The 70,769-nt window shown below is 36.5% G+C and overlaps 6 protein-coding genes across 8 annotated transcripts; 5 read left to right on the top strand and 1 right to left on the bottom strand.

Annotated features, from left to right (window-relative positions):
* Nucleotides 1-5,484: 5,484 nt before the first annotated feature.
* Nucleotides 5,485-7,527, top strand: LOC113310766. The gene is made up of 9 exons (XM_026559539.1): nucleotides 5,485-5,599; nucleotides 5,680-5,751; nucleotides 5,840-5,905; nucleotides 6,005-6,102; nucleotides 6,210-6,247; nucleotides 6,343-6,433; nucleotides 6,556-6,855; nucleotides 6,961-7,026; nucleotides 7,130-7,527. Exons 2-9 carry the CDS (start codon nucleotides 5,688-5,690, stop codon nucleotides 7,283-7,285), a joined length of 879 nt encoding a protein of 292 aa, XP_026415324.1. The 5' UTR covers nucleotides 5,485-5,599; nucleotides 5,680-5,687; the 3' UTR covers nucleotides 7,286-7,527.
* Nucleotides 7,528-38,647: 31,120 nt separating this feature from the next.
* Nucleotides 38,648-40,343, top strand: LOC113310551 (sanguinarine reductase-like). Its single transcript, XM_026559258.1, has 4 exons — nucleotides 38,648-38,857; nucleotides 38,946-39,400; nucleotides 39,558-39,619; nucleotides 39,782-40,343. The coding sequence occupies exons 1-4, from the start codon at nucleotides 38,800-38,802 to the stop codon at nucleotides 40,020-40,022; spliced, it is 816 nt and encodes a 271-aa protein (XP_026415043.1). The 5' UTR covers nucleotides 38,648-38,799; the 3' UTR covers nucleotides 40,023-40,343.
* An 865-nt stretch (nucleotides 40,344-41,208) lies between these two features.
* On the top strand, nucleotides 41,209-42,912 carry LOC113310550 (sanguinarine reductase-like). Its single transcript, XM_026559257.1, has 6 exons — nucleotides 41,209-41,445; nucleotides 41,522-41,875; nucleotides 41,970-42,067; nucleotides 42,159-42,220; nucleotides 42,310-42,433; nucleotides 42,525-42,912. Exons 1-6 carry the CDS (start codon nucleotides 41,307-41,309, stop codon nucleotides 42,642-42,644), a joined length of 897 nt encoding a protein of 298 aa, XP_026415042.1. The 5' UTR covers nucleotides 41,209-41,306; the 3' UTR covers nucleotides 42,645-42,912.
* Nucleotides 42,913-52,476: 9,564 nt separating this feature from the next.
* On the top strand, nucleotides 52,477-55,187 carry LOC113309026. 2 transcript variants are annotated; one of them, XM_026557457.1, is made up of 6 exons: nucleotides 52,477-52,610; nucleotides 52,694-52,809; nucleotides 53,601-53,682; nucleotides 53,795-53,871; nucleotides 54,049-54,303; nucleotides 54,789-55,187. In XM_026557457.1, exons 1-5 carry the CDS (start codon nucleotides 52,569-52,571, stop codon nucleotides 54,290-54,292), a joined length of 561 nt encoding a protein of 186 aa, XP_026413242.1. In that variant the 5' UTR covers nucleotides 52,477-52,568; the 3' UTR covers nucleotides 54,293-54,303; nucleotides 54,789-55,187. The 2 variants fall into 2 exon arrangements, with proteins under 2 accessions (XP_026413242.1, XP_026413241.1); XM_026557456.1 differs by having other exon boundaries at nucleotides 54,668-55,187.
* A 699-nt stretch (nucleotides 55,188-55,886) lies between these two features.
* LOC113313452 (UPF0161 protein At3g09310-like) lies at nucleotides 55,887-57,658 on the top strand. 2 transcript variants are annotated; one of them, XM_026562220.1, is made up of 6 exons: nucleotides 55,887-56,093; nucleotides 56,180-56,252; nucleotides 56,337-56,405; nucleotides 56,494-56,628; nucleotides 56,791-56,898; nucleotides 57,412-57,658. In XM_026562220.1, the coding sequence occupies exons 1-5, from the start codon at nucleotides 55,974-55,976 to the stop codon at nucleotides 56,847-56,849; spliced, it is 456 nt and encodes a 151-aa protein (XP_026418005.1). In that variant the 5' UTR covers nucleotides 55,887-55,973; the 3' UTR covers nucleotides 56,850-56,898; nucleotides 57,412-57,658. The 2 variants fall into 2 exon arrangements, with proteins under 2 accessions (XP_026418005.1, XP_026418004.1); XM_026562219.1 differs by having other exon boundaries at nucleotides 55,890-56,093; nucleotides 57,327-57,658.
* A 2,581-nt stretch (nucleotides 57,659-60,239) lies between these two features.
* LOC113308398 (scarecrow-like protein 14) lies at nucleotides 60,240-63,665 on the bottom strand. The gene is made up of 2 exons (XM_026556864.1): nucleotides 60,845-63,665; nucleotides 60,240-60,731 (listed from the first exon to the last, which is right to left on the bottom strand). Exon 1 carries the CDS (start codon nucleotides 63,222-63,224, stop codon nucleotides 60,960-60,962), a length of 2,265 nt encoding a protein of 754 aa, XP_026412649.1. The 5' UTR covers nucleotides 63,225-63,665; the 3' UTR covers nucleotides 60,240-60,731; nucleotides 60,845-60,959.
* Nucleotides 63,666-70,769: the final 7,104 nt, after the last annotated feature.

Genomic DNA, 70,769 nt, shown 5'->3' with positions numbered 1-70,769 from the left:
TCTCAGATGGAATGGTAGCCGTTGATCGTTGCAACCCTTCGTTTGGCATCCAGCAACATAGTTTAAAGCCGGCATGGCTTTGGCATAGAGTAGGCGCGGCCAAAATGAGGGTTTTGGGAAAACTTGTGGTGTTTGGCCTCGGTCCGCAAGTTGCCATGCGTTTGGTGGCGAACTTGGAGGGCCGAGATCTTCATCTCAGATGGAAGGGTGGTCGTTGATCGTTGCAACCCTTCGTTTGGTAGCCAGCGACATAGTTTAAAGCCGGCATGGCTTTAACATAGAGCAGGCGCGGTCAAAATTAGGGTTTTGGGCAAACCGTGGTGTTTGGCCTCGGGATGCAAGTTTCCATGCGTTTGGTGGCGAAATTGGAGGGCCGATATCTGCATCTCAGATGAAAGGGTGGTCGTTGATCGTTGCAACCCTTCGTTTGGTAGCCAGCGGTATAGTTTAAGGCCGACATGGCTTTGGCATAGAGGAGGCGCGGCCAAAATTAGGGTTTTGGGAAAACCGTGGTGTTTGGCCTCGGGCCGCAAGTTGCCATGCGTTTGATGGAAAATTTGGAGGGACGAGATCTGCATCTCAGATGGAAGGGTGGTCGTTGATCGTTGCAACCCTCCGTTTGGTAGCCAACGACATAGTTTAAGGCCGTCATGGCTTTGGCATAGAGTAGGCACGACCAAAATTAGGGTTTGGTGCAAACCGTGATGTTTGGCTTTGGGCCGCAAGTTGCCATGCGTTAGGTGGCGAACTTGTGTGGCTGGGATTTGCATCCCAGAAGGAAGGGAGTCATTGATTATTGCAACCCTTCGTTTTAGCGTGGAGATGTAGCTGGCACGGCATGGCATTGGCACATGTGGTGCGGCAGGCATGGTTGGCATGCCTTGGCGCGGAGATGTGGCTGGCAAGGTTGTGCGGCTGGCACGGTTGGCATGCCTTGGCTCGGAGACGTGGCTGGCATGGTTCGCCATTGGCACGGTGGTGCGGCTGGCATGGTTGGCATGCCTTGGCGCGGAGACGTGGCTGGCATGGTTTGCCATTGGCACGGTGGTGCGGATGGCATGGTTGGCATGCCTTGGCGCAGAGACGTGGCTGGCATGGTTTTCCATTGGCACGGTGGTTTGGCAGGCATGGTTGGCATGCCTTGGCGCAGAGACGTGGCTGGCATGGTTTGCCATTGGCACGCTGGTGCGACAGGCATGGTTGGCATGCCTTGGCGCGGAGACGTGGCTGGCATGGTTTTCCATTGGCACGGTGGTGCGGCTGGCATGGTTGGCATGCCTTGGCGCGGAGACGTGGCTGGCATGGTTTGCCATTGGCACGGTGGTGCGGCTGGCATGGTTGGCATGCCTTGGCGCAGAGACGTGTCTGGCATGGTTTTCCATTGGCACGATGGTGCGGTTGGCATGGTTGGCATGCCTTGGAGCAGAGACGTGGTTGGAATGGTTTGCCATTGGCACGATGGTGCGGCTGGCATGGTTGGCATGCCTTGGCGCAGAGACGTGGCTGGCACGGTGGGAGAATTAGGGTTAGGCATATACAGAGGTGATGTCAGTTAATACTGAAGGGTTCTGCCGTGGAACATGACACATGTATAAAAAAAAGTTACCCTGGTAATTCTTACGCAAGCACGCTGATTGATTCAATAAATGCGTTATTGGTCATAGTGATGTCATGTCAGATATACGGTTTTACAATTTTAACCCTAAGCTAAAAACCACCATCAACACCAGCAAATCAACAGAATTCATTCGCAGAAGAGTTAATGTGGTTGATTCTATGTAATATTCCAAAAGAGTGCACTGAATTTGAAGATCTATAAAAACATACTTTCAAACTGAGTGAGTTAATTGATGTTTCATAACCTTTTGGAAACCATCCTCTAAAGAAGAACGTAAAAGTTTATGTAAAGATCCCAGTTCAAAGGGCTTTACCAATTGGTATTCTACTCTTCACTAGTGGAAGAGATCAACCTTTCCTCATTGAATGCATATATAACAAAGTTCCTAGAAATTTTTGTACTTCCTATCGCATTATTGATCATAACGATGTTAATTTTCCAGCTTGGAAAGCAAAACAGAAAGCCATTAAAGAAATTATTTCTTCTAGTACCAGATATACTCTACCTGAAGTCTCAAAGCTGATGATGCCTCCCAAACCGGTGATCCTAGATACTCCTTCTAGATCTGGTGTTATTGTTAATGATACTATCATGACTCCAAGTTATATTTTTCTAGACTCACAAGCCGAGTCTCCTAATGTCCTAGGAATTCCAGGATGAATTCGTTTTAGAACTCCCTATGAAGTTCAATGAGGAGGATAATATCCACCTAAACTCTCCCATGTCTGCTGAAGAGATAAAAAATCTTGTTTTTCAAAATGGAGGAAAAAAATCCCCTAGCACTGATGGTTTTACTGGTATTTTTTTTACCAAAAACACTGGGATATTGTAGGAGAGGCTGTTGTTGATATAAATTAAACCTTCTTTTGTACTAGTCACATTTCTAAGGTGTTTTACCACACCAACATGGCTCTCATTCCTAAGGTTCCTTTAGCTGAGTTAGTCTCTCAATATAGACCAATTGGCCTATGTAACTTTATTTATAAAATTTTATCTAAGACCTTGGCTAATAGACTCAAACCTTTTATGAATAATCTAATTTTCTAAAATCAGAGTGTTTTTGCCCCCAAAAGGAGTATTTTTGATAACATTTTGCTTGCTAATGAGGCCATTTATGTTGTTAATCACCATAAAAAGATAGAAGGTATTGTTGTTATAAAAATTGATATGTCTAAGACTTCTGATAAACTTGAGTGGTCTTTTGTTGAAAAGGTTTTACAAAAAATGGGTATGCCCAATCATTGGGTCAATCTTGTAGGTCAGTGTCTGTCTACTGTTTCCTATTTTGTTCTCCTGAATGGTAGTCCTACTGGCCTTATAAAACCTGAGAGAGGTTTGAGACAAGGAGACCCCTTATCTCCCTACCTATACATTTTATATTCAGAATCCATGTATTCTTACATTAATTCCCTCTCCAGTAAAGGCTTAGTTAAGGGTATTAAAATCTGTAAGGATGTCATTCCTATGACACATCTTCTCTTTGCTGATGACTCTTTTCTCTTTTCTAAAACCAATGTTAAGGATTTTCAAACCATTAAGGATTATCTGCAAAAGTATTGTTTAAGCCTCTGGTCAGGAGATTAATTTTGATAAATCTGGTATTTTGTTCAGTAAAAAAATTACTGAATCTTTGAAATGTAACTTGGCTAATATCTTTGATATTCATAGTAGAGACCTAGGTGAGAAGTACCTAGGAACTCCTGCTGTTTTTTAAGCTTCTAAAATCCAGACTCACATGAGTATTTTGCAAGTTGTTGATGCTAGAATTTCTATTTGGTTTCATAAACTGCTATCTCATTCTGCTAGATCTACTTTAATCAAGCATGTTGTCCAGGCTATTCCCCTCTATCAGATGGGAGCTTTTTTAATTCCTAAATAATTTTGTAGGAAAATTGACTCTCACCTTTGCAAGTTCTGGCGGGGGAAACTTTAGAAGCTAAGGAAAGAAAGTTGCACCTTCTAAGGTGGGATATTCTTTGTTTCCCCAAGTCTGAAGGGGGTTTCGGGTTCAGGAAAGCAGAGGTGAATAACTTGGCTATGCTTGCCAGAAATGCTTGGAAAATTGTAGAAAATCCTGACTGCCTTTTAGCTCAGATTCTTAAAGCTAGGTATTTCCCTAATACAAATTATTTAAATGCCAAGTGTCCAAGTACCAGTTCTTGGACTTGGAAATGTTTACATGCTATCAAGGAGATTATCAATCATTTTATCTCCTGGATTGTGGGGAGATGGTCAATTTATTGATCCTTAATGTGATAAATGGATCCCCAATATGGTTCTGCTTCTCCAAATCCTTTTGTTCCTCCTGACCCTAGTATTAAACTCTCTTACTTTATTAATCCCAATGATAGAACTTGGGATATTAGTAGACTGAATACCCACTTTGATGATGCTTCTGTTGAGAAGATCATCATCATTCCCTTGAGCCAGTTATGCACTCCTGATAGGAGGAGGGCTTGGGAACTTTCAAAGGATGACAGATTTACCTCTAAATCGGCGTACTTGGGAATAAGAGGATTTAGATCCTCCCCTTGTAGTAAACTTTGGAAGTGCATTTGGAAAATTAGAGTACCTCATTGAATTCAAACTTTCACTTGAAAAGCTGCTAGAAATGCTATACATGCTAGAGCTGTTTTTCATTCTAGAATGCCTATGAATGGGGTTGATTGCCTAAATATTTATATCCTAATGAGTCTGGCATGCATGCTTTGGTCTTATGCCCTTTTATTGGCCGTGTTTGGTTTTTATCTTCCATGTGTGCTGATACCGAGGCCTTTAGTAACAATACCTTTATTGAGTGGTTGATGTTATGGCTGAATGCCAGTGTTTGTTTGTTACTATTTTATGGTCCTTGTGGAGTGGTAGAAATTTGTTAGTCTTCCAGAATACTACTGAATCATATTTAGCTGTCCTAAATCGTGTTAGAGCTATGTTTTTGACCAGAAAACCCAGAATACCTATTAGCCCTTCCATACCTACTGGTTTACTAGACAAATGGATGCCCCCGTCATCTGGGTGGATAAAATGCAATATTGATCCTGTCTTTGATGATTCTTCTTTGAACAATGGAGCAGACTATGTGATGAGAGACTTTACAAGTAAAGCTTCCTTTTGTGTTGCTATGTTTTTTGAAGCGGAATCTGGTGAAGAGGCTGAAGCTAGAGCTATCTGGGCGGTGTTAAAGAAAGCATGGGAGCAAAAATTTGAAAGTGATGCTCAAGATCTCATCAATTGTTTTTCTTCTGGGCATTTTGATGGTGATTCTGGGACAGATATTATTTTCAAAGATATTGAGTTATTTACTTCTAGTTTAAAGGTTTGTATTTTCTCTTTTCAACCTGGACTTTGCATACTTGTAAATTTAAGTGGACTTTGCATACTTGTACTTTCGGTGGTTTTCCATTTCCTCTTCAATTGAGAAATTTTTTCATTTTTTTCATTAGCATGGGAATGGAACATCTAGCCTTCTTTTGATCCTTTTCTCTCCTTTCATTGTTTTTCCATTTTCTCTTTCGTTTTTTTTTTTTCCTCATTTTCTCATTTGATTTTTTTTTCTTCTGATTGTTTTTCCTTCTTTTCATTTTTTCCAATAAAAAAGAAAAGGAAAAGAAAAATGAAGAAAAGGAAGTTTCGTTTCCAGCTCAAAAAGAGGGTGCATTGCGGAATTTAATGACCGACCCAACGTGCTCACCAGTCACCACTACTGGATCAACGCGTGTAAAGCACTTTCACTTCATAAATACACAAGAAAATTAGTAAACGAAAAACAGTTGACCGACATAGTATTTTCAATCCGACGACTGTGATGCAACGAGATATTTTAGGATCAAAATGTGAAAGTGTGAGCGTGAGTAACGAGTAACGGTTTTAATTTTGCTGTATCTTTATTTAAACCCATTTCAATTTCTCCGTTTAACCCCTTCTTCCTTTTCTTCTCTTTCGAAACTTCAACAACTACTCTTTCCATAATCCTCATTTCTGGTAAGTATACTTCTTCCACTCTATGCACCTATTTTTGCATCACATTGTATTATTAATTACTGATTAAGTATTGTGATTAGATCGAAAGATGGATCAAAAGGACTCTTTTCATTCTGCCGAAACAGATTCTAAATATGACTGCGTTCTTTTTGGTAATCGTAATCTTCTCTGTTTAAGTTTAATTACTTGGAAAAAGAAGAAGTAGAAGATTAATTTCTAACATTTTTTGTTTTTATGTAGATGTGGATGATACCCTTTATCCTTTCAGTTCTGGTTTGGCCGTGGAGTGTAGAAAGAACATTGAAGGTATGTTCACGACTCAATTGCCCTTTCAATTTGTAATTTATTTTATTCTTTTGTCAAGAAATAAATAACAAAAGATGGTTTTCATGGTGATTTTATTAGAATATATGCATCAAAAACTTGGTATAGAGGAAACCAAAATTGAAGAATTATGTACTCAACTTTACAAGATCTATGGGACAACAATGGCTGGACTCAGAGTATGTCTTTTGACACCCATTTTTTGCCAAATTATGGCTGTTTATTATCGTATATATAGAAGTATGTTTTTATTCATTCATTGCTTTGTGGGTGTTTTGTGTTATAGGCAATTGGTTATGATTTTGACTACGACGATTTCCACAGGTATGGGAATTTTATAAATCCTTGATATATTCTTTAGATCATGACATTTCTATGTGTACCATGAAAGTAAGCTTGTTTGTTTATTTGCTCTATAGTTTTGTCCATGGAAGATTACCGTATAATCAAAGGCTTAAACCAGATCCGGTTCTTAGGAGTATATTGTTAAGCTTGCCTCTTCGAAAAGTTGTAAGTTGGTCTTTGTTGCTAAATTAGTTTAATTAGTGAGATTTTAGTATTATTGACCAAATGTTATTAATCTGTATGGGTTTGTCTGTTTACAGTCGCTTCTGTCTTTGTTTTAAAAACAGATATTTACAAACTCGAATGAGGCCCATGCTGCAGAAGTTCTTAAGGTGATGGGTTTGGAAGGTTGTTTCGAAAGCATTATCTGTTTTGAGACCCTTAATCCAACCAACAGTTCTGATAAAGGTGACTGTAAGGCTGGGGATTTGGAAACGACACCCATTACTACACCTTTTGACATTATGGGATATGGTTCCCAACCTAATGCTGAGACAGTACTTCCTAAGACACCAATACTTTGCAAACCATCTGAAGCTGCCTTCGAACGGGCTCTTGAGATAGCCAACATCAATCCTAAGAGAACAGTAAGTTTAGGGGTTTTACAAAAGATTTGGTTTACTAAATGGAGTTACAAATTGTTAAAAGTTATCTGGTTACGTACTAATGTTGTTGTCTACTTTTCTTTGCAGGTATTCTTTGATGATAGTGTTCGCAACATTCAGTCAGGAAAACTTGTCGGTCTCCACACTGTACTTGTAAGTAATCTATAAAGACTATGCTTGAGTATTTGTGTTGTGTCATTATGGGGAAAGTCTCTCAAAGATGCTAAAAGTAAACCAACTCCACAAATTTTTGTAGGTCGGCACTTCTCAACGAATCAAAGGTGCAGATTATGCTCTGGAAAGCATTCATAACATCACAGAGGCTTTGCCAGAATTATGGGGAGTTGACGAAAATTCAGGGAAGGTTTTGTACTCTGGCAAGGTTGCAATAGAGGCAACAGTGACAGCTTAGTATAGCGAAGTGTGGATATGCGTTGTGTCTGAACCAAATTCAGGTTCTGTATATCTTATCTCTGACGAAGGGGTTAGATACATTATATCACATAAATTAACCCTACATTATACCTTTCAATGAATAAGTTTCTACTTTTTTTGGTTTAATCTAAAGATGTAATCTTTCTTTTTTGAAATGAAAATGAAGAACACTTTAAGACAGTATTATAGCTGATTATATTATTTTAGACATTGCAGGTTTATTTAGAAAAACAGTTCTAGTTACTGAAACTGCAGCTTTAAGTAACATGTAATCCTTATGCTTTTCATCTTTTTGCTAGTCTTCGTTACCTGCTTTTCATCCTTATACATAGAATTCACAAAGGGATTCTATGTATCTCTGCAAGTCAAAACTGTTTAAGAAATTAAGAGAAAGAGTAATGCAGTGTATTCTTATAGGATTAGTAAGGTCAGAAGTAAGAGAATGATTGGAGGATTTGATGATGTTTGCATTGGAGATATAACAAATTCGAAGAGTATACCACTTGCTACTTCAAACAAGTAACAAGTGCTTTACCGAAGGCCAAACCTGCACCTGGATTCATACTCGTGACAAAAGCTGAAAGAGCTGAGAGATGGTTCATTCAATGAAATGCCCGAGTTAGACTTGATTTTCCTAGTATTGTTATCCCGATTTCTCCATCAAAGTGAAAGCAAAATATAGGTAATTGCTGTTCTCCCTCTTTGCTCATCGGGTCGAGATCGTCTGTGCCACTGCTTGTGTGTGCCCTATGTGCCATACCAATAGAAACACGCCACATCATTCCTCTCATTAACCATGACTAACTAAATAGATTTTCTATTTATACAACACTAATCGATTAGGAAAGATAATTAATTAGTTAAAGAAGATATTACAAATCCAAGAGAAAATACCGTGTTTCTATTGGTGTGGCACATAGGGCACACCCAAGCAGTGGCACAGACGATCTGGACCCTTGCTCGTCTGTGGATTGCGCTAAGTCCGCAAAGTGATAAACTGGATATTGGTGGCAGACTAAAATCAGGAGACAAAGTTAAATGCAAGTCAAATTCAGGTTTATGTACCGCGTGTTATTTAGAAAGCAGTACTGGACTACTGGAGTGGGGAGCGGCAATGAGTGGAGTGGCTCCACACCCCACGTGTAGGGCTCTGTGAGTCCTCTACATCGTGGACCGTTGTATGGTTTCCCTGTCTTCTTGGGTCTTATTAGGTCTTACGTCTCATATAAGGCCTAGCTCTGATACCATGATAGAAGTGTGTGGACTTCCAACTCAAAACCAACCGGCAATGAGTGGAGTGGCTCCACACCTTATATATTAGGATCTAGACTAAGGAGTTAGCTATGTGGGACTATATTTAATTCTCCAACACATTATAATTCATTGTTACAATTCCTTTCCACGCAATTGGAGCCGTTTCAATTAAAAATTAGTTGCTTTTGCTGAGATAATTGAAGTCAGTATGCTCATGCAGAATTTAGTGAACTAGCAGCGGAAGAGCCACATCTCCGGGCGGACTCTATCCCCGAAAGAAAGGCATCTAGAAACCTCACGGTCTCTAAAATTCGTACCTCAAGTCATCAAATTTTTTGTTTGATTTAAAGGTTGATTAATTCTTTTCATATGCTCCCTTGGTTCCTTTTTAATAGGCTGGTTTTGTTTTTAAAGAAAATTTAAGGAAATCAAGAGAACTAATCATTGAAAGTGATCCCCATGACACTTGTCAATAAAAGAAGTGAAGTGAAATGGTCCCATGACACTTGTCAACAAAAGAAGTAAAGTGAAATGATCCACATGACACTTGTCATCAAAAGAAGTTAAGAGAAAAGTGGTCCCAGAAAAAATCAAAATAACATTTGACTTTCCCAATTAGGAAACTAGCCTTTTTTTTTGAAATATTTATTTATAGAAACCAGCCTATTAAAAAGGAACGGAAGGAGTATTATTTATGAGTTTTGAACAGGTCAGTTGTAACATCACCCGTATTAGTTAGATCAAATTTTCCTTTCTAGAATCAGTATACTCCTAGTATTTCAAACGGGAAGAAGAAAAAATAAAGAAAAGAATTTCAAATCGAATCATTCTGGTCCTGATTGAATTCAAAAGTTTGACAAAAAGATGGTAAAAAACAGGAAAGAGAAGAAAAGAAATCGGGTTTGACAAAAAGATGGTAAAAAAAAGGAAAAAAAAAAAAGCAGAAGGGAACATAAGAAATTGGATAAACGAATGAGACGTTTTTGTGGGAAAGTCCAAGGTTGTATCAAAAGAAGAAGTCTATATAAGGGGACAGTGGTGCTACCGGCACCGTGATTTTTCACCGAAAAATCTCCCATAGCATAATCTGACGGCCCCCATCAACATTCTTACTATTGGGATGATAGTGTGGGAAAGTGGGGTCCGTATTTTACTCTCGTTCGGTGATTACTTCGTGAGAAATCCGAAATGAGTCTAGAGTTATTGTCCAAAGATTTGATCTTGAAGGCTCCTCCTATAAATTCAAACATCCTAAATATGGATGAAGGGGACCTAATATCTATAATAAAAATATATAAACACCCTTTGATAACTAATCTAATTACCTAACCTAAACCTAATCAAAATCAAAGACTATACCTAAAGGAAAAAAAATCACGACACTAAACCGAAAAAAAAAACAAGGCACTTCTTCTTCGGTAAGAATTGAAAAACCCATGCATTTTTTTTACATTTTGATTGCATGAATGTGTTAGATTTGATTAATTTAGAGATCTGAAAATTCGTTTCAGAAACAAATACGGTTGGGAAACCAATATTTCTCAACCGTAGAAATTTTTTATGGTCGGAAAAATATGAACGCCCAACCGTATATAGTTTTTACGGTTATAAAACCTAACCGTATCTTGTTTTTTTAAAGAAATCCAACCATAAATTACCCTGACTTTATCTACGGTTGGAAAGATATGAACCTTCCAACCGTATGTTATGTTTACGGCTATGTTTTTTAATCTTAAGCTCCATTTTCAAAAAAATAAAAAATAAAACAAAATAAAAAATAAAAAAAAATGATTTTTTGTTTTTGATTTTCAAACCCTAATTATAAATCAAATAATTCGTTTTATCTAATTATTAATATTATTTAGTGTAGTTAATCTAATCATTGGTAATAATTAATTGAAGACATTCTAGTCATTAACATAAATAGTAGAATAAGGGGTTTTGTTGATTACTATTTCATGACTCGATTTTGTCCTTTTGTGAGCCCTAAAAACCAAAAACTTGGAGCCTCTATAATAGGCTTCTAAAAGAAAATGATGATTATAATTTTTCTTTTTAAATAGGAAAGGAGATTTTATTGTGATAAATTTAAAGGATTACTTCTAGTTCCTTTCTATTGAGAGTTTTTAGCCATATGGGGAATTTTGAAACCCGCAACACCGATATTCTACTTGTTCTAGCAGTTTTTGCTAGATTATTTGCAACTTCATTTGACTCACATGTTGCCCAAAATCTTATTTGTGAGGAGGCATAAACTTGGGCAGAATTTGTAAGTATGTTCTTTTAGTAGGTAACAATAATCTCATGATCGATATCTTTCACTGTTTTTCGGATAAATATATTCGGTTTCCATAAACCAAAATATATCGCCCCTCGATTTTCTCCTATCTTATATTATATATTATTCTTGTCCGAAAGAAGACTATCTTGACAACAATGGAGAAATCGGTGAAATAAGTTTCATATCTTGATGATTTGGCACTATGTGCATCGGTCATGATTGAAACTCAATATGTGCTATAACCTGGTAATCTTCAAGATTCTCTGAGAAAACAGATTCTTACTGTTAGAAGTTGTATTAGGCATCATGAACTAATGATAAAGGATTCAAAAGAAGTACTTGTTGATCTTCAATCACAACTGTTCGAGATGAACAAACTTTCTACTGGAAAGGAAAGTGCTCAGAAGAATTTGAATCCAGACGAAAGTGGCGTCCACATGACACACGATTAAAGAAAAATAGACATCAATGTATTGATTTATTTCGATATTTTTGTATAAGGTCTATTTTTAATAAAACTATCATTATTATTTATGAATAAAATTGTTATTTTATAATTTTTGTTTCATGTGATAGTTGCCGATTACATAGCCTGTGAATGAATGTTTATTTTATTTTTTGCTATGTATTTTCGGTTTATGAGATGTCTGATTTTGATTTTTATTAACCTTAATATTCAATCTTGTATGGTGAAACCCTTATGATTTGTGTGGCTTTTTGATTTAGCGGGATTAAATTCTAGCCCATGTTGGTAGGCTTTATCAAAGGATCATAGGTTTTCCCGATTGAATGTGAAAAGTCACAATATGTTGAATCAATTTGTGTTTACATGAGTTATGTTTAGCATAACATATGTGTTTCGGGTTTTCAACTTTTGCTATTGGCGCGTGTTAGAGCATAGCTCGGTTGAACTCACCAAGTGTTGGTATGTCAAGTTTGGTTGTCGTATTTTAGTGTATCAAAACTCATCTAAAGTCGCTTGATTATATACTAGAGTCAACTTCGTTTAGGTCAGACTAGAAAGTCTAGGAATGTTGAGACATACAATTATTACTCCGAAGACCTGAAGAATGTGAAGAAGTAGTGAACTACTGGTATCTCAAGGAATGAGACCTAAAACTATGGTTATATTTACACCTGCAAGTATACGGGGTCAGATAGTAGATAATGAATAAGTAGGGGAAGTCCACAGGGACAAGGAGGGAGCTGGTGTTGTTTTCTAAATCTTTCTAGTGACAGTGACTAAAAGCACTAGGGCATTTGAATCCACCCAATAATCCTAAGCCAAGGCAATGCCTATTCAAATTATGTTCTTGTTCTTTTCCAGATAAAACTACAATGAATGATCTCTCAGTTAGTCTCCCTAACTCACCCCTAGTATAAGCTGTCTTCTTACAGCACAACCTATCACAGGCTCATTTGGTTCAATTAGCTAACTGTCATTCCTTTATCAATTAAGCACATTTCTTCCTCCAGAGAGGTCTCAAATGGATGACTTATCAACCAACTTCACTAACTCACCCCTAGTATCAACTGTCTTCTTACAGTACAATTGATCACAGGCTAATTTGATCCATTAGCTAACTATCATTCCTAAAGCAATGAAGCACAACAAGAACAACAACATGAACATGAATTATCTTAACATATGATTATAGGTTTCATCAAAACCCTAGTTATTAAATTATAACATGATGAACACAATACTGAAAATAAACTACTACAACTTGGTGCACCGGCTACTCCGGGCATGCCCAAAATCAACACCCATGTCTTCAATTTATACATGCAAGCTTTTTCCCCAAAAAATCCCCAAACAGTAAAATTAGGGTTTACTAAAAAATCTAAAATTGACCTTTACCTGATCTCTGAAATCAATCAATGGTCTCGACCCATTCTTCTATTGCTTCTCCTCTTCCGTAATTGGTGGTTTGATTTCACTAACTCTGTTTCTCTCAAACCTAGTTTCTAGGTTCACTGTTTTTGAAAAGATAAAAGGGTTGAGAGAGAATGAGCTATAGGGTATCATGGTGGTGTCCTTTAGTGATGGCGGGGGTGGCTGATTGATGGGGTACAGTGATGGAGGTGGTTGAGCGGAGTTGGTGGTGGACATGGTGGTGGTGATGGTCGCTATAGAGGAATGGAGAAGATGGAGTCGATGGTTTTGGGAAGAAGGGTGCGTTTGTTTTGCGGGTATAGGTATTTGGTTGTTTGGGTGTTGAGCGGGCTCATCAAATCTTGATGTTTCGCGAAGCTGAGCCGTGTGATGCGGAAATGATAGATCGATCTAACGGCGAGATGGAAGGGAGCGAGGAGCGACCGTTGGATGCTGAAGTACAACGAAGCTGACGGCTCAAGATGGAGTTAGGTGCTGTAGTGTTAGACAGGAGCTTCAGACTTTGATGACTGGCGATGCTGCGACCGTAAGATGCTGAGATGATCCAATTTGACGGCTAGAAAGGGAAACGGGTATGGATATATGAAATGGATTTGGGTGAGGGTTTTGGGCATTGGGTATGCCAAGCCCATATCTTCTTTAAGAACAATTCTTCCTCTTCAAGCCCACTTCTAGCCTTTTGGTCTTGTGCACAACATTCTTCGCGGCTTCCTTGTGTAATTCCTCCCGGCTTTTCACCGCTTTTCTGCTCTTTTCCGCTCCGCTATTCATCCAAACTTTATTTATTACCTAAAAATGCAAAATTAATTAATAAAAATATTTATTCTTGAAAACAAAGAAAATACAGAATATGGGATAAAATGTAGAATTAATGCACAAAAGATGAGTTAAATGCCAAGAAAAATATATAGAAATATGCACTTTTTAGCACTCATCAAATACCCCCAAACCTGAATTTTACTTGTCCTGAAGTAAAACAAAACTAAGGAAATCCTACCTATACCACTGTCGCTGGTCTCTCGAATGCATTTAGCATATGCACTAAGCCTTTTAAACTACTAAGTGTCCCTAGTGGACGAGTGAAGTCTCGTGAAGGTTTGCTTAGAACGTACCTACAAAGTTCTAGGACAAAATATAAGCTCAGCTTCCATCAAATGTGACATGTGCAAGACAGTAGAAGCTCACAGCAAAATGGAGATGTCAATCTAGCTATCAAAGGCACAATCCTAGCACTGATAACAACTAAACACACGTGATAAGAGTGTAAAGTGTATCTACACATGTTTCTAGAATGACCTGAAGTTATGACTACTAATCACCAAGAGATAGTTTTTAGGCTAAGAACCGAATTCTAAGCCAAGCTAGCTGTCCGGCTTTACGAGAATTGTGAATGTTCACCCAATGAGTTGGTGATATTTCAGTTTACCCGCGTTATACATCGATGGCTGCACCCTCCTTGCTTATTACAAGACTATTTACAACAAAAAGATGACTCTTTACATGACTCTTATTTACATTGATTACTCTCTTTTATTTTTGAAACAAGAGAGAACTATTGTCTTTAACATGACAAAACATGGAATAAATTAATACTTGATTTTTTTTTATTTTTTGATATTTTTTTGATTTTACTGAATTTTTCTGATTTTTCTGATTTTTTTTTTTTTTTTGAAGAAATAACTTTGATCTTTACAACATAGTGACACTTTTGATACATGAACAAACAGAAAAACATAATTACATGACTCTTAGCAAGAGGTGGCCCTTATCGAATGCATCCGGTCAAATTCTATGGTTGCTTTTCTTAACGTATCCTCCAACTTCTATCCCAGCCAACCAAAGAACAAGCTAGTCAAGTCTCATTCAGTATTCTAAAGTGATTGGCAATCTAACTTCCTATCAAACACCTTGAAGATCGAGGCTATACATGTATTGGTAGATCGTGCGCGTGCAAGTTTCTTATCACATGTGAATTCTACTAGAATCAGGGTGCCTAAATATCTAGACTAAGACTCCTAAAATTTACATATTTGCACAAGAGTCAACATTTCAAGGTAAATGAGCTCCATTTTTATGATTTTTTATTTTTTATTTTTTTTTTTCAATTTTTTTCAAAAAAGAAGGAGTTCTTGTTTTCAATTATAACATGTGATCGTGGTATCTACTCTATACCCCCAAACCTAAACTAAACATTGTCCTCAATGTTTCAAAATATGAAGAAAATTATAATACAACATGTGAAGAGGATCATGTTGAGTAGAGAAAAAGGAAAGAGAATACCCGATCTCGGCGAAAGCAAGATTAGAACTCCGTTATTCAAGGCAAGAATCCAACATATGTCAGCCGAGATCATATTGGATTAGCAAAATATGTACAAAAGAAACAAAATATTTAACTAAGAAACTATCTACTAGATTCTATACAAGAAAATTTGGTTTTTAATGAGATTGGACTTTTTGTGAAAAATTTGGTTTTGTCGGGAGACAGCCCACATTTTTGGTTTACAAACATTTGGTTTTTTTTTTTGTTTTTTTTTTTGGGATGAGGCCCAGAATTCAGTTAAACTTGGCCCAGAGTTTGATTTCAATAAGCCCAAAGAAAATTTAAACAAGCCCACAAACAGTTCAAATAAGCCCACTACAAAGTTAAACAAGCCCAAAAACAATTGGGATAAGCCCACAGTTTGGGTTCAGGAGCCCAGAAGTTCAGTTTCAATTTGGTGTTGGGCTAACAGAATAGCCAAGAGCTTAGGCCCATCGGGGCTTGAAAATGTTTTTCAATTTTTTGTTTGGGTCAAGCCCAGAGTAGAAACAGGCCCAGAAGTGAGTTTTAAAAATGGGTTATCAAAATTTTCAGAAACAGAATTCGTTACAAGCCCAGAATAATTACACTTTCAGAATTTCTACTTTTAGTTTAGGCTTACACTTTGAAAAGGGGAGCCCAGTTGGGCTCTTAGTTGCACAGCCCAGTTGGGCTTGGTTCTCTCCAGCAGCAGCATAGAAGGAGAAAGTAGCAGCAGCATAAGAAAGTAGCAGCAGATGCTCAACACCAACAACAAGAGCACCAGAGGCTCAGCTTAGCAGGCAGCAGCAGCAGCAAGTAGCCGAAGTTGTCAGCAGCAGTAGCAGGGAGAAGAAGCAGGTAACAGCCAGCTGCCGCAGCAAGAAAACAAACAGCAGCAGCACCAGAGGCTGGCTGTAGCAACACCTGACACTCATTGTGTGTGATCAGTACACAGAGAAGGCAGGAAAAAATGGAAAACTGCATAAAGCAGTGCAGTTTGCAGCTGTAGATGCATTATCATGAGGCTACAGATGCTAGGCTACATGGCATCATGCTTATAGGGCAGGGAAAAGCTACAGGCAATGAACAAAGCCACAGACACTTTGCAAAGTTGCAGGTATGTGTTACAAGGCATGCAAGAATGCAAAGAAGAAAAGCTACAAATGCAAGATGCAGATGCAGTATGGATGCAATGCTTACACTAAGATGCAGATGATTACACTAATATGCAGATGCAGATGCTTACAGTGATAGACTAAGTTACAGCTAAAACAATTACACTAAGCTACAAACAGGTATACTAAACTACACTAAATTACAGCTAAGTTACAGAAGATTATAATAAGTTACACTAATTTATAACAGCCAAAGAACAGCAAAGAACAACTTCAACACAACAGCACCAAGTCCCCGGCAGCGGCGCCAAAAACTTGGTAGCTCAAGGAATGAGACCTAAAACTATAGTTATATTTACACCTGCAAGTATACAGGGTCATATAGTAGATAATGAATAAGCAGGGGAAGTCCACAGGGACAAGGAGGGAGCTGGTGTTGTTTTCTAAATCTTTCTAGTGACAGTGACTAAAAGCGCTAGGGCATTTGAATCCACCCAATAATCCTAAGCTAAGGCAATGCCTATTCAAATTATGTTCTTGTTCTTTTCCAGATAAAACTACAATGAATGATCTCTCAGTTAGTCTCCCTAACTCACCCCTAGTATAAGCTGTCTTCTTACAGCACAACCTATCACAGGCTCATTTGGTTCAATTAGCTAACGGTCATTCCTTTATCAATTAAGCACATTTCTTCCTCCAGAGAGGTCTCAAATGGATGACTTATCAACCAACTTCACTAACTCACCCCTAGTATCAACTGTCTTCTTACAGTACAATTGATCACAGGCTAATTTGATCCACTAGCTAACTATCATTCCTAAAGCAATGAAGCACAACAAGAACAACAACATGAACATGAATTATCTTAACATATGATTATGGGTTTCATCAAAACCCTAGTTATTAAATTATAACATGATGAACACAATACTGAAAATAAACTACTACAACTTGGTGCACCGGCTACTCCGGGCATGCCCAAAATCAACACCCATGTCTTCAATTTATACATGCAAGCTTTTTCCCCAAAAAATCCCCGAACAGTAAAATTAGGGTTTACTAAAAAATCTAAAATTGACCTTTACCTAATCTCTGAAATCAATCAATGGTCTCGACCCATTCTTCTATTGCTTCTCCTCTTCCGTAATTGGTGGTTTGATTTCACTAACTCTGTTTCTCTCAAACCTAGTTTCTAGGTTCACTGTTTTTGAAAAGATAAAAGGGTTGAGAGAGAAGGAGCTAGAGGGTATCATGGTGGTGTCCTTTAGTGATGGCGGGGGTGGATGATTGATGGGGTACAGTGATGGAGGTGGTTGAGCGGAGTTGGTGGCGGACATGGTGGTGGTGATGGTCGCTGTAGAGGAATGGAGAAGATGGAGTCGATGGTTTTGGGAAGAAGGGTGCGTTTTTTTTTGCGGGTATAGGTATTTGGTTGTTTGGGTGTTGAGCGGGCTCATCAAATCTTGATGTTTCGCGAAGCTGAGCCGTGTGATGCGGAAATGATAGATCGATCTAACGGCGAGATGGAAGGGAGCGAGGAGCGACCGTTGGATGCTGAAGTACAACGAAGCTGACGGCTCAAGATGGAGTTAGGTGTTGTAGTGTTAGACAGGAGCTTCATACTTTGATGACTGGCGATGCTGCGACCGTAAGATGCTGAGATGATCCAATCTGACGGCTAGAAAGGGAAACGGGTATGGATATATGAAATGGATTTGGGTGAGGGTTTTGGGCCTTGGGTATGCCAAGCCCATATCTTCTTTAAGAACAATTCTTCCTCTTCAAGCCCACTTCTAGCCTTTTGGTCTTGTGCACAACATTCTTCGCGGCTTCCTTGTGTAATTCCTCCCGGCTTTTCACCGCTTTTCTGCTCTTTTCCGCTCCGCTATTCATCCAAACTTTATTTATTACCTAAAATTGCAAAATTAATTAATAAAAATATTTATTCTTGAAAACAAATAAAATAAAGAATATGGGATAAAATGTAGAATTAATGCACAAAAGATGAGTTAAATGCCAAGAAAAATATATAGAAATATGCACTTTTTAGCACTCATCAACTACAAAGACGACATCATCCTTACACTTGAGGTTAGTAATATTGACTTGAACTTGTTTCATTCCTAATGTATCTTTTAAGTCGTGCTATATTGAAAACACAACTGCGAAGCTGTATATACTGTACATATTGTATAATGCTCTAGTGATGTGACATGGTCATATTTGTATGGTCATAGTATTAGGGAATTACACTATGAAGTATAACGCTATCTTTTGAACTTCATAGATGTGACATCGACATAATCTTGTATATATTGTTATGATTATGTGAATGGGTTATAGTGAAGATTTCATCCTAGGAAACAATTTTTTACATTCGTATAAAGGAAGTACATTCATGAACTTGTTTCGTGAATCGAAAGGGAAATCATTAGGATTATTGGTTCGGTTATTCATTACAAATCTTTGGATGACCAATATGCGTGAGATGGTAGAACCGATCTTAACCTGGGTTATGTATCTTGGTAATTGGTATAACTAATCACAATGCCTGACTTATGATTTGGTACGACTAGTTTTCATTAATTGGTGTAACTGATCCTAAGTAATCACCATGTGATGGTATTGGTGTGACAGATCCTAGTAATTGGTGTAACCGATCCTAGAATGTTGTGTAATCGGTCCTAGTAATTGGTAACTGGTCCTTGTAACTGGTGTAACCGGTCCTGGTAACTGGTGTGACCGATCAATAGCAACGCGATGGTAATATGGAACCGATCCTGGTAATTGATGTAAACTGTCCTGGTAACATGTCTGACCGATCACAAGTATTTCCATATTAAGGTATAACCGATCCTAGTGATTGGTAGAACCGATTGAATCCATGTATGTGATTTGGTATTTGATCAATCACATAGTTATCTTGGAATACATGTCAACCAATTCTAAACTTGTTTGGAAGTGTGGTATAACCAATTCCAAGAATGTAAATCCATGTAAATATGAATAAGGATTTACAGTGGAAAGATATCATCATACTTTGAATTCGTACAGTAACTGTTATCATTTTTTGTTCAAAGATATTCCTTAGTACTCAAGGAGATCCTGTGCCGAAATAAATTAAGAATCTTTTAATTAAGTTTTTGGTTTTATATGCTTTAATTACCAGCAATTAAATGCATATCTCTAGAGAATAAAAATTAGTAATGTGCATTTACTAATTGGAGATTTTCTATTGAGAGATTTCGGAAATTTTGGACAAGCATTTATTGGAATTAGGAAAACCGAATCTTGCTATTCATTGCACATCTTGAGAATATTTTTGTTTTTGGAAATTCCTTGATGTCCAAACATCCTTGGTCAACAAATACCTAAGTTTGCAATTTCTAGCAAACTATCCTAAGAGACAGTCAAACTTCATTTCTTGTTGTTTCTGGTGGATCCGTCTATTCAGAGTGGAAAGTATCCTAATTAGGTGAAATCTCTTACGACCGCTCGTTTAAAGACTTTTGTGGGATCAGGAATATCTACGAGTACCGTTGGTGGGAAACTAGATAGTTGCAGTGTTATTAGTTTTCGATTGATTTGATTGACTAACGGTTGTTAAAACTTTGATTGCACCTGGTTTGTTTATTCTTGAGAATCTTCTCTTCTAATATAAGATTCACTCAAACTAGATCGAAGTATCGACGAGATCTTTAGAACTATGATCTAAAGACATCTTGTGATAATCCATTGTTAACAGACTCTGTTTTGTGTGTGATTGATCATAAGAGATTAAAGTGGTGTTGTGCAGGTTTCTATTGAATATTAAAGAAGATTTGAAGACGAAGAAGATTTCTTATTAGTTCTCATATATTTGTGTGTGCACAAACCTTGATCGGCTGGGATCCAACTAGAATCGGATTTATTCGACTGATTAGTTGCGTGAGATCGGCATCGCTTTATAGTTTCTCGTTGAGATCTATACTGATTGATTGTGAATCTAAACTTAACTGCTTTGGTAGTTATTGGATATATTTATCTAACCAGGCAAAGGAGTTTATTAGATTAAACGGAAGAGCCTTTGAGATATCTTTATCTTGAAAAGAATCAATAGAGTTGTTACCAAACAGATTCGTTGTTCCTTTGCTGTTTGGAATACGGTCCAAAGAAATTGTACTAGTGTGTGACCTTTGAAGTCGGAAGCGCAGGGATACTGAGGAAACTAAGTGAACTAGGGATAGTTTCTTGGTCTCAACTATACGAAGTTGGTGTAGATTTTGTATAACGACTTAATTCTGAGAGTATTCAATTCTGGATTAGGTCCCGGGGTTTTTCTGCACTTGCAGTTTTTCTCGTTAACAAAATCTTGTTGTGTGATTTACTTTTGTTTTCCACAATTATATTTGTTTATATAATTTAAAGTAAATTTCACTTTACGTTAACTATGATATACTTGATAGTGATCTTATAGAGTTTGGTTAAGCCAAAACCTATTATCAAGTATCACACTTTGGTAGTCGTATTGTCTCGATCTTGTATCCATAGACAATCACACATAGTGTGAATACCGAAGTTGTTGTATTGTCTCAACTTTGTCCATAGACGATCACACTTGGTAATAGGACTTATAGGTTGAAACAAAAAGATTGTGGTGTATTTGGGTACGCTCGTCTTTTCATCACGCATTAGTTAAAGCCGTTTCAACCTTTCTCTGGTAAAGGTTGTTGTTGTTCTTTTTTTCTTGCGAGAGGATGACAACACACTGGGGGTGAGTTCTTATTTGAACTTGTGCTTAATGATATATCTTTCTGGGGAGATGTGGCTGCGGAAATTAAGGTAACGAATTTGTTAGTTAATCGTTTATCTTTTTAAGAAAAGGTTATTTATATTGCATATATTTAGCTTTTGCTTAACAAAATTTCGGTACAATTGATATGTTCCATTATGTTGTGTATGGATGTTTATGTGATTTAATTGTTTCCGGTTAAGAAAAATTGTGTCAATTTATTTGGTTTATTGTTTGGTATCTTCTTTATTGTTGGGTATCAAGTGTTTTTGCTTAACGAAATTCAGTGCAATTGCGGTGTTGTAATGTTTATATTTGTTCAATTGCTTCCAGTTAAGAAAATAATTGTGCAGGTCAATTTATTTTGGTTTGTATCTTTTCTTTGTGGCTTAATAAAATACGGGATCATTTATTTAGTCTAATTGATTTTGGATAACATAAACTAAGTTAATTCTGATCTTAGTTAGACTTATCAAATTGAAGGATTCGGTTATTCAAGTCTAATCGAATGCCTTGAAAAGAAAAACTGGTTAACTAACCTAGTGTTTGTCTTGTTGTCTAAAGGGAAAGGTCTAAGTTATTGTCTGAATAATTAGAGCCTGATGAGAAAAATAAAGTTAATTCTGATCTTTGTTTTGGTCATATCGAAACAACCTATTGTGCATGTTTAATTGGTCCAACAAGGGAATTGAGTATCTTATTAGAATTGTTGGATTATAGGGAAAATTGCTTCGGGAAATTGTTTCTTTGATAACATATTGAAACGAAATTACTGTTTGTACCATATATTTTGGTATATGGGCCCAAGTTCCTCAGCCCAATAATTCTACCCATGATAAGCATTGGGCTCTTGGGTAAAAAATATGGAAGGATAATTATAGCCCTGTCAGCAATTATCCTTCTACACCAGAATACTAGGTATAATATGGAAGTTACTGATCCTCAGAAAAAGGAGGAATCAGTTATTAAGAAGACCAGGTATAACCTGGAAGTTATTGATCCCCATAAATAGGAGGAATCAGTTAAAGACCAGATATGCATTCAAACCCTGGAAGTTACTGATCCCCAGAAAAAGGAGGAATCAGTTAAAGACCATGTATACATTCAAACCCTGGAAGTTATAAATCCCTAGAAAAAGAGGGAAACATAAGAAGACCAGGTATAACCTGGAGGTTGTATATCCTAAAAAAGGGAATTTGGTTTTGACCAGGATGAACCTGGAAAGCATTTGGTCTAGATACATAGTCAAAATGTATCTAGATGTCAACTGGTCTGGATGCAATTCCTCGATAACCTATAAATAGAGGTGGAATTCCAACCGGAAATGTACACATTTCTAATCCTTCTCTCTCCATAAAACATGCTTAGAGCTCTAACTCATTGAGGCATCAGAGTGTCTTGTGCAGGTACCCCCCCCCCCCCCCCCCCTTCTCCATTCATCAACAATTCTTGAAGAGCCAAAGCTATAGGAGAACTGATTCATCAAGCAACCGAAAAATTCTCATACATCAGGAACGCATCACGAAAAATATTACTTAATCATCCAGTGGTTCATATTCTATCATTAGAATTCATTCATAAGGTATAAATCTTAATTCACCTAACGGTTAAGATTATGTCTTTCAATACAAATCTCGGGGATTGTTGTGGAAACATTTTCGCTACAACATCTTTTGGCCCCACCGTGGGGCAGAGAAGGAATCATCAAAAACAAATCAAGATCCAGATCTACATCACAAGCAAGTCGGAGTGACGGAACATTCATAAGATGCGAGAGTACGAAGAATTCGGAATAATGTTGATCACCTACTCCGAGAAGAAGTTGAAACATCACCAACAACGACGATATCAGGACGTCCTTCTGCAAGAACTTATACCTACGGGATAAGTAATAGAAATCCCGGGGTACGTATTGCAACCCCTCTTTTAAGTGAATATGCTAATCTTAACGAAATAGATTTGGATCAGCATAAAAAGAACATGTTAAAATCGCGTCCAAACTCCCTTGACATAAAGGCTTTCATTTAGCCTCGCGTATTGTGCAAGTAGAGAGGACCAAAGTAACACCCGAAGATCTGGGTATGCTGAAATATTGCAACAGTTAGAGAAGCAAAATAGTCAAACAGATAACTGGAGACCTTAGTGGATAAGAGACTGCAAATGGGTAGTACCTAAAACTCTGAAAGTATCGTTCCACGTCAGCATGCACGACTTTCACATGAAGGTTGGAGGGCAAAACATGTGCACAAGTCACGATAGGAAACACATATCGTATGAAAGGCAAGACATTGAAGTAGATAATATCGCAAGGGAAAATCGAGGACCGAATGACCGCTACGAAAGCCATCGCATCGTCGAGGAATCAGAATGACAATCATGACTACCTAACGGCAAAAAAACAGGAAAGAGCGGGAGGAATACCTCGGCGAGCAGAAGCGAAATGAGTACCTCGACGAAAGAAAGCGAAAGGAGTATTACATCGAAAAACAACGCTCAAACAAGCACAAACTAGAGAAAGCAAAAGCAACACAAAACAAAAATTTGTATTCCTCTTGTCGCCTACAAATAGGATCCAATCACCTCAGATGGATTACATGGGAATAATCTTCGATGTATTCCGCCACGGATGCAATCTTGTCGTTATGCATAAAAAAATAAAAATAAAAAAAGAAGAAAAAAGACACACATGCATTATGCACGTGTAAGGATGGCGGTTGTCAACAAGGACACGCCTAGCGCCATGAACATCTATTATCGGCGTCAGTTGCAGTAAAATCAACATATTCATGATTTCTTAACCTAGCATCGCAAATATTCATCGCTCAAGTTGTATACTCGTACGAAATCAGCGAAAAGCATCACCAACATATCACTAGGCCAATTTTCGCGTTACTTGGTGGCCCTGTAACTGAGTTTTCCTAGACGCGCCCTTGGTCAATCAATCAAACTTAAGACTTCCCCAACGATGCAAATCATGGACCCAGCATTCCTCGTTGATCCATCTAATGATCCATCTTGCAATCCAACCAACGATCTTTTCTTTTGGATCGTTCCTAGTTTAAACTTGCACGAGATTAAAACAGTTTGACTTACGCACCATTGCAAATTTTACTCACAATAGTCGAACAACTGGGGGCATCTGGGGAAGCACTGTACCTGGTAGATAAGCTAGCAGGAGGTAAGTCATATTAAGCGAGCAACATCAAAATGAAGCCCAAAACTTAGAACTCCAACAACTTGGATCAATAGTTGACAATTGACTTCGGGATGCATATTTCTGATATTGGACCAATTCGTGCCTCATGAGGTAAGTATAAACGATTGCTCAAGTTGCTTATATTATTCGCATTTCCTAGTCATACAACAAATGCACAATTCACATAAAAATTCGTAATTCATAAACAAATGCATGATCCACATACTTTGGTACTAGCCAGAGTCGTTTAGCAATAACACTCGCATAGCTAATATCAGACATGAACTTCGGGCATACTAGCCAGAGCAGTTAAACAATAACTCTCGCATAGCTAGCACCGATCATAACTTGACTTTGATTATAGAAAATATTTCAAAAAATATTCCTTGCACGGTCTTAGTCAATACTTGCGCAAATATGCGAGCAAGCTAAACCGGTTTAGCGCATGCTCAAGAATAGAAAGGACCTTGTTCCATGGGATATGGAACCCCATCTCAGGGCAGTGGGAACCAAACCAACTTGGCTTTGATTAGATGAAATATTTCAAAAAAATATTCCTTGCACAGTCTTAGTCTATACTAATTTGCGAGCAAGCTAAACCTAAATCGGTTAGTGCAGGCTCAAGAATAGTAAGGACCTTGTTTCATGGGAAATGGAACCCTATTCTCAGGGAAATGAGAGTTCATTGTACGAGGAAAAGAAGTAAATTTTTTAATAAAGTTTTGCTGGCCGATCTGGAGCTAGAGCTAAAGAGAAAAATAATAAGGAATATAAAATTGCATATATAAGCTTTATTGGAGCTGAAACGAACAAAATTATTTTGCGAAGAAGCTTTTATTGAAAAATTAGAAAAAATTACAAAATGAAGCTTTGTTGGAGAAGAAGTTAAAGCAGATGGAAAAAAAAGGTAAAAAATCATTTGCATGAAGAAGCATACTTGGAATTGTAGAAAATTGCATGAAGAGACTTTGTTGGACTTAGAGGAAAAGAGCGAGGAGAAAAAAAAATCGCAAGGACGGACGGTGTAAAAAAAATGAAAAAAAAAATACAGAAGGCGGAAAAAAGAAAGAAAGAAACAACAACCACTATATAATATGAAGATCTCAAAGGAATGAGTTGCATATTTTACCTCATGTTCCCCTGGTTAGGTATGAGATGTAGTGAAGCATCACTTGAGGAACGTCACTTATCAAGCTCTCAATGCATGAGTAGTTGTGATATTTTGCAACCATCTAAAAGGTGTAGATCACGATTCGACATCATCATCATTATTGGAACATCGATTGGAGAATATTCATACAACATCATACAGTTCTAAGCCCAATGGTCTATACTCCACAGAAGAAATAAGCCAGTTTTTTTCCGAACTATGAAGTTATACAACAATTACAGTACGAGCAGAGAGTATTCCATCGTGCTGGCATCTACGGCCTCAAATCACAAGTGAACACTTAAGTCTTGCACTCATCGCAAGCACAAAATATCACCAAATTTTGCGCCAGTGCAACCACGAACTCTTGTCTTAAAAACGGGATACATTATCCAAGAGACGTGCCAACATTTATATCAGTCAATGCAACAGCTGCCACAACGAAAAGATAAAAAAAGTTGTTGTGCTGCAAGCAAGAAGACATGTTAAAGTAGAAAACACAGAACTTGGAACTCGTGATATAATCATCAAGCCTCGTTCATGTTCGACTACAGAGAACTCCCATCCAACAACACAAGTGCAACCTTGTTAGCAAGCATACTACTATGTCACTTCAACAAGTAGATTGGGGGCGTCTGATTAAAAGGCCGAAATAATTGAACAAAGAGACTCTTCTTAACCCATCAAGAAGTTGAGGATTAAGAGGGGGCGATGTTTGTACCATAAATTTTGGTATATGGGCCCAAGTTCCTCAGCCCAATAATTCTACCCATGATAAGCATTGGGCTCTTGGGTAAAAAATATGGAAGGATAATTATAGCCCTGTCAGCAATTATCCTTCTACACCAGAATACTAGGTATAACATGAAAGGTATTGATCCTCAGAAAAAGGAGGAATCAGTTATTAAGAATACCATGTATAACCTGGAAGTTATTGATCCCCAGAAATAGGAGGAATCAGTTAAAGACCAGGTATGTATTAAAACCCTGGAAGTTACTGATCCCCAGAAAAAGGAGGAATCAGTTAAAGACCATGTATACATTCAAACCCTGAAAGTTACAAATCCCTAGAAAAAAGGGGAAACAGAAGAAGACCAGGTATAACCTGGAGGTTATAGATCCTAAAAAAAGAGAAATTGGTTTTGACTAGGATGAACCTGGAAAGCATTTGGTCTAGATACATAATCAAAATGTATCTAGACGTAAACTGTACTGGATACAATTCCTCGATGACCTATAAATAGAGGTGGAATTCTAACCGGAAATGTACACATTTCTAATCCTTATTTCTCCATAAAACCTGCTTAGAGCTCTTACTCATTGAGGTATCAGAGTGTCTTTTGCATGTACCCCCGTTCTTCATTCATCAAAAATTCTTGAAGATCCAAAGATATAGGAGAACTGATTCATCAAGCAGCTGAAAAATTCTCATACATCAGGAACGCATCACGAAAAATACTACTGAATCATCCAATGGTTCATATTATATCATTAGAATTCATTCATAAGGTATAAATCTTAATTCACCTAACAGTTAAGATTATGTCTTTCAATACAAATCTCGGGGATTGTTGTTGAAACATTTTTTCTACAACAGTTACTTTTGTAGTTTCGGTTTTGATATTTGTTATCTAAAATGGTATGTGAAACCTTCGTGCTTAACTCTTATAGGTTGTTTAGAAGTCTTTTAGATTTGCAACCTGGATTCACGAATCCCTAGGTGAAGTATTTTTAGTCGCTAAACCTAAAAAGGTTTAAAGTAGAGGACGACTCTAGTTTACAATCTTGGACACACAAGAATAGTGTCAGGGATTCAAAAATCCCATTTGTTTGAGGTTCTCCTTATATAGACTTTCAAGATCAAGGTTGCTTTAGATTTAAGCTAAGGTAGCTTTGGAATCAAGCAATCAATAATCACTGTAGATAAAAAAACTTGACTTGAGATTAACATAACAAAATATACACTCTGGTTAGGATGAACCGTAACCGCACCGTGTACAATGACTTGTTCATAAAAGGTTAGGCGAAACTAGCCAATCGAACGATAAGCTTAACCATTTTCATATAACACTTTAAGAATTTAATCTTGAGTCACAAGTGTGATCAAACATGTCTAGATAGTGGTTTTAGAGAGTTGTTGAAGTGCCGATATCTCGTAGAAATAATTCGGATGCATCTGAAAATATTGAACATGGTAAGTACGTGTACTGTATACCTGTTCGTGAGTATTTTTTTCATGGTACATGTACCGGGTATGTGTACCCTATAGACAAAAACGAGTTCAGGAATCCACAGATTTTTCCCGCTTTGCATACTGGGTATACGTACCTTTCGGTTTAGAAACCAACAGATCTTTTCCGGTTTGCATACTAGGTATACGTACCTTCCTAGTTCACGAGTCAACATACTTTTCATAATATGTATATCGGGTATGCATACAAAAAAGTCGTTGCCGAACTATAGCTACGCCGATACATGTATTGGGTATACTACGGCTCCAGACTTATAACAGTTCACCCAATATGTGAATTGGTATGCATACTATCTTGTATCCAGATTTACACTAGTTCTATATCTCTCTAATAATCAATTTGAAACATTCCCGAATAACATCAATGACACATATCACTATTCCAGACTATTTTCAAATGATTAAATCTTGAATCATAATTTAGATCATAAACAATAAATTGTTCTTAACCAAATTCATAAAGTATGAACAAATGTTCTTAAGCTTAGAATATTTCGAGAACGATTATCAAGATAAACTTGAATCGAAATTTATATTATGCATGTAGTGTCTAATTTATTCATGCAACATCGTCTCATAGATAGAAAGGTGAAAACTTGAGTAATAGGTGGTTCAGTATTCACTTACCTTTTGTTGATGAAGTTCTCCAAAAGCTTCGGTTGGTCTTCGCCTTCAAACGGTAGAACACAGTGATGTCTTGTTTTCAACTACACACTTCTATCCTAATCCGAGACTTGACTAAATGTATATTAGACATCAAGATATAGTTTTGATCAACTAAAATTGACAATAAGCTTGAGATGGCAACACTTGTGAGTTCGACCGAGCAATGCTCTAACAATCTCCTCCTTTGTCAATTCTAGTGACAAAACTATCAATACATATGGATTAAAAAATAAAGCTTCAAAACTCTAATATCCATCATGCTTGATTTCCTAGGTTCTTCAACTCCTTGAATTTTTCGTTACTTCAATAAAATGATTCTAAATGTGTTCAACTCAGTATCGTTGTTGTTGAAGATCCGTAGCGATAACACTTTGAAAACATATTTCTAAACCGTCGTTATACAGAAACATGGTATTATTATCTTCTCCAAAGTTCAATTGTAACAAAACTTCGAAGTTATACTACGGTGACATATTTATCCCCCTTAGTTAATACTTACATCTTTTGCATAATAGGTGAAACCTATAGATGTTGATTCACTCCCCGTGACATAGTGATCCATAAACCATATGTATGTAGTGCGAAACTAATAATTAACTCTCCCCCTTTTGTCAATAAAAATTGGCAAAGGTACGAAAACTATGGGACCGTAATGAATTCAAACAAAAAATGCTTCAAGACTTAAAGTAATACATCTCAACTTTACTTTAAATGATATCACGGAGTATGAAATACTTAGCGTCTCATCTAGGAGATTTAAGATACAAGCATCCCCTTTATATTCCACATCCACTCTCCCCAAAAATATATAACAATTTAACACAAGTTCAATTAAGAACTCTCCCCCATTTGATGTCCTAAGAGAACAACATGAGTGACCTTACTTTAATAAAAAAGAAGGATTTTGTCGGGCATTAACAAATCACATGGATTTGTATCCTAAACATCGACATAGATTAATCTCAACGCCAGTTACGAACAAGGAGACAATTCTAATCGATATGACTCAAAATCTTATTGAGTATATCAATACTACGAAAAATTATCACAAAGCTGGTTCTATTTTTAGTTCATAAAACTTAATAGATTTAACTTTTGAGCATATATGAGATGTCAGTTCAATTCAAAAAAAAGTAAATGACACATATATCTCATAAGACTTTGAAATATATTAAACCAATAATGATTAAATACTGCAAGTTCATCTTCTAAAAACTCTAGAATTCAAATAAATAAATCTAAAAACATGCAAGATGAAAATCGCAGGAAACAACTTGTGTACTCACAATATTTGCTATACCAAACCCTAGTTATCCTTCTTGAATACAAGAATAAATTCTTACAAGAAGTTTCCTAGTACTTAGATGAAAACAAAATAAGATTGATTTTTCCAGACTCTTCATTGGTATTGAGACCTTTCAATTTGTCATCAACTGTATCCACGAGCTCTTCAGAGAAAATATCCGCATTGAGAAGATCACAAACATGAGATTTCATGGGAACAAGGTCATCTGAAACCTTTTTCAACTCAGTTCGTAACATGTCTAGACCTTTTATTGTTTCAACAAGTTCCAACTTTACTTCCTCAAATTGTTTAAGGAAATCACAAACAACATTAGCAGAGATCACCTCTGCACGCTCAACATCTTGATGATCATAGGCGAAATAAAAATTCACACCAGGAAGGTCTTCACATGATTCAATCACTTCGTCATCAACCAGAGTTCTCTTCTTTCTTCTTATTTCAACACCACCACCAGAGTTAATAGCTTCTTCCATGTTTTCAAAGGTTCGTGACATAGAAGACATGCTTGGTTGCGGAATTCCTTGGATAAGAAATTCTCAACACAAGTTGGGGTATATAAACAAGTTTGTAAAAGGTATTCTCTAGGTACAGGGTCAGTTCGTGACTTTTCCTAGAACATAGTTATTTTATACGGAAACTCAAAAAAAAAACAGGTAATTACCTAGGGTACACAAACCGATAAACTGTTTTAAAACAGGACTCCCTTTTATTTAGAGAGGTACACAAAAATATATTTTTAGAGAGCACAAAATATTTTTCAGTACTTCAATTTTCTACCTTTTTCTATGATATATATATATATATATATATTCCTTCTTGGATATAGAAATATTCTTAGCTCAATAAACAAATTGGTTTAGAGCACAAGAGTATTAATATTCATGAAAGGAAAATCATTGAATGCTTATCTTTTCTGGAGCCTGGATCAACAAGAGATTTTAGCAACCTTGTATGATATGGATAATCATAGAAATATGTAAAGGTTATGAAAATTATTAATGCTCATCACTCAAGAACTATTTGAAAAAAAATAGTATACCTGTTACACAACAATTCCTTATCTAGCAAGATTTTTATGGATAAGTTTCTGAGACTTGTGACTAGCTTGCACAAGGGTGAGTTGAACTCTCACCAGAGGGATTCTGCTGACGTTTACCTTTTGAGAAAATTCTTTTTTTGGACAAGATAAGTGATCATAAAAATTATTGTCATCATGGAAAGAAACAAGATTAGAATCCTTACCTGAGGTTGATTGTCTGGAAGACGATGACAGTTTATCAATAAGATCTTTATATCATGTAATGATCAAATTCATGCTAGCTTGTTGATTCATTTCATTGATGAAACGCCAATTTTCTCAGGAGGAATATGTGTATCCTTACGAACCCATATTTGTTACGGATTTTCTAAGTTCTTCTTTAGCCGAATTTGCATACTACCTTTTTGACTTGTTCGAGTATTCATGGACCAGGCAAAATTGGCAACTATAAGCAAGTTTTCTTGAATTTATGTTCACCCCAAGGGGTTTAGACATTTGAATATCAGTCACACCTTTCAGAATTAAATCTAAGGTGTTTCTGACGGCCAAAAGATACTTCAAGACTTAAAGGAATTACATATCAACTTTTGTTTAGATGATATCACATAGTAAAAGATACTTAGCGCTCATCTAGGAGATTTAAGATACAAGCATCCCCTGTAAATTCCACAGCCACACGCCCCATAAAGATATAAAAATTAAGTACAAGTTCATTTAAGAACTCTCCCCCATTTGATGTCATTCCCAAGACAACAACATGAGTGACCTTACTTTGATGAAAATAATGGATTTTGTCGAACATTAACAAATCACATGGACTTGTATCCTGAACATTGACTTAAATTAATCTCAACGCCAGTTATGAACAAAGAGATAATTTTAATCGGTATGGGTCAACATATAAAAATCTTACGGAGTGTATAGTGCAGTAAAAACACAAAAGTGTGATCACGAGTAGATCTGCGAAAAATTCTCAGAAAGTTTGTTCTCTTTTTAGTTCAGAAAACATAATAGATTTAACTTTTGAGCATATATGAGATATCTATTCAATTCACATAAACTAAAGGACACATATATCTCATAAGACTTTGCAATAATACCAATAATGATTACATACTGCAAGTTCATCTTCCAAAAACTCTAGAATTTAAATAAATAAATAAATCTAAAAACATGCAAAATGAAAATCGTTGGAATTAGCTTGTGTAATCACAATATTTGCTATACCAAACCCTAATTATTCTTCTCGAACACAAGGATAAATTCTCACAAGAAGTTTTCTAGTACATAAATGAAAACAAAAAGTTAGATTTATTTAGACTCTTCATTGGTATTGAGACCCTTGAATTTGTCATGAACTGCGTTCACGAACTCTTCTGAGAAAATATCCTCATTGAGAAGATCACGAACATGAGACTTCATGAAAACAAGGTCAGCAGAAACCTTTTTCTACTCAGTTCATAACATGTCTAGACCTTTCAGAGTTTCCACAAGTTCCCGCTTTGCTTCCTTAAATTGTTTAAGAAAATCATAAACAACATTGGCAGAGATCATCTCTTCACGCTCAACATCTTGATGATCATAGGAGAAATAGTAATTCACACCAGGAAGATCTTCAGATGATTCAACCACTTCGTCATCAACTAGAGTTCTCTTCTTCCCTCTTGTTTCAATGCCACCGCGAATAGCTTCTTCCATGCATTTAAGAATCCGTGACATGGGAGACATGCTTGGTTACAGAACTCCTTGGATGAGAAATTCTAGACACAAGTTGGGGTATATAAACAAGTTTGTACAAAGTTTTCTCTTGGTAAAAGATCAGTTCGTGACCTTCCCCTAAAAATGGGGTTTGTGATGGAAGTTAGAAGGGTCGGCTACCGTGAGGTACATGAACTGACGTCCCAACTGTTTAAGACGTGGACCCCCTTTTTTTGAGAGAGAGATAGACAAGAATTTAGAGAGCACAAAATAGTTTTCAGTACTGTAGTTTTCTACCTTTTTCTATGATGTACCTGTTTCTCCTTGAATATATTATAATTCTTAGCTCAATAAACAGAAATTTAGAGAACAAGGGTATTAATATTCATGAAAGAAAATTCAACGAATTCTTATCGTTTTCTGGAGAATGGCTCCACAAAAATTTATTAGCAATCTTGTAGATAGGGACAGCCATAGAAATACGTAAAGGTTATAAATAATACACCTGTTACACATCAATTCCTTATCCAGCTAGATTTTTATGGATAAGGTTACAGACTTGGGACTAACTTGCACAATGGTGAGTCGAACTCTCACCAGGTGGGATCTAGATTTTGGTCTCTCCCAAGCATGAGATGGATCTCCGTGTGCTGACGCGCCATTATTTTCCTTCGTAAATAAGTTTAACACACTGGTGGTCCATTGATGCTACGACTCCATGTTTTTGCAACCACGGTTACCAGAAGAGTAAATGGTATGTCAATCTATTTCAGTGACATAGAAAGGTTCAATGGACTTGATGGGCCCGATTGTAACCTCGAGATTCATCGATCCTGTTATATTTTCTCTTACCGCTGAAATCTTGTACCTTTGTATCGAATCTTCTAATTGCCACAGGCGGTGTTCCAAGTTTCACAATCATTCTTTTTTTTGAAACTAGATTCAATGATGTTCTAATATCGATCAAAATTGTTGTGAGAGTATTTCTTCCTGCTTCTATCGTTATGAATAGGGGGTGTATCTGTCAGTGTTAATCGTTCGATCTCCCGCCGAGAAAGTTAGTTTCCCGGGTGGTTCTGGAAAAGGTGTTTTCACATACTGTTGAAGGTCATCCTCCGTCGGAACATTTAAGATATGTGTGAAAGCTAATTGGCATTGATGTTCACTAAATTTTACTTCTTCGAAGAATTATGAAAAGATTCTGTTGTATGCTACTCGTACCGCTTCATCCCTGAGATCTTATGTGGTATCCGATCCTGGTGTGGATTCAATGATGGTATTATCTGCAGTGATGTCGATCTGAAAACTTTGATGCTACGACGAAGCTATCTGGGGCAATTCACTTGTGAGCTAATTAAAGAAATCTTAAATCTTGGATATGGAGCTGATTAATTCTGGTAACTCCAAATCCATTGGCTACATTTTTTGGTTTCGTGCACTTGTACAGAGGATTAGTCCCCCATGAGGTCGTTTTACCCCAAAATAGTAAAAGGTACAGACTCTAATCCGAATACGCAGTTTGCAGTATTACCAAAAATATGACCATGTCTATTTCTGAGTGATCTCCTTTTATAGGAAAAGCTGACATTATGATGACTTACATGTACATTCCTAATATCATCCTTTACAAAACTACTGACATCAATCGTATCCTACAATGGGCGTTTGTATAGACGACCGTTCTCTCGCTATGAGGCGTCCCTGATAAAAACCGGCTTCGCCTTCCCTTGGGATGACGCCTCTTCACAATCTTCTATTGCTACTTCTCACCCAACGCTCCTACCTATGTTTAGTCATATTCTTCGTTCTATGGTACTTACAAACCTAATCTTCAAACAGATGAATATCAATCACAGGGACGTATGCTTTTTATATTAAAACTCAACTCAATTTTAGCCAACACAAAATCAATTTATAAACAAAAAATTCTTGGTAAACCGTGAAAGTAAACTACACCAAAATCGTTCGCACACAGGCAACCAATAAATGGGACCTCTCGTTTTTCCCCAAGGACGGGTCCCACATCATTTTTGTGTGTGAACGGTTGGTTTTGGTAAAGTTCACTTTCACGGTTCACATAGAACCACTGATTTTAACGGTGGTTCTAGGTGTACCGCCTAAAATAAACCATTTTAAAACTGTCTAGACACAAACAAGTGGACCGTCCTGAAAATTTGTGAGGATCAGTTTTTGTGGGGTCCGCACAAAAGAATTTGTGAGGGGGTGGTTTTTAAGGTGTCTGGTACACCACGAATTTGTGTTTATAAGCATGCAAAAGTACCACTTTTATACACGAAGTACAAACGAACAGTGGATACTATACGTGTTAAATATTTAACTATAGAAATTCAAATTATTTGGTCAAGAAAACCCAGCTTCTAGGCTTCTACCTCGACTATTCTTTCTTATAATTTATTTCTTTCTCTTCTAGAAGAAATTGAATTTTTGGTGAAGAAAACTTCCAATCAGTGGTTTCTTTATAAATTATACTCACCTCTTCACTTTCTTTAATGGGCGTGATTCTCACGTATTGTCGCATCGTTTTAGTTTAATTAGTCGTCATGTATCAGAATTCGCCGTTGTACTAGTGGAGAATCACAAAAATAAACTCAACGGTAAAGCTGTACATGAAGTGGAACCCAGAACACTAGCGACGTGGAAAGTATCTCACGGCGGACGTCCTTTCGACTTCCAAGCTTGTTTCAGCATTCTCAGGGTGCTCAACAGATACGATCCCTACATCGCCCTAGGAATTCCACCACCCGACGAGAATTGACGCCTATGTAGTAGTTGTTTTAATCTAATATATTTCTTTTATTCTCATGTATGATGTGGTTGTTTAATCCAATGCAGTACGTTTTTATTTAGTCAATTGATGGTGCAATGTTTAATCCAAGAAAAATTTAAATTAGTTATGATATTGATGGTGCAAATATTAAGACATCCACATGTTTGGTTTAGATAATCATAAAAACACAAAATAAACATCAAACTAAATAACATAATACCATGGTGAATCGATTTGTCCTTCAACTTCAATCATCCCACTCCACCAAAAAACACCTAGGACATTTCCAGAAATGCATTCCATATGTGTCTTCTTCAGAAGAAGTGCACAAATGCATAAAAGTCTTGCAGACGGGCTTTGAGCATCCACTGGTTCTCTGTGGACAATGTTTATATTAGTGATCTTCATATCCACAGTGCTTGCAGTGTAATAACTTCTTTTTCAATTTGGCTTTAAGTTTGAAGTTTTTGCAGAGTGTTGCAAACTTTTCCTCTTCTTCTTTAATCTTCATAGCATCATATAACATATGTGGTTCCTCTGGACAGTTGGGATCTTGACATTGTAAATACCTGAGCTTTTCCGGTTGTGATTCAATCACCATTCTGATACATGAAAAACCTTCCCGCGGATACTTTGAATACATCCAAGGGCATTGCATAAGACTGTGGTTATCCATGAAACATAATGAACAAACCTCTTTTGCTTCGACACATAATATTTGCTTCGCTTTGCCTTTAGAAAACATGGTGGATGTTGTTGGCTTAAGAAAGAAATCTATTGGTTTGGTTGATAATGAAACCTAATGTTGTATTTATAACAAAAAATAGGCATTGGTAATTCAAACGAGCGGTTGTAGTAAAGCCGCACGGTTTTACTACAAACACCAACTCCTATGGTAATTCAAACGGGCGGTTTTATTACAAACGCCAATGGATAAATTTCCAACAGCTCGATTTTCTTTCTCGCCCTATAAATTTCATTCTTCCCATCTCCAAATTCACATATTCTTCTTCTTTCTTTCTAAAACTCTTAATCTCTCTCACTCTGCAGAAATGTTTGTTAGAAATCGTGGTCCCAAGTTTACTGAAGAAGAGGATATAACTATATGCAAAGCATATTTTTTCATAGGGTAACCGTTGGTATGGGCTTTCAAGATGGTTATTTTTGGGAGAACGTTTTTACAATGTTCGTCTCACTGACGGGGAACCCGGGAAACCAAGATGCTCGATTGTATGCTCGTTTTCAATCTATTAGTTTCGCAGTCCAGCCATTTCTTGCTCTGGTAAGGGAAATTGATCAAGAAAAGTTCATCGGTGTAACTGAAGATGAAGTGATCCAAACAGCTCTTGATAACTGGGAGGAAGCTCACGGTAAACCTTTTCGTTACGAAGCGGGTTTCAGAATTCTTAAAGATGGTCCATCTCAAGCACATCGTTACTGCACTCAAATGCCTCTACCGGTATTTATAATGGAAGAAGATGTTACTCTTGTTCGATGTTGGTTACATCGTATGATGAGACCAATGAACAATGACTATTTCTGGGGAAAGAATATTGGGACATTTTGTAGCATCCCGGAACGAAACCATAAGAAACAGTAAGAGCCTAAAACTAAGAATTGCATTCATCACTAAGGAAGTCAAACATTATACAGAAGTTTTGTGGATGGTTCACCGTAGCAATTCTGGATTATCCAATGAAGAACTGGTAAGTATCTTATATTTGTCCTCACTGATCAATTGCGTCATAAATGTCTTAACTTGTTGTTTATCTGTTCTACAAAAAACCGTCGCTCAAACCAAGTTTACTGAAGAAACCGGAAGAGAGTTTAAGCATTTTGAATGCTATGAATTCTACAGAGATAATGTCGTTGGATTTGATGTAGTTTGATGTTATTGTTGTGGTTTATTAAACTGTAGTTTGATGTTATATGCAAGTTTAAATTGTAATAAATATCGCTTAATCTGAAGTGGAAATCTATTTTAAAATATAAATATTTTCATTCATTGATATTACTGTCAATTCTTTTACAATATATAAACTTAGACAATAATAAAAAGTACTAAACAACTTCAATAAAAATCAAGTACAAGCTTTGGCCTCCTGTTTATCTTCATTTGACGTATCTTTCATTCAACGCGCTCTTTGACAGTTTCGCCTTTGTTTTTGAATTTTTTTGTTGTTAACTTTCAAAACTGGAGCTCTTCTTTGCCTTTTAGCGGAACATTTTCTTGGAGCAACTTCAAAAACTTGCACTTCCCTCTTATAATTTTCAATCTTTTTAAAACTTCAACATATCTTAGAAACAACAGCTTCAAGTTTTGCATCGCAAAAAAGTGTGATCGCCTTTTTAGCCATTTCACCAACAATAAACTAAAATATTAAAATAGATTTAGAGGAGAAAATTCAAGAGACGTGAATTTTGGTGTGAGTGAATTGTTTGAAGATGATGGTAATTTATAGAGGTAAAAAGTGAATTTTGAATTTTCAAAAACTATTCGTTGTGTTTTTGGCCTCAAACGCTCGCGGTTGTGGTTCCAACGCCGCGTTTCTGCTACACACGCTGGCGACTGTTCTTTGACCTGGCGTTTGATGATCAATCGCCCACTTCTTTTCCCATAGTGAGAAACGTGTTTGGCCATCCACCTGGCTCAACAAAGTTTTCAATTTGACCATTGCAATAGGAATTGCCCTTACATACATTAATCTTCAAACAGATGAATATAAATCACATGGACGTACCCTTTTATGTCAAAATCGACTCAGGTTCCTAGTTAGTAAGTTCGCGAATGATTCACGAATCATTCGCGAATTTTTCCGTATCGCGAGTTTTACCGTTTTATTCGCGTACGTTTGCAACTCTGAATCCAAGACGCGTATTATGTGGCATTCCCGGATTATTCGCGAATCGTTCACGAACTTTACGTATCCCGAATGATACGTCCGCTTAATTCGCCAGAAATTCTTTAGCTTTTATGTTTTCAAAGGCCCTATTTTTTGGGCTTTACTGCCTCCCAAGCATACACGACCCAATATTATACGTTGTTATAATTTTTATGAAACAAAATGACAGAAGAGATTTGAAGGTGAAGGTGAGAGAGATCTAAACCACTATACCACGTCCTCTTTGATGACTAATGTTGTATATATTATTAATATCATCGTATTATGTTTATTTTTTCTTTAAATAACTCACATGTATGCATAAAAATTAGTCTATGACCTTATAAATACTAATTATTTATTATATATAGATACCGAATTTTCAGAACCGAACTCACATTTTAGAATTGAATTATACACGTACATATGCCGTTCCGAATTACTGACGAATCACGTTCTGTTGACCGAATTTTGGACCGAATTTGGATTTTACAAAACCGTATAATACTCGTACGTTTGCCGTTCTGTAAGTTTGCCGAATCCCGAATCGCTAACTAGGCTCAGGTTTAGTGCAATTTATAAATATGCAAAAGTACTACTTTTATACACGAAGTACAAACGAACAGTGGGAATACTGTACGTGTTAAATATTTAACTATAGAAATTCAAATTATTTGGTCAATAAAACCCAGCTTCTGGGCTTCTGCCTGGACTATTCTTATATTTTATTTTCTTCTCTTCTAGAAGGAAGTTTGAATTTTCGGTGAGAAAACTTCCGATCAGCGGTTTCTTTATAAATATTACTCATATCATCACTTTCTTCTGCAATTCATTTCACTATCATATCTAAATCTTTAAAGGAAAAAAAAAAGTTTCGTCAATTTCAATTACATCTTGTTTCCACAGATTTTAAAATGGCAGCATTAATGCAAAAGATTACAGTTCTTGTTACCGGGGCTTCAGGTTTAACTGGTAATAATTCATTTTTTTGTGTGTTTCTTAGTGATTTCAATTTGTGGTTCAATTTTGTTTTGATGGCTTATAGTTTGTTTAATTGTAGGTGAGATTGCATTCAAGAAACTGAAAGAAAGATCAGACAAATTTGCAGCAAGGGGTTTAGTAAGATCGGAAGCAAGTAAGCAAAAACTTGGGGGAGGTGATGAAATTTATCTTGGTGATATAATGGATAAGAAAAGTCTAAAACATGCTATGCAAGGAATTGATGGCTTAGTTATACTGACAAGCGCTGTACCGAAGATAGTACCTGGATCATATCCTGGTGCTGATGGCAAAAGAGCTGAAGATGTGTTTGATGATTCATTTGATTACAGTGGTCCAATGCCTGAATTCTTTTATGCGGAAGGACAATACCCAGAACAGATTGATTGGATTGGACAAAAGAACCAGATCGAAACTGCTAAAGCTTGTGGCGTCAAACATATTGTTTTGGTTGGATCAATGGGTGGAACAGACCCTAATCATTTCTTGAATCATATGGGCAATGGAAATATACTTGTGAGTTCATTCTTAATTTCTTTTATTTCTTGGTTCTAGTCTTCGAGCTAGCCAGCTAGGGCGACTTGAAGGAATAAGTCAGCATACCCTTGGTCAGCAACTCGAATAACCTGTCGACATTGTTTCAGAGTATGAAATATTTATTTATTCATTGCAGATTTGGAAGAGAAAAGCTGAGCAGTATCTGGCTGATTCTGGAATCCCGTACACAATTATAAGGTAAATTCATACACAATGTTTAGCTGATTCTGGCTTTTCTGGTACTGCCGTTAGCAGGGTGGCTGGCATTTTGTCGGTTCAATTTTTAACTACTTTTAGGAGTTGGCACCAGATGCTCTAGCATGAAGGATATTCTAATGTTGTATATATTGGATGAAACAGAGCTGCTGCTCTAGATAACAAGGTGGGTGGCAGGGAGTTGTTGGTTGGAAAGGATGATGAGCTTCTCCCTACTGAAAATGGATACATTGCTAGGGCAGATGTTGCTGAAGCTTGCGTTCAGGCTCTGCAAATCGAGGATTGCAAATTCAAAGCGTATGATTTGGGATCAAAGCCAGAGGGAGTTGGTGAGCCAACAAAGGATTTCAAGGCTCTTTTTTCGCAAGTCACTACTCCTTTCTGAAATCTGAGATCCAAGAGCAATTTAGTACACGTTATGGTTGCTTGTGCTTGTTTGCATTTTTCGCTTCTTAAATATACATAACAGGATTGCACCGAAATAATGTATTACCTATTTAATGGTTGCTTGAATTAATGAAATCGCATTCTAATATATGGGGCAGACAGATTTGCGATGCCGGCTTATAGGTTTAGATGATCTCTTCTTGTAATTTTTCTTCTTTCCTTTCTTTCCTTGGAGGTCAGGTCTTTGCCCCGCTCCCTTTTTGTTTTCTTTTCTTTGATTAATAAAGCGTCCTTGTGAGTTTTTTTTTCTTTTTTTAAATCTTAGTTATGGCTCTTATATGTTTTAGATACTTTTGGTTGGATGCAACATATCGGATATGAAACAGTCCAGTCTTTTACAGAGTCCTAGAACTGTTTTTTGTCTGACTCTTTCATTTACCGAGATGAATCTCTTGCTAAAATTGTTTTTAACAATACTTTCCTTTCCATTCTTGCAGAAGGGATTTGTTTCTTTAGCCGGAATGCGCTTCTGATAAGTATTCGTTTCTCAAGCACGAGTATGATCGAAGGTGGAGTAGAACACTTGAGTGCAGTTCCAATCCAGGGTTGAACTGAGATCAAAGTGTGGAAGCTCAATTTTTCTAACGACTGACATACCAGTTTAGTGCTAAAGGAAATCTTATCTGAAGAATAATGTCATTTTCATTGCTTTTGATTGAGAAGAGAGATTAGGCATGGCTACTGTTTGGACATGGAAGTCACCAGGACAGATGGACTGAGCGAGAATCAAATAAAGTAGCAACTAAACAATAACAGACAACACTAGTAGGACACCTTTTTATTTGCTGTAGGAACATAAAACATGAAATGTATAGATAATATCCAACTTCAGACAAAGTGTGCCTCTGTCCACCGGATACAGAATAATCTTGCATTGGCTTGCTTGGATTGCATAGTTGAATAGTTGAGCTTCCAGAAGCTCAGATTCTGAACCACTTGCCAAACTTTCTAGAAATATGAAATGACGTGTTTTATAGGTCTATATTTTGGTATCAGGTTCTTTATCAAAAGCAGTGACTTCTAACCAGATTCTTGGAATTTATAGCTTCTATCACCGAAATTAGCCTTCTATGGAAAATGAAATGCATTCGTATAAAAAAAAAAAAAAAAGGTGTTCTCTTAAACCCTTATAAAAAGTCATTAAGATGCAAATTGTCTTCACAGAAGTGTCAAAACTATCTAGAAACAAGGAAAAAGAGAGTATTATCTTCAGACGACTAGTATGGGGTCTCTCTCTCAAATTTGTCATTCCTTGAGAAATAAGAGTAAAGTGGCTTGTAAACGTTGTAGCAATAAAGTGACCATTGCATGTTCAAGTCCAAAGAAAACAGTTCTTGTTACCGGAGCTTCCGGTTTAACTGGTATGTACTGTGTACTATGTATACTTCACCCGATTTTAGTATGTTTAATTTTAAGCAACCTATGACATTTATACAGGTCAATTTGCATTTAAGAAATTGAAGGAAAGATCAGACAAGTTACTGGTGAGGGGTTTGGTAAGATCAGAGGGAAGTAAGAAAAAACTTGGAGGCGGAAATGAGATTTATATAGGAGACGTTATGAAACCGGAAAGCCTTGAACCTGCCATGAAGGGAGTTGATGCTCTAATAATTCTAACAAGTGCTATACCGAAGATGAAACCTGGATCCTATCCTGCAAATATTAGCGGTGCTAGGGCTGAAGATTTAATTGACGGTTCTTTTCAAGGTTCAATACCTGAATTCTACTTCGAAGAAGGACAGTACCCAGAACAGGTCGACTGGATTGGTCAAAAGAACCAAATTGATGCAGGTAATAGCGCAGAGCAATTATGTTATTATTCTTTTACTCGAAGCTCTTCATTTGATACTGACAAGGAACATCAAATATATGTATGCATTTTTAGCTAAAGCTGCAGGGGTAAAGCATATTGTTTTGGTTTCAACAATGGGTTCTGGAGATCCTAATCACCCTTTAAATAGTCTAGGAAACGGGAATATACTGGTACGTTTTACTTATTCTTTAGTTGCATTTCTAAGTACCAATGGATCAAGATTTTGAGTATAATTGGTAGAACTTGGATGCATAACCGCAGGCATGGAAGAGAAAGGCAGAAGAATATTTGGCCAAGTCTGGAGTACCATACACTATATTACGGTACATCCTTATATCCATTTTGCTTCCGCAGCTAATTTTCACTTTATTTGGATCGGAGTTGCAGCTTAGCATGAAATGAAATGAAACAGGGCTGGAGGATTGGATAACAAACAAGGTGGGAAAAGGCAGCTATTGATAGGAAAGAATGATGAACTTCTCCCAACTGAAAAAGGATACGTTGCTAGAGAAGATGTTGCCGAAGCTTGTGTCCAGGTAACTCTTATGGCTATACTACGTTCTATGTATCTGGGTGTTTTCACACAAACCCGTTATTAAATCATGTATATTGTGACTCTTGTGATAGGCTGTTCAGCTTGAGGAGGTAAAGTTTAAGGCGTTCGACTTAGGATCAATGCCTGAGGGAACTGGTGTTCCTACAAAAGATTTCAAGGCTCTTTTCGCCCCAATCACTACTTGTTTCTAAGAAATTGCATATATTCAATACTCGCTTGTATTATCTTCGGGTTTATGAAATTTGGTCGTGTTGGGGTTTTCAGTTGTTGCGCAGTGAGTATGAATGAACAAACCCCCCACTGAGGGGTACTCCCCCAATGAGGGTGTTGATATATATGAAAGCTATTTTGGGGTTGCAAACTTTTCCTTGAGGGTGTAGATTGATTTAGATGTCTGGAATGTATACATAGCGATTGTCAAAAAAAACCCTTCCTTCATATCTATTATTGTTCTTCTTCTTTTCTTCTCTATAATTCATCACCAAATGATGAAGAGGATGAACTCTCCGAAGAAAATAATGAATTAATAAATCAAGAAGTTGATATACCTCAATAACCAATAACCAAATAATCTTCCAGCCAGGGACGGAACCAGTTTAAGGCTTAGTTTGGTAATGTTTTTTTTTCCAAAAGCACTTTCAAAAAATATATATAGTAATAATTTTCCATATTGGTGTTTGGTAAAAAAATTCTAAAGTGATTTTTGTCCAAAACACTTCCAAAATTCCCCATTTTCCATAAGCTAGGGGGAGGAGCTTTTAAAAGGAACTCTCATTTGGGGCATACAAGATAATTTTGGGGCATACAGACTTATGATGCCATCCAATGCAAACTGCTAAGGGGTGTCCTAGTGATGCTAAAGTTACTGTAATACCCTTACATAGTTTAAATTACACTACTACCCTTCCACTTAATTAAATTCTAATCCTAAAACTTTCCCACTAATTAACCCATCCCCTAATTAACTACCCTCCCACTAATTAACCGTTACCCAATAATTAACTCCCTCATTAATCCACTAAACTGTTACTTAAAAAACCAAAAACACTTCTCTCTCCCTCTTCTTCTCATATTCTTCTCCAAAATTTCTGAAAATTCTTAAAATTTCTTTGTTCGATTAAGTTCTCGATTAAACACATACATGGCACCTCGTGTTAAGCGATGTCTGCCGAATCCTGATGTTGCTTCTGTAGCATCTCAATCTAGGGTTTTTGGAAAAGATTGAGATGAAGAGGATAGTGGATCGATTGGTGTTGGAGAGGGAGAAATAGAGGCTGATTCTTTAAAATTGCACATAGAAAGGTATTTCCCACAAACCCATTGGTTGTTTTTGCGTATTTCGTTGATTTATGACATGTAATCGATGATTCGTCTAGGTTTTTGTTAGTTTCAGAGTAGTGTTCGGCTGAATTTTAGCAGCCGAACTTATTTTTTTTGTATACACACGAAGAATAGTTCGGCTGAAAGCTTGTTATATTTTGAATATTGTATGAGCCGAACCACTGAGTTCGGCTCAAAAATATTTGTATGATAATCAGCCGAACTTGAATACCATTATTTAATAACCGATATAATACTGTTGGGTGCATTGTTCGGCTCATTGTGATAAATATCGAATGTGCCGAACTTTTGTGTGACCATGGCTAACACTGTTGGGGACCTTGTTCGGCTCATATTGATAAATATCGTATGTGCCAAACTTTACATTGTGTGTGGACAGAAGCTTCCTGTAAACTTGTCCACTTATACGTGAGTTATCGTATTTGTTTAATTTGGAAAACTAGTTAAGGTTTGTAATTTGTGTTAGCACCCATCCGGGAAAACATGCAGTACTCTATGAAAGCCGATCTCACGGTTCAGCTAGTTCGTGTTTGATTTCCAAAGTCGAACCTATTCTCAAACATGGATTTGGCCTATTGGGCACTAATATTATAAGCCGAACCATAACACTTGAAATTTATAAAAACAAAAATTATGGTTCGGCTGGATAACGTGTAAGCCGAACATTACACTGTAACTCGTATAATTTTTTGTATACGGTTCGGCTTATATTATCACATCGCATTAGAGCCGAACCATGAAAATTATTTGGCGCGAAAATAATTGAATGAAAGTTCGGCGTATATATTTCTCAATCGTAGAAACCGAACTGTTCTTATTTTTGATGGTTCGGCATACACATTATCTGCCGAACCTTACTCTGTTGCGCCGAACTAGTTGCAAAAATCATAACTTTTGGTGAAATAAAGCTACAAAACGGAAATTAAACAACTTCTATAACCATACTTGTGTATTATTAGCATTGGGTTCCTCATCCATGTACTCATCTTCGGGGTTTGGCTCCATAAAGGAATCATCTTGAGCTTGAGAAAAAAGTTGAGTTTGGGTAAAATCATTTCAAAATCCAACAAATAAGCCATGTCTGGATCTCCATCGTAATTGATATGTATTTTCATAGTTTTACGTGATGAAGATTCATCTTCCTCACTCGAATTTGTATCACACATCTCTCAATAATCACAAAGATCACAAAGAAAAAAAAAAAATTCCTCCTCTCCTTCTTCTTTCCTCCTTCTTCTTTTTCTAAAAAAATAACTCACTAATCTTTAAAAAGAAAATTATGATCCTAAATTAACACTAAACTAAATAATCAGATTAACACTAATTAATCAGATTAACACTAATTTAACACTAATCTCATAAGAGTATTTTGGCATATATGAAAATAGGTTGGATAAGGGATAGCCTAGAAATACTATTTCCAACCCCCTTTTTTGTCTTATTATGTATGCCTCCAAATTATCTTGTATGCCCCAAATTAGGGTTCTTTAAAAGCTCCAAAAGCATAAGCTCTGGTCCCACCTAATTTTAAGACTTCATTTTTCTTTTATATCCCTACTTTTTTTTATAAATGACCAAAATTGCCCTTATCTCTTTTACAATCAATATCTTATTCTCCATATCATATTTCTTAAAGATTGTTATTTTCAATCTATATCATGCTCTTCAAAGATTATTATTTTCAAAAGAAATGGAAAAATTGAGAGATGAAATCGCTAAAAGTTTAATGGGAGCTTAAAAGAAAATATATATGTGGTGAAATTAAAAAAAAAAAAATTAATCAAAAATAAAAATAAGAGCCAATATTAAATAATTGTTTGATCTTAATTTGATTTTTTTTTATCCCGTAAGGTGGTTTCACATTAAAATGTTTTGTCTCTTTTAGTCATTTGCTACGAATACAATAACTGAACTAATATTTTACCAAACACAATTTGATAACTTTTTTAATCAACTTTAGCTTTAGTATATAGTTTACCAAACACCTAACTGTTTTTTTTTTACACAGCAGAGCACAGCAGAAAAGCGCTTCTGCAAAAGCCACAGCATTACCAAACTCAGCCTAAAGCAAAGGTATGCAACTAGCAAGGGTATGCAACTGCATACCCTGCCACCTGGCTTCATAGTCTAAAATTTCAAAGATTTTGAGCTCCTAGGCCCATTTTTGCTTTCTTGCACTTCCTACAAATACTTCGATTCCTCGTAGTTAAGTTTCTGCTCCGTCTCTGCTTCCAACCAAGACTTCTATTAGGTAAGAGTCGACACACCAATCATCTTTTGTTGCTTTTGATTGTTTAGATTTGATCAAGTTCGAATACAGTTTTCAATTTCTTTATTACCTACAACTGGAATTAATGTATCCCTAGCCGTAAACAACAAATTATGGTTGGGATGATGAACTCCTGGCTGCAAGTTAGGTATTTTTACTATTACGGCTGAGAAATATAAACTCTAAGCCGTAAGTGACTCTAAAAATATCTTGATTTCATCACAACTTTCCTAGCTGTAATATGATTTTCCTAACAGTAGAAGTAATTCTTTGTCAAAAAATTTCTAGTTGTAAACTTAAAATAAAAAAAAACTTACTCTAAAAGTCAACCGCATGTGACTCTGGAATAACATACAGCTAGCTGACCTAGCGTAAGAGGATAATAACTTATAACGACTGAATTTGGTGGTTGTCGTCATGCCTGTTGGATCTTTTACAGCTTGAAAATCATGAACTCTTAGTCGTAAGTTCAAACTTACGGCCGGGAGTTCATGAATTCTCAAGAATAGAACGGTTGAAAATGTAAATTAATTTTGATTTCCAGATAGTAACTATTAATGATATTCATGAATCTGATTTAACCACTAACGTTTAATTAGTTAAAATGATTAAATTCATTAATATAAGGGAAGTTCAGCTATTAGTGAAAATATATGGATAAAGGATTATTTAGTTTACTATCAAATGATCCTATCTTGTCTTTTTTTTGAACTCTTAAAGGAAAGTTATGCAACCTCAAAGACAGTTTTATATATGTAGATGCGTGGTTGGGTTAGTGGGTGGAGCCAGGTTTTAGTATTAAGTGGGGCTGGAATTTTCTTTCTAAATTTTGGTGGACTAAATTCTGAGAAATAGGAGGACTGAATCTGAAATTTTGAGGATTGAACATTAATGTAAAAGAAATAAAGGCCAAATTATGGATTCTGGAAGAAAAAAAATTCTTGGGGGCACTAGGGCCGACTCGAAAGGTTGGGGCCCAAAGTTGAGTGATTGTGATTTCCTAGTTAGGAGTGGACTCTGAACTAGTTAGTCATGATATTGATGAGCTTAGCTTCAGTTTCCTTTTTCATATTTAGGAATTGGATGGCCACATATTTACACGATCTCTAGTAAGATGTTGAAGTCTCTAGCGATTCCATTTATTTTGGATGACATAAGTATGTTTTGGGTAACTCATAGAATCCAACCATAATGTAACCTCATTCGTATTAGTGATATCTTTCCTGACACCATAAAAACAAACAAAATGAATCCAAGGACTTGGTTGTATACGAAAACAGATGCGTTCTGGCTAAAGATTGTGTTAAAGAAAAAGAAAAAGCAAAGACTCCATTTTAGAGTCTCTTCTTCCAAAATAATACAAAACCCAAACCGCTTAATTTCTACTCCTCTACTTTGTTCTCGTCACCCTCTTTACAAATTGGTACATGTGAATTATTGTATCAATCTCGATATGAACGAACTCAGGAAATTTTCACTTATGTGCTTCCAATATGTATAGATATATTTGTGAATATTGGGAAGGTGTGAAGGATCCTACGAAGATTCATCTAGTTCCTACACATATTCAATCAGAAGAACAAAGTCAACCATCTACTAGTTATTCAAATTTTAGAATTTTTTTTTAACTATATATGATTTTATAATATTTTCACATTTTTATTATGAAAAGTAAACAAAATGAAATATACAGTCATATCCAATTTAATAATTTATTTAAATTCCAATATTATTTGGATCCAATGACTCAATCAATTTTATTTAACTTATCTATTGTGCTTGTATTTAAAGATTGAATATATAAAAATCTACATGATAGAAAACATAATACCTAAATCAGATTTCAAAAAAAAAATCCATTAACTCTGTTAACTATGATCAATACATGATAGAAAATGGTAAATACCTAAATCAGATAAAAAAATCCATTAACTCTATTAACTATGGTCAATATTAGTTACAGTCAGAATTACCGATATCGCCATATCATATCTGTATATGTATTTGTATTTATGAGGACCAATAAGAACTAATACTCGATATGACAAATAGGGATGACCGTGGGGCGGGCATGCCAATCTCATTCACTGCCCCATTCGTAAAAGAAAAATACCCATATCCGTCACGTTATCCACATGAATCGGGACGGGGTGAGTATGGGGAATTCTCATATGAGACGGGTTTCCCATGGGTTACCCAGGACATTGATTTAACACATAAATTTGTTTATAATCAACACTTAAAAATGATTCAAACAACAACAATAATGTAAAAACAATGTATGTTAAAATCTTAAATTCAGAAATTCATCTAAAAATGAACAGATAGAACCTATACATGACTATCACTTTTTGTACCTTTTTCCTTCCTCATTCTATTTTTGTCCACGTTAACCATTTGACTATCTGCTTCAATTTTTCTATTTTAACTTTTAGAGAATGTGTCTGGTCACCACAAAGAAGTGAAAGTGATGAATAAACAAGAACGATCAAGAATATGATAATTGGAAGAATAGCTCGGCTTAGTGATGGAAGTATAAATCTAAATACAATACAATACAAATTCTTGTACAAAAGTCTACACCTCTATAAGATGAAAGGGACGGGGGTGGGGACGTTGAATTTTTGTTCCGCCCGATCCCATAGATTAGATTGCGGGTATTACCCATACTCATTTGTGTGGCTAAAACCCTACCCAAACGAGACGGGTACCCACGAGAATGTGTTTGGATGGGGGAAATACCTCAATTAGCGAACCTTGATTCCACCATTTTCCCAACAAGGCCCCTGGAAGGTCATTAAGGCTAAGTCCTATGGGCTAGATTGAGCTTCTAGATTAGCAGTTAAGTGTTGCAATTCAAAAAAAAAAGTGTGGCCTATTTGATAACACAAGTTCTCTCTCCTAGCATGTGCTCGCAGTTCAACTAGCAGCGAGATGGAAACGCTGAATGGTTCCGCGCGAAAAAAGTCACCTTTTCGCTAAACGGTTCAGCGCTGGAAGAATATTCCAGGGCATCTGTGCTGAACTATTAAGCGCCAGATACAGACGTTGTTCTATTCAGCGCTTCACCTTAGCGCTGCACAATACAACGCTTGACTTTTTTTACACCGCTTTTACACTACAACGGTTATTTTTTTCAAATTGTCAATTTTTAGATGTCCTTTTTTTCCTACACCTAGTTTACATCACCAACGGCTATGTTTTCAAATTTCGAATTGAGAAATATTTGACAATTTGTTCCAATGGTTGTTTGTTTGAAAATTTACCAAAATAAAGGAAATCTTTCGTTAATATTGCAAAACAAGGTTACAATGATTTTTTGAAGAAATTTAAAAAGTACATTGAAATTAAAATAACTTAATTAACTTAAAAAATAAAAAAAGCACATTGAAATTGAAATCCTACTTCTAAATTACTTAATTAAAAATGAACTTCTAAATAACTTAAATTATTACTACTAATATGTCACTTTAATTTAGAGGATTGGTGGTAATCCATTACGAACCAAACTCTCGTTCTTCCATAGTTTGTAGAGGGGTTTCTCCCATTCCTCTAATTCATTCAAGTTTTGGTGTAGGATCTTCAAGTCAGCTTCCCTTTGTTGTGTTTTTGCCAAGATTGTAGAGTTTTCCAAGTGCTTCTTGAGGTACTCTTCCTCTGTTTCATACTTTGCAACCCTTTGTTCTTGTGATTTTTCAAGAAGTTCGATGAGCTTATCCATTTTTTCATCTGCTCTTTGGATGCTTTAGCCTCACGAGCCATTTTCTTTGCATTATCTCTTCCTGCACTTCTAACATCATCTGTTTGTTCGAAAAAACGTCTTCTAGGAGATATGTCTGAGGTTTCAGAATTATGAGTAGATGATGAGCTACCAAACACTGCCATATCCTCCAAATCTTCATCCATAGATGCTAGATGACTAGTTTTAGCTTCATTTCCTTGAGTATGTTGACTTTCTTGAGTAGGTTGGGCGGAAGTACCAACTCCATCATCATTATTCACCTCAGGATTGTAGTCGGGTTGATAGGTCTTCAAAATCTGGAAAACCGATTCATGTTTCCAAAGTCTCTTAAACTCTGCTTTATAATTATTTTTTCCATGATAGTACTGGGAAAAAAGAATGTATTAGAGAAAGAATGAATGAAAAAATTTAGAGAAAGAAAGAAAGAGATCAAAATGGAGAAAAAAAACAGATACTTACATAATCCTAGATTGTCAATCCAGTAGGTCTGTTTCGGAAGTAGGGCCTAATGTGTGAAATATATCTTCTTACTTCGGTTCTCAACGTGTTACACCTTGATTGCAATGAATTTTTATCCCTTTCGGTACCACTAGGAAATCTTTTAAGATACTCTTCAATAATCTTCTTCCAAAATATCGAATCTTTTTAATCTTTTCCTTTAATTGGATCGTTGCTTGCTATAACCCAACCAAGAATTAGTGCCTCATCCTCTTGTGTACTAAAGTGTTTCATAATTTTGTATGAACAAAATCATGTGAAGAAGAAGAAGAAGAAGAAAATCAATAATTTTGTATGAACAAAATCATGTGAAGAAGAAGAAGAAGAAGATCAATGAAGAAGAGAATCAATTGATTTTGGTGTGAGGGATGAAGGAGAAGTAATTCTCTATTTATAGGGTAGCCTGAAAATATAGTTGTTGGTATTTCCAACTCCATTAAATCTACGCTGTTGAGATCTAACGGTCATCTTGATCTGATGGCTGAACTTACACAGCGCGGAATGGTGCAGCGCCAGAGCGCGGAATGGTACAACGCTGACATCCCTGTCGTTGAAAATAACGGCTATTTTTTGATCTTGCGGCTATTAGGTGAAGTGCTGTTCTGTTCAGCGCTTTTCTAACGGCTACATTTCCATCCCAAGCTCAGGTCATTTCTTCTCTCTATATAAACTCAACACATGAACTCAAATTCCCCACCCCAAACTTGTGAAGTTTCACTCTCTTCTTCTTCTCCTAAATTCTCAATTCAAAATTCAAGCATGGTTGGATTCTCAATTGCCGAAGATAATAACTTGGTGAGAAGTTTTCGCAAAATTAACAACACAAATCCTTTAGAAACGTCTCAAACACGCAACACATTTTGGGAACAAGTTTTTGAAGAATTTGTTAACATGTACCAATCTACAGGAAGGAGGCCAATTTCAAACTCTTGAAAATGAAAACTCTTCGTTTTTTCCCACCATCTCTCAGTTATAGCTTCAACTAAGCCTCTATCCCCATTGGCGAAATCAAACTCAAAAACAGAAGAAAAAAAAAAAAAAAAAAACCACAATTGTCACAATATCGTTGTGCTTCCGGATTATTTTCCACTACAATTTTATAATATACTTCAACCTCTTTCAAACTACTTCCAAAGTTTACTTTGCAGAGATCTTTCGTATTTTTACATACATGTTTTTCAATGGTCTTTGGCGATACTATATCCAAACGATCTAGCAATTCATCCATACTCATACTACAATCAATAACAAACATGAAAAAAAATATTAATCATACAGACTAAATTTCATACAAATTTTCTTCACAAATAATCATACAAACTAATCAAAATCAAATTATCATACAAATTATCATTATCATTCATTTTCATCATACAAATAATCAAATTATCATTTAAATTTACCTACAAACTAATCATACAAAATATCATTCATTTTCATCACAAAAATCAAATTTTCATTTTTCGTTCATCACAAATAATCAAATTAAATCCCAAAAAAAAACATCACAAATAATCAAATTAAATCATACACATATCATCTACATCATCTAAATACGAAAGATCAATCATCAATTTGAATGAAATCGCATAATAAAAAAACTTTAAACCTAAAAATTAAATTTCTTACCTCGAATGATTTCGTGGATGGAATTGCACCAAACCACCTTCAATCAATCACAAATTCGATTTAGAACAAGCCCAAGGAAGGAATTTGAAAAAGAAAATTCTAGAACTCTTGAATTTGGACATGCATTTTCGGGAGAAATGGGGGAAAAATGAGTGAGAAGTGAGGAAGAAGGTCGAGCTTCTGTGGAGATATAGAATTTTTTGAGCCCTGAATGGTGCGGCGCTGTCTACCCAGTTGACTGAGTCAAGCGCCGTTCTGTGCAGCGTTCACCTGGGCGCTGAACTATTCGGCGTTCAATGATGTTCTATTCAGCAACTAGCTGTTAGATTAGCACTACCATAGGACTTAGGAGATCGTCCTAGCTGACGTGGATTGCTAATCTAGCCGCTAGATTAACACCGATAGGACTTAGCCTAAGCCTCCTAATTGAGATCAAAAAGTCTTAGGCGCATCTTGGGTGGCTTTCATATGCCAAGGGTATTAGTGGAATTACGTGTATTTGGGTCTCTTCATGATTCGTTCCCGTGTGTTAATTCTGTAAACCCTTATGTTTTGCTTTCTCCTTTCCAAAACACAAACAAAAACCCTTGTTTTTCGAAAGAGAGAGGTAACAGCTCTCCACCTCCTTGAGTTATAATGGCGAAGCGCGAGCTTTCCAGTACTTTGAAGAACCTAAAGGTATTCGTTGATCCCTAATTATCAAGATTCAATATGTATTTTGTAATATCTTTTACTCAAATTGGGTTTAATTTGTTACTCAGTTCATGCAAAGGGGAGCTCCAAAAGTAGAAAAAGCTAAACAAGAAGAAGAAGTTGCCGTAGAGGTTACAGAAGTTGCCAACGTCTCTTCACCCAATAATACCCAAAAGAAAAAATGGTATTTTTGTTTTTGAATATGTTTCCTTTTTGTATATATTTCTGGTTTTACATCTTTAGTCAATGTTGCTTGGCATTAAATCTTGTTTATTGGTTGTATCCACCTTCTGTTACTCTAATTGAAGAATTTGAAATATAAATCTATGATTTTTAATAGTATTGACATCAGCCACTTAACTTTACTCAAACCCCAATTTTTCCACTGCCCTAATTTAAGATGGAGAGAACTGAAAAAATACCCCTAATTTCAAAGTAATTCCAAAGGGTTATTATTTGAGTTTTAAGGTCTGGGTTTTGGTTCCCACATAGTGTTACATTGCGACAAGAAAGTACTAGTTAAGCTTCACTAAAACTTACTTTCTAACGTTTCGTGGGTATTTTTACAAAGAAAGGAAAAGTGAGGGGTAACACAATAATACACCTTTGATGATATGTTCAGTAATGTTTATGTTGGTGTTATCGCTTGGTTATTGTCATTAATTCGTGAAAACCAAGTTGGATTATTGAGAGTTGAGGACTCGTATGAACATAGTATGTCTAACTTTTGTCCTGATGACATTCATATGGTTTAGCTGTGAGAGCCTTTTGTACGTATGGAGGAAACAGATAGCATGTTGAACTCCCAATAGATAGGGATCAATTTTCATGTAAGAACCAGGATAAGAGGCGACATAATATATAATAGAAATTTGTAGTTGTAAGTTGCAGCTGCTGCTAAGATAGTTAGCTTTGGTCGGCCTCAAAGAAATTTGAGAAGCAAGCTTCTAACTTATATCTGTTTATTTCCTGCAGTGTTGTCATAATAGAAGGGAATCCCCATCCAGGTTCGGTGAAAGGAAGGATGTCATTTCAAAGTTTTAATCCTGTAATCGATGTGAGTATTAAGATATAAAGTATCTTGAATCAGTTTTACTGTTTGTTTGTTTTTTCAAAAACTGTCCTTTTTTGGCTTTCACCCTCCTCATCTCAAAGCCCTATTTTGGTAGAAATTGAATGAAGAAGCAGCAAATCCCGGTCAATCACAAATGCCCTCTCCTAGTTCTGATGGAAAAGCACCTGATAGGTGAGTGACCTTTGATTCAACCTCAAAATTGCTTTATAAAATTACTTATGTGACATGCAGAAAGTCAGTGGAGATGGTCATTTGATATTTGTATTTCCCCCTTTAAGAGGCTGGTTTTTGTTGTGGTACTGTGGAAACTGTCCGAGAAAATTACTGATAGCTTACTATGTTATATAGAGAAAATGGATCCTTGCGAGCGGAATCTGATAGGGCAAGTGTAGCTAAACTCGATGGTTATTATGAAGACGACGATGAATGTGTCACTGAGATTCAGCAACCAAATAAACCTCCAAAAGATCTTCGTGGTGGGCGTGGCCAACGATCTGAGAACAACAGTAGAGGTTCTCATAAGAAGCAAAAACGTGAGAAACTGAACTGGAATCATCTTAGACCGCCAAAGGCTCAGAAAAGACAGGATTGAGCTCTTAACAGGTGATAATACCTTGTATTTGTGCAATTTGTTGTTCTATATTCACTTTCAGATTAGAAAATTTCCAAATCAGTTTCCCATTGCGTATCTCCCTGGCTACACCCAATATTCATGTCATTGCATTTACTATTTATCATCTTAATTTTGCCTTCAATATGTTTTCATGAGAACGAGCAGGCTCATGTTTTGGAAGTTTTGATACTATTTTCTTTTTTCGAATCTTTCTTTCGTGGTATGCCATTATCTTGAAACTTGTCAACACTTTAAATTTGACTTGTATCACCGTGATATGATCGAAGATAAAAACTGAATTGAGCTTTGAATTATCAACTCAGACTAATGTATGCTAGTGGAATGTCTTTTAAGGTTTGAACGAGTTCGTTCATTGATCCAAAATGATATGTAGCAATCCTCAAGTAAAGAAGTAGTAATTGGACAGGAATGCACTCATTACAGAGTTGACTCTCTTCTCATTCCATACTGACAGAGATGATAAATGAAAGGATGATATACTCTTTCAATCACTTTTGCATCTGCATCATCCAAGCTTCAGCAGGATATGTTGTGTATAAAAAAAACAGAGAATAGAAGCCAAGTGTGGCCGTATGGGTAATTGGAGGCAGATGGGCAAAAACCGACCTAAAATACCCGTGGTCATCAAAGCTCCACCCACATCGGTTGCCTTGTCTTCTGCCGAAGTAATTAGTTGTCTTTTATGCGAAAGCTTGTTTTGTAGTCTACAAGTGTGTTTATTTTTTATTTTTTTTCTTTTGATGCATGCTTGTAGAAGTGTCAAATTTTGGCTGATTGTGGAATCCGGAGCCAACTAAATGGTGAATTCTGAAAAGTAACATGGATACTTATATGGCATTTAGAGTTCAAAAAATCGAATCAAATAAGAACGTTATCTCTTAGCCTTAAACCCATCCCAGGAAAAAGCTTCTGACCTAATGGGAGCTTCACTTGTTCCTTTCCCTACCTTATTTGATGTTTTTAAACTCTCAGTAACTGGGTTTGCACAAACGCTTCACCAAATGTGTCAATAGACATTTGAAAAGGTTACCAAATGGGTTTGTAATTGTAATTCCTACTCATGATCTTTTGAAAAGGCAATAGACGGTTTATACACTGTAGTTACAGTTTATAAGACAAGGACAGATCCATATAAGAGCTTCTCCAATGGTGTTATGTGTGTTTCCTAGGTGCAACCACAAACAAGACATCCTCATCCCAATGTTAACTTCAATTTAAGGTGAAAAAGTTATTCATCTCCAATGGTGTTGGTTGTGACTTGTTTATAATTAAATGTAGATTTTATTTTTAGTAATTTTAAGATTTTATTAGAACTAAATATGATTAATTAGTATATTGGAATGTATTTTAATAAAGAAAAGCTTATTAGGATAGCTTGACATTCACCTTGACAATGTCTAATAAAATTAAGGCATGTCATCTTCACATTAATTTAAAAAATTGGGCTGGAAAAGAATTTTATGAAAAATGAATGTCTATCATATATAAACTTAGACATTTATCTTCACATGCATTCCATTGGAGAAGCTTTACCTATAGATACTTTCCAAAAACAAATCTGACGTGTACATCTGTTTTATGGATGTTGAGCTAACCATCAATCTGCGGAACCTACATTTCCCGCCAGTTGAGTCTGGATATGGCTATTGTTGCCGCTCCCTTCATTTGTTTAACCCAATTCGAAAAACCTAGGTTTAGTAGTTCCTCTGTTTCACTCATACAAAGAAACAACAGAGCAAGGATCGTTTCTTCATCCACGGTAAGTAAAGTTTTTAAAACCCTAAACTTGAGTTGAATATTAGGGGTTTCTTATATGTCATCACAATTTCAATTTCTGTGTTGTAGAGAAGAAAATTGGTTCCTGTGTTAAGTAAATTGGAAGATGATGGAGACAAATTAGACCAGAACAGCTTAAAAGGTATAGCCTTCTTCTGTTTCGCAATTCGGTTATTGTGGTTTTCGAATTCTTAGTGAGTTGTGTTTTGGGTTTTTTATTTTTTAGAGGAGGAAGAGGAGGTGGAAAAGAGTTTAGGGATAAAGGCAGCTCTATCAATGCTCAAGTTCTACAAAAGTAAGTTCTATTGCATTTCTTCGCTTCTGGGTTCTTGTTAGAGCCATCCAAAACAGGCTATTGATTAGTTTCTTAGTTGTCTAAACAGGAGAAATCTCTATGCCGAATAGTTGTCGATATGTGCCAACTTGTAGTGAGTACTCAATGGAAGCATACAAAAAATATGGGGTGGCAAAGGGCACCATATTAACAGCTTGGCGTCTTTGTCGTTGCAATCCTCTTGGTAACCAAATTTCTGAATTGCTGTTTCAAAATTGTGAAGTTGTTATTTTGCACAATGCGTTATCATCTTGAGATGATACTAGTTTACAGCATTTGATTATTATTTGACATTCTGATACCCTTTGGACGTTTGATGCATTGGAACTATGAATTTACTTTTCAGGTGGATCTGGTTTTGATCCTCCAAGATGGTTTGATGAGAAAAACCCATTAGAAGAATGAGACACTTTTATGTAATCTCTGAACAATGTTTGGTGTGCTTCTTGCTTAGGTGAGTACATTATTTAAATTTTGCAAATGTTCTTAATTATCCATCTAGTATCGTAGTTGTTGGTGTTTCTTATGTGAATCTTGTAGTTCCTTTTCTTGTTAAATTTGTTTATAGACATGAGTTTTCAGATCACCTGCATCTCTCTAACGAGTGCACCAGCCAACTTTACTTGTGGTGTAACTAGGAACAGCAGTAAGGTTCAGAATTTTCAAGTGCTTTCTTTTTGGACTCTTGGCAGTCCAAAAAGAACCTCCTCATTATTTCCCATTGCATCAAGTATCTTAGCCTGTTTCTCGGATTTCTATTTCAAAAGAACCTCCTCATAATTTCCCATTTCATCAACTATCTTATTCTAATATACTTGTGTTTCCATCTCTATAACATGATTATAGTTTCGTTCATCAGTTTCCATTTCTTTGACTTGCTAGGTAAGAGTCTTTGGTTGTTAGGAAGCTCAATTGGAAAGGAGTATCAGTTCGGTTATTATGATAATGATGAAACTGTCTTACCCAGGTTTAGACTTCTCCAAGGTCTTAAAGATCTTCCCAACAACTCTCAAGAAAGCAGTAAGTACAAGTGATTCTTTCTCCACATTATGTAGCTCTGCCGTTATTATTAGATATAGTTTGAGGACCTTTATGGCTATGACGAGTAATCAGAAACTGTACAAACTGTATGAGACCTTTAAGAAATCCAATTAGTCAAATTATCCATCTAATGAACTTGTTGATATGCAATAATGTATTAATTCATTCCTCCATATATCACATGAACTTATTGATATACTATATCGTACGAGTCCACTCGTCCATCAGACGAGTTTACTGATATACCACCCTATGATGTATTAGGCGCTAGGCGAGGCGAGGCGCCAGGCCCCTCGCCTAGCGCCTAGGCGCTCTAGGCGTGTCGAGGAAAAAATAGGAAACAGCAAAGCGACATATAATTTGGCGCCTTGGGCGCCTCGCGCGCCTAGGCGAGCATTTCACTCTTAAAAAACTGTGACTACTTGCTAGAAACTTGTGGAGAAACATTTTTTTGCTGACTGCAGGTACATCCCTATTAATCAATTCTGACAAGCCTTACAACTTACAAGAGCTTTAGGAACTCCAGATAGATATTTGGACGGTGAGTTACATTTAGGCACTTAAATCAATTATGTGTAAAACCCCCGCACTGTTTTCGGTATAAACTCATCGAGAAACAATCTATACTGACTTTTATCAGGTCCATTAAATCACCGAGTCCTGAGTACTGTACATGAGTTCAAGTCTTAACTAGTTTATTCCCTTAAAGAGCCAACTAAGCCTCTCCTTTTGTGTTAGACATGAGACAGAGATATTTAGAAGTGATAAAAGGGATAAGATCGAGAAATTCCAGTCAGGGTGACTGATTTTATTTTATTTTGATTTAACGTTAAACCCAAAATGACTCGTCAGGACCAATAGCATCAACAGGATATGCTTTACAGTTTATGATTCTAACCGCTCGTATACCAGGACCAATATTACTAATCAACCGTCAACCGAATTGTTTTCTTTCTACAGTCACCTAGGATCTAGGCATATAGGACCACAACTGCATAAAATGACTGGCTCTAAGACTGAAATTTGTGCTAAGGTGGTCACAGGTTAAACCTGCATCACCCATTCTTGATACAAAGCACTCATCATACTCATGAGCCCTAAATTTGAGATCTTTAGGATCCACAAGGACCTCAAGTATGACCCCTAAATTTGAGATCTTTAGGATCCACAAGGACCCCAAGTAATTGCTTGTCTCAAATTTGTCTGCTATTGTAGGGGTTAGAGTGACACACAATAGAGTTATCTTTGAGTTGAGAGATTGGTTATGTTCCATTCACATTACTTCTGTCTCATAGCATGATCTTTCTTAATAGTTGTCCCTCCAGGGGGCCTCCAACTTAGAAGTCACATGAAAATTTCTGAGGCTTCTAGAAGATCGTCGAAGAAGTCGCGTACGGAATGTGCAAGTCGGCTTGGCATTATATGATCATTCTCTCATAATTTAGGCTCACCTTATCCTGTATTATTCCTATTAACTTAAGTGCACCCCAGCATCAATTTTGTGATAGCAACTGTGATAACACAATGTCCATATAAAAATGGGATTATGGGAAGATTCTTTTCGGGTACCACCTATTATTGCAGGTGACATCTATTATCATTGTCTTCAACTGCATTAATCTTTATGGGTCTTCATCAACTAAAGGCAGATGAATGAAAATGAGTAATAACTAATAACTTTTGATACGATACGCAAAAATGTCACCCGAAAAATCACTCCTGGGCGTCTGTCTTCGTATAGGATAGAAGACTCTGAAGTACAGTTAAAACACGAGCCAGAGCCAGAGCCACGGCCTTTGGAAACTGTTGAGGATCTATGCTCCCCTCTTCCTGCTGCAGTAGTTTCATTTCTACCAAAAGATGCTTGCGACTAAACAAAATTATACACAGTACAAATATGTTAAAAAAAATTACCACCTCCATGCCGTTTTTGGAGAACTACTTTTTAAATTGGGTTGATTTTTGCCTTTTAAAAGAAATTCTAAAGCGATCGAAATTCGAATCTTTTGAAAGTAAAGAGATACTTCCTTGGATAAAACATCGATTTTCTCCACTGATCGAACTTTTTAACAAGTTATTCCAATTATTTTGATTGTGCCTTCTTGTCAGATACTGGTCCTAGAGATCTGCCTCTCTCTCACCCAACTTTGTAGTCACTTGGTTGGTTTTTATCTACAGATAAGAATATGCTCCCCATCAACAGTGGTACTCAAATCCGTCTCAGAATTCATTATTCTAGAAACCCATTTTAGAAAACAACTATATCTTGTCTTTTGCCTACTCCAATCAACGTCTTCTGAATATAGGACCACTATGAAATATTAGCTTTACGTGCTCCATCAACAGAATTTGGCAAAACCCAACAGTTCTGAACTTTGAAGTAGGATCATGTAGTTTTCTTTTGGTGAATAATTGATTGTTTATGGTTTCGCCTTTAATGATTGTCAGCAGATCATCAATATTGCATACACTTGAAAGGTCGTAATAATCAATGCTCAGATCTGAGTAGTTCAACTGAAACCTACCAGAGCCATGTTGGTGAGAGCTGAATCTCATTAGAATATAATAAATGGGTATCACATAAATGAGCATGACCTTGGCAGCTCTGGCTAACTAACAAGATTCAAGTGCACAATTTTAAGCATAATGTAAATGATAGCTCTCCCTCAACTATTTGCCAAGCATGCATATCATTTGATCTGTAAAGCACAATACAGATACCTAAGAAACACAAAAGGTGGAACTGAGACATGATTTACAATTAAACTTCCATACATGGCAACACTTTCAGAAAATTAGGTAAACAATAATCATCAAGCACCTATGGCAGACAAGACCCATGTTCACTATGGAAACCAAGTTGGTTTCTGACAAGTATGCAGAAAGAATAAGTTGCAGTAATATTACTTAATAATAATATGCAAGACAATAATCAAGAGGGAAGATCACATATCGTTTAACAAGATACTCTGTTTATTTATTTCACATTTTTGTTTTGCCTAAAGCACGAAGACTTCAGTCACATCTCTTGCCCTTGTATCTGTTACAGTAGAGCTCAATAAAGGTTCACAAAGAAGATGCATTTCTCAGGATGCTATTACATCTAGATTGATGTATGAAAATGAGGCAGACTGCAGTATATGCTGACCTACAAGTATATCTCTTCATCCTTGTATTACTGTCCCAGTAGCAACGCAACAGTTGCTTGCAGTTCAGCACTCAAAATCAGCTTACTTACCAGTATACCTACATTAATACAGGAATGTTTTCATGTGATAAGATGATCAGTACCGAGCAGGAAAAATATTAAAATGAAAAAAGCTGATCATTTAAAATCTTAAACCCCCAAAATAAATTACCTCCTAATCTGGCTCTCCCTTGGAACATGGGCATTAAGCTAGAGGACCAAAAGTAGGATACAAGCCCTAAAAAAACCTCATTGCCCGTGAACAATGGTGTAGAAAAACCGAAGTCTTACATGGGTCTCCAAGAAGAAAGGGCATAGATAATTCTGCCCTTCCACCCTAGCAGCATCCACTGGCTATCTTCATCTACAACAAAATCTTTGTGGTAGAGTTCTTTTGCTTTGTCTTTCACCTTCTTCATTATGTCCTTCTTCAGCGGGAGTTGCACAAACCCAGCCCTCACATTCCTCACCTGCCATTGCTTATAGGTCTCTGGCCTCTCAACCCTCTCTGATCCTTCACATGCAATGACATTCACAGCCTCCTTCCCAAAAAGCCTTCCCTCTAGGAGTGCCCTCTCTGGATGTTCACGGGGGACATTTGCTTCAAGCATATCAAACAAAGAAGAATAGTGAAAGAGAGCCTCCCTGAACCGTGTCACAAAGAATGGAGCACTGAAGGCACCGTTCACAATACCATGGACAAAAACAGCGGGATTCATCTTCTTTACCAGCTTCAGAACAGCATTCCTTGGACTGTCCAATATCACAGTCTCATCAAGTAGGTTCCTCATTCGGTACATACAATTGACAACAAGAAGTTCATCTTTGTTGATCTTTAGATCCTCGAATTGAATGGTTTCCCATTTCTGAGCAATGGCATGGTACTCGAATGGGACCTTGAATTCCTCAGCATAAGCTCTTAACCGAAGACCAGTTTCTTCAACCCTTTCAGCTGGGCGAAAACCAGGTTGAGGAAAATCTATCCCGGTAATCCGAAGTTTAGGTGGACCACCTTTTCTGTTTGAAAGGCGCTGGATAAGGCAGGGCCACTGGAAACCCCATAGGATGCCGAAATCTACAATGTGAAGTGTAGTTGCCGTTTCAGCCAGATCACTAAAGGTTTGGTTCGAGAAGAAATTTGATATCTTCTTGAATGGGCATGCAGCCATATAGAGCTGATAAGCTTTCAAGATATCAGTAGCCGATGTTTTCTTGAACAGGAGGGTTGAGTATAGCTGGCTCCCGGTTCCAGCCAAACGTGCCTCGAGACCATCAGCAAAGCAATGGGCCAATCTTTGTGAACCATCTCCAAAAGGGGAAGAATGTTGTCGAATCTGCTTCAGTAGTTCACCGGCAGTCCTTCGATCATCAGCAGCAACAGCTTGCGCACAGTGAATGAGTAGTGTCCGCAAATCCACTACATCCCTTTTGGCAGTTTGTTTCTTACCACGAGACTTTCCATTAGATCCTTTTGACTGACCATTCTGCTGCAAGTTCTTGTTTGCTTCAATCTTAATGGATTGACGGAGAGTTATATTCGCTTTATCGTTTTCGCCTTTACAGAGCAATACCATATCAAGCATTGAGTTCCGGATCGTCTCTTCGGAGAAGACTGCTGACTGCTTATAACTCCTTCCTTCTTCAACATCTATTTCTTCCCGGTGCACATTCTTCTTTCCTCTAGAACCATTTGGCGATGTCTCTCTCTCGTCCTTCTTCTCCAGCTTGACCAAAACATCACCAGCTTCTTCTTTCTTTCGCTCGTTATTGAACAAAGCATTACTCTCAAGATTAAGCAAGAGGTTATTACCATTTGGCAGAAATTTATTTGCTTCCTCAACACCTTTTCTGAACTGCCAAATGGGTTCGCTCTCACAAAACATATCAGGAACCTGAACCTTAGCAACTGGGGGTGACTCAACTAATACTTCAGCGACAGAATCAAAACCGTTTGAAGGGTTGAAAGACGATTGAGGAGACGCCTGGAAAGTATAATCACTAGGAATGCTTTGGGTGTCAAATAAAGACCTATACTCACCAAGTTCACCAATCCAATTAATTTCAACTGCATTATTACTACCATTACTACTGTTGTTACTTTGGGCAGGATAGTGAGCAAAGTTCTGAAGTTGATTTTCTGGATAATGATGATCAGCATAAAGAGGGGCGTTATGATGAGGAGAAGGGGGTTTTTCGCCGAGGATTTCGTAGAAGGGTTTTCCAGCTGCTTGAAGAGCAGAAGCTTCTTGAAACATACAATTCTTCTCTTCAATGTCTTCTTCCATAAGCATCTGGTTTATGTACTTGAGAACCACATCTGAGAAATCATACTCTTCAGGAGAAGAAGGGCTTACATTTGAAGATGATGAAGAAGAAGAAGATGTAGCAATACCACTTGTATTACTACTAAAATTAGGGCTTTGATCCATGAGATTTTGGCCAAGGCTATACTCTTCTAATCTAAAGAAACTCACAAGGCTTTCATCAGATTCAGACTCAGTATTAACTCTCAAACCATTTATTGAATCAAATACGCTTGGATCCATGACCATTTAGCTCAAAAACTAAAAAAAAAAAAATCTTCTGTAAAGGTACAGCTTTTAACTCAATACAATAACACCAAATCTATAAGCTAATCCCACCCATGATGAAAAACAACATCAAGAAATCAATGGACACACTTAATTTCAAGAAGAAGAAAAGATAATCACTAATTTCTACAGTAAAAATAACACCAAATCTGATGATTCTTTCAATTACAAAGGATTGCTGAGTAGAAGTGGTGGTACTAGTAACAGTTTACAGTTTTGTTTGTAAAGAAAAGGCGTACCTCAATAATACTTAATGAAATCAGATAAGTGAGGAGGCCGAATGATGAGATAAAAAAAAGCTCCAACACCTCCGTTTTAAAGGAGTAGGAAAAAGATTGAATTTTTCTTAACAGTGAGAAACAAGTCACCAAGAAACGAAACGAAACTTCATGGAAATGAAGCATGTGGGGTTTTAAATTTTTCAATATATTATCTCTTCTTTTCACTTTCTGTCACTGGTTACTGCCTATGACCAGTTTTACAGTAGTCCACGATATTTTTCCACTCCTCGGCGATCCATCCTGAATGTTCTAAAAATATCAAACTGACGTGGTAACTAAGTAATGACCGGTTGTCTGGAAGGATGGCCAAATTCATATGAAATGAGTCAAAGGACCAATTCTGGAAGGCTACCCCATTGGTCTTTAAAAGGGACCCCCATATCCGCTGCAACAAAGATATCTTTATGTAGCCATCCTATTTGAATTCTGGTCTGACTGAACTCAATAATCTCGGGTTCAGTGTTCAATCATCGTCACTCCATTTTCATAAGTTTGTTTACGAATCTCTCTGTCTCTCTCGGGCCATTAGAGATCAACTAATCAAAAGAAATAATGGCGGTGCGTTTAACTGACAGAGAACAAGAGAAAACTAGGAGGAGACACAAACAAAAACAAAATTAAATCAAAGATTTTTTTGGAAGATACTCCACCATGGGATTTGCTTTTTAGGGATATAAATAGTGTAGTTGGTACTTGGAAAGCTAAAGGGTACTGTTTTCGCTAAAGGCAATACCAAGTGATTGATAAAAATATTAAAGTTTGTGCTGCCTGTGATTCAAAATAATAGTTGGTTTCATATGTAATTTGTACGTAAAACCAACCTATTTTTATTTGAAATGGAAGTAGTAGTTTTTCATTGATTATAATGAGATTGGACTTCCTAGAAACAGCTTAGAATTACTAGTCTTGCTTCTCTAATGACATTTTTTAGTCTATCTTTGGGCTAAAATGATAAAGTGATAGTACATTTTTATAAAAAAAAGTAAAAAATGATGTAGTATAATGTTTCGGATTATATTTCACCGTCGGTGTAAAGGCAAGATAGGACACGTTGGCAATTGCCTTCGGCTAATAGTTGGCCACTAAAATTAACGCTTATTTTGGTCACGCCATAGGCATAGGTCCATACTTATCTTACAACATCTTGCCTTTCACTAGCAATGCGACCATAACTTTTTTTTGCCCAACTATTCGTCTTTCGCATATGCTAGAACGAGAATTGGAATCAAAACTAGTACGGTATGAGTCTGGTGTGTTACACATAACATACATGTATGTTTGATCGAACCGATTCTCTTCAAATAATCGGCAGTAACCAAAGCCGCCAGTGGTGACATGTCCATGAACCTACATGCGTGTCGACCAAGCCTCGCAGTTGGTCTCATAGTCTACTCACTCGTCACCACTCTCATGAGAAAGTTTGTGCTCGTTGACCAGGAACACTAAAATCTACTAAATCAGTGTATTACTGTATTTGACTTAGTCAATGTGCTGCTATGCTTATCCGAGAAGAAACTACAAATTCAATCAGGATTCAGGAACTAAACCTTTTTAAATTGTTGGTATGAATCGCTTGGGTCCCGTGTCATTTTCTGTTCGGTACCCTTTTTATCTTAACCACCCAGTATGCAACCCCGTCAAGCTACTATTAATTAGAATCCTATTATTGGGGCTCGAAGAGGTTGGGATTTTGGGCTTAAATTACTAAGTGGAACCCAAATGTTATAGGAGGAGATCAGACATAAGTAAAGTTTAAAAATAACCTCAATCATTTTAGCTTATTAACCTTCTACCCTTTCATTAACCGATTAATCTAATAAAAAAAAGCTGAAAAATCATTAGATAAAAAAAACTGAAAATCATTAAAAGAAAAAAAAAACTGTTCCTCCCTCTACTCACTCTCTTCATTCTTCTTCTTCTTCTTCTTCTTCTTCTTCTTTTTTCTTCTTCTTCTTCTCCTTTCATTCGTTTGAAATGATTAATCGCCGATTCCAAAAAAAATCCTTCGTCAATTAAACTCATTCTATAAAACCATGAAACCTAAAGAAAATTTAGGTCAAGCTTCGTCGAATCAACCTCCTTCTGAAGCAGAGAAACCAATTTCATCAAATGAAGATGGAACTGAAGATCAAGAAGAAGTGAATGAAGGAGATGCACCAGCCGTCGCGAGTCCTGATATGACAACAATAAGGTATGAATTTCAAAATCCACTCTTTATCTAAGCGTTTTGTTGATTATTTTGTTGATTTTGAAAATTTTAGGTCTGAAAAAACAGTTTCTGAAACTGCTTACGGCTGAGAGTTCTTGTATTCCCAGCCGTAAATAGGTCTTACCGTTGAGATTGTTTGTTTTCCCAGTCGTTTATATGTTACACGGTTAGGATATGCTAGAACTCATAGCCGTTTGTAGGATTTACGGTTGGGATATCTTAGAACTCCCAGTCGTAATATAATCGATGTGTACGAGATGGAGAAGTCCTATCCGCAACAAGTTGTATACGGCTAGGTCATTCCTAGCCGTATATTCTCCTGTGTTCGAATTTTTTTCAGCGGTAATATTTACGTCTCGGTCTTTTTGTTCGTAACTTTGTTTCCTGGCCGTGATATTTAGTTTCCCAGCCGTTTATAGATTACGGCTTGGAATTTCCTAGCCGTACATAGTCATGTGCTGAATATCAAACCAGCTGTATTTACACGTATAGGTTTCCTATCTGTTTTTTGGATTTCAGCTGGATCCCTTATTTAGTTTTCCAGCCGTTTACGAATTACGGCTTGGAGTTTCCTAGCCGTTTTTATTACGGCAAGATCGATTACTAATTTTCCCATCTGTTATTTTTGTTGCGTCTTGGTCTATCCAATGAATGAACAAGATGATTGGGAGAAGATGGTGGTACGTACACTACTAATTATGTTTGTATATGTTGTTTTTTTTCAATTATCTATGAATAATTAGAGTATGTGTATTTGATATGAAACAATAGGTCGAACGAGTTAATTGGGTGGTCAAGGACATCACCCGTATGATTGATTTGGGTGAGGACTTAACGGTATCTGGACAAAGATTACTCCGGAATCGAGTTCAAGGCATAATAATCCCCTGAGAAAGCAGGTTTATATCATGATCAAGAGGAACGATCAAGGAGAACTAAAAGGGCTAGGTCTCCTTCTTCTAGCGACAAGGAAAATTCGGTCGAGGTGCAAAAGGTGGTCGTGCTGGAACAAGTGCAAAAGGTAGCCGTGCTGGAACAAGTGATCAAGGTGGACGTGATTGAGGTAAAAAGGCTCCAATTCAAGGTGGCAGCGGTCGAGGTAAAAAATCTAGAGTTATAGAACAAGTTGTGGAACCTGAGAAAGATGGCGATTTGGATGAGTTTTTGCGCACTTCGGAGGAGGGATCAAGTGAAAGTGAATGACTATTTACTCGTTTTTCATTATTTTACTTCATGGATCTTTTATTATATAAGACTTTATCTATTTACTATTTTTGTTGTTTGGTTATGGATTTGGATGGATGAATTTTTATAACTTTGCATTTATGAATGAATGTTAGTCTTTCCATTTGTTTAATCTAAGAAAAAATCAAGATTTACTAATTTTTTGTGCACTTTCGGCTAGGTCGATGCTTCACATAACCTAGCCGAAAGTGCATATAATTCTTGTCAAATAAACTTGCACAGAATATCGGTTGGAAAGTCCCGGCCGTTACAGGAAAACGGTTAGGAAAAGAAACTGTAACCCTGTTACGGTCAGGAAATACCTAGCTGTATATTGCACTGGAGACTCAAAAATTAAATGAGTCTTGGTTATGGCAACATTTCCGGGTCGTGTATCTTTTTCGCGGTCAGATTTCCTAACCGTAATTCTGACATTTTACGGATTGGTCGACATTTGAAGTTCCTGGACGTAAATATTTATACGGTGGGGATTTCCTATCCGTATGTCACTCTGATAACCCAAAAAAGGCTCCTTGTTGCGGCTATATATCCAGGCCGTAATTCTGACAAAAATTAACAACTATTATTTACGGCCCGAAATACCTAGCTGTAAAACTGACACACCACAAACCCTGCAGGTTTATACAGAGTTACGGCTCGGTCTACCTTGCGTTTTCCTACTCGTAAATATCTATAATTTTGAATACCACATCATATCGGACAGTTTTTTGAATTTTGAAAAATAGATCCGTTTGAAGACTGATCTATAGAAGGTTCTAGTTGTTCAACCACTTATTTAAACTTGAAATAACTCCACCTCTGTATAACCACCCATTCCAAATCAAAATCACACCTTCTACATTAATAATCTCCACCAAAACTCCTACAAACTCAATGCAATGTACTCAAAGGATAAACCAAACTTCACTTTGGAAGAAGACTTATCTCTTTGCAAAAATTTTGTACTATGCTATCCAAAGAAGGGAGAAGAACGAAAGAAACGTGGTTTACCAAGTCAATCGTATTGGAGTAATATTTTTGAGAATTTTTGTAGTGAAACAGGTAACACTAACAACCGCGATGTGGTTGAATTGTATCTTCGATTTGCAGACATACGCAAAAAAGTGGAAGAAAATATGGCTTTACGTCGTATGTGCAACCAACTTCGACTTAAAGGTGACACTGATAGAGAAGTCGCAGCTCAAGCTAAGAAGGAATGGAGAAAATGGAAAGGTTATAATTTCAACTTGGAATCTCAATTCGCCATCATCAAAGACTTCTTAATACATCGAAAGGGATGATATTAAAACCAACTTTGTAATGGGGATCTATTAAATATGTAATGGGTTTTATTGTGGTCTATTTAATAAAAGTATTACTAATTTTCAATCGTAGTATGTATTCATGTTGAAAATCAAAATTTCTCAGCTTACATATTTAGTTATGAACGGGAAAAGTATGTTATCCTACCCGTAATACAGACTCAGGAGATTCTGGGAAGAATAACGGCCAGAAGTTCTTAACTTCCCAGCCGTAGTTTGTGTTTACGGCTTAGAAGTCTTCAGATCCTAACCGTAACTTGGTATTACGGCTTGGAGTTCTTCATATCCTAACCGTAACTTTGTTATTACGGCTGGTTCGATACAATTTCCCAGCCGTAACGAGTAAAAATTTCAGACTTTTACTCTGTTTTTTTACGGATTTGAATCGATAAATTGATGTTGGGAGTTGATTATAAGGTTATCCCGAATTTTGTAAGCACAATAATAAGATTCATTAATTAATTAAAGTAAAAAATGGACATTTAACCGCAACTTCATGAATTTGTTTCCGACGGATTTTGTAGGAAATCTAATAAGACCAAAAGGGATTATTTGTTGGTAGTTTCAAAAATCTTTTTATCCCAAATGTTTTCATAATGGCTAAACGATCTTTTAGTTAGTATTAATAATCTGATTAACTAATAGTTGGATTAACGAGTTCTTTTTGTACAGTAGGTGATAAAAAATTAGATTCGGTGTACTATTTTGGTGGGCATAAAAAGTAGAAAAGAAAGATAGAATTTTCTGGAGATTTTTTTTCAAACTAAGATCCTAGGTGAAAGTGCATAAAAAATTGATTTTTTTAGCTTTTCAGAATAGTTTATGGTTGGGTTTTTTCGTAGCCAATCGTAAGATAAATTTACGGTTAGGTGATGATGAACTTCTACCGTAACTGGGTAAAATTGGAAAAATCCAATTACAAACCAGTTATGACTGGGTTTTTTGGTTTAACAGTTAAGTTTGATCTTAGTCGAACCTAACTTTAACTGGGTAAAACCCAACTGTAACTGAGTACAGTTGGGTTTTTCTTGGGGGAAAACTCAACCGTAAATCGATTTACAGAACTTGAGAAAATGGTGTAACTTAGGATTTTTACGATTAGATTTTATCACCTAAATCCATTTACGGTTACAAACCTAATTTACAGTTAGGATTTTATGAAAATCACCTAAATCCATTTACAGTAACAGTAACACCCACATATAAAAAAAAAAAAAGGTTCTTTCTTGATTTACGGTTAGGATTCTTAGTTTCCTAACCGTAATAGCTTCAGATAACAAGTTTAAGGTTAGAAAATTAAGAATACATAACCGTAAAGGTTATGCAAACCTAATTTTTTCAACTAATTTCAATCAATTAATTATTTCAAACGTAATTGGTGTGTTGATTACCATCACTTCTATCAATTTACTTCTTCCGCATTTTTAATAGAGATTTCAATCGACGATTATAAATTTTTCGAATGGCCTAAATATGGTGAAATGATTTCAATTGGAGAGGAAGTTTAAAAGAAGAAGAGGAGAGGATTTTTGAATTAAAATTAAGTTTTAATTTTGATTTTAGGTTTTTAATTTAGATGGAGGGTAACTTAGATATTTGTTATTGCATCAATACACCCCATAACCAACTTTTTAGTCGAAGTCTTGAAAATACGGGGGTCAACAACCTCACCCAATATTTCGATTAGCAATATGTATGGACTAACTCTAATCTACTTTTAAGAGAATCAACTAGACAGTCAGACTCAATCTTAATAAAAAGTATATCAAGGAGTTAATATCTCTATCTCTTGATTTAAATCTTACTCAAGCAATCTGCGAGTCTCGATTAAATACAAGAGAGATAAACTTGGATGGTACCAAAGACCAATATCCAAGGATCAATCAATATCCAATCAACAAACAAAGATTGGATTTCACTATTGATCGATACAATGCACAACCTGTGATATTTCAATTATATAACAAAATATAATGCGGAAATAGAAATAACACTGACACCAGAAATTTTGTTAACGAGGAAACCGCAAATGCAGAAAAACCCCGGGACCTAGTACAGATTGAACACCACACTGTATTAAGCCGCTATAGACACTAGCCTACTACAAACTAACTTCGGTCTGGACTGTAGTTGAATCCTAATCAATCTCACACTGATTCAAAGTACAATTGCGCTCCTTACGTCTATGATCCCAGCAGGATACTACGCACTTGATTCTCTTAGCTGATCTCACCCACAACCAAGAGTTGCTACGACCCAAAGTTGAAGACTTTAATAAACAAATCTGTATCACACAGAAAAGTCTACAAGGATAGATAAATCTGTCTCCCACAGATAAACCTAAAAGTTTTATTCTGTCTTTTGATAAAAATCAAGGTGAACAAGAACCAATTGATAAACCAGACTTATATTCCCGAAGAACAACCTAGTATTATCAATCACCTCACAATAATCTAAATCGTATGACAGC

Source organism: Papaver somniferum, chromosome 9 (assembly GCF_003573695.1).
Source record: "Papaver somniferum cultivar HN1 chromosome 9, ASM357369v1, whole genome shotgun sequence".
NCBI lineage: Eukaryota > Viridiplantae > Streptophyta > Magnoliopsida > Ranunculales > Papaveraceae > Papaver > Papaver somniferum.
This window is presented reverse-complemented; position numbering and strand designations above follow the sequence as displayed.

What these genes read in the sequence shown, in the direction of transcription:
- LOC113310766 (XM_026559539.1), top strand. Translation starts at nt 5,688, where the DNA reads ATGGATCAAAAGGACTCTTTTCATTCTGCCGAAACAGATTCTAAATAT. An exon ending in CAACAATGGCTGGACTCAGA is followed by an intron (nt 6,103 to 6,209) that starts GTATGTCTTTTG and finishes TTTGTGTTATAG; the next exon opens with GCAATTGGTTATGATTTTGA. An exon ending in TCGGTCTCCACACTGTACTT is followed by an intron (nt 7,027 to 7,129) that starts GTAAGTAATCTA and finishes AAATTTTTGTAG; the next exon opens with GTCGGCACTTCTCAACGAAT.
- LOC113310551 (XM_026559258.1), top strand. Translation starts at nt 38,800, where the DNA reads ATGGCAGCATTAATGCAAAAGATTACAGTTCTTGTTACCGGGGCTTCA. An exon ending in CGGGGCTTCAGGTTTAACTG is followed by an intron (nt 38,858 to 38,945) that starts GTAATAATTCAT and finishes GTTTAATTGTAG; the next exon opens with GTGAGATTGCATTCAAGAAA. An exon ending in TGGGCAATGGAAATATACTT is followed by an intron (nt 39,401 to 39,557) that starts GTGAGTTCATTC and finishes TATTCATTGCAG; the next exon opens with ATTTGGAAGAGAAAAGCTGA.
- LOC113310550 (XM_026559257.1), top strand. Translation starts at nt 41,307, where the DNA reads ATGGGGTCTCTCTCTCAAATTTGTCATTCCTTGAGAAATAAGAGTAAA. An exon ending in AAAGAACCAAATTGATGCAG is followed by an intron (nt 41,876 to 41,969) that starts GTAATAGCGCAG and finishes ATGCATTTTTAG; the next exon opens with CTAAAGCTGCAGGGGTAAAG. An exon ending in TAGGAAACGGGAATATACTG is followed by an intron (nt 42,068 to 42,158) that starts GTACGTTTTACT and finishes GCATAACCGCAG; the next exon opens with GCATGGAAGAGAAAGGCAGA.
- LOC113309026 (XM_026557457.1), top strand. Translation starts at nt 52,569, where the DNA reads ATGGCGAAGCGCGAGCTTTCCAGTACTTTGAAGAACCTAAAG. An exon ending in GTACTTTGAAGAACCTAAAG is followed by an intron (nt 52,611 to 52,693) that starts GTATTCGTTGAT and finishes TTTGTTACTCAG; the next exon opens with TTCATGCAAAGGGGAGCTCC. An exon ending in GATGGAAAAGCACCTGATAG is followed by an intron (nt 53,872 to 54,048) that starts GTGAGTGACCTT and finishes TATGTTATATAG; the next exon opens with AGAAAATGGATCCTTGCGAG.
- LOC113313452 (XM_026562220.1), top strand. Translation starts at nt 55,974, where the DNA reads ATGGCTATTGTTGCCGCTCCCTTCATTTGTTTAACCCAATTCGAAAAA. An exon ending in GGATCGTTTCTTCATCCACG is followed by an intron (nt 56,094 to 56,179) that starts GTAAGTAAAGTT and finishes TCTGTGTTGTAG; the next exon opens with AGAAGAAAATTGGTTCCTGT. An exon ending in AGACCAGAACAGCTTAAAAG is followed by an intron (nt 56,253 to 56,336) that starts GTATAGCCTTCT and finishes TTTATTTTTTAG; the next exon opens with AGGAGGAAGAGGAGGTGGAA.
- LOC113308398 (XM_026556864.1), bottom strand. Translation starts at nt 63,224, where the DNA reads ATGGTCATGGATCCAAGCGTATTTGATTCAATAAATGGTTTGAGAGTT.